Raw genomic sequence first — 72089 nt, 5'->3', positions numbered from 1 at the left:
TTTTCTTGATGTTACCCACGTTATTCAAAGAAGAGGGTTTGGAGAATTACATCTGAGGTCTTGATCATCATTTTGCCCACAGTGCATTTTCTGACCTTAAACTGGTCAAGCCACTGATCAGTAGGGGTTCAGTGTTTTGGGGCTTCATAAGAGGGTGGGAGAGATAGTCGCTTCCTTTAACATAGATATGATTTTCTGAAATGCTAAACCATGACAGTGAAGTAGTAGTAGCTCACAGTGCTGTCAACTCACAGAAGAAAGCCTACACTGCCCCTGCAAGAAGAGTATTACATTCATTACTAGTCATCCCATATCCCCAAGACAATTGAATGTGGCTGTGTTAATTGGACATGAGCAGGAATAGAAACAGGCAAGAACACAGGTAGGAACAGAAGCTAGGATTGTTTCCACTTGTGAGGTTTTATTTGAGCCATGTTGGAGTGGGCTGTGATATGCTACTATCATTTGCCTGACACAGAAAAAAGGCCAGTATGACACTTTGTAGTGTGGTGAGGGTTTGTAGAATACCTTTACTTTTTATAGCTTTGTATCACATATAAGATGGAAATATTAAGTCTAGGAGACAGAACTAATCTATCCTGAAGTAAAACCCCAGACCACATAGAGCGTGCTGTAAGGACAAAGCTTCAGTTTATTCACTTCTCCTATTGTACCATTAGCAAGTAATTACTTGCTAATGTAGACCTAGCCAATGAAGCCTGGAGGCTGTGTTAAATTTTCTCTTTGGAAATCCTCTCCATAGCCCTATCTTCAAACCATGTAACTTCATATGGTTCTTTGGACATGAAGAATGATCCCTGTCACGCTAGAAAGAGTTAGCAGTGATAATATAAAAAAGGCATGTCAGATCAGTTATATTCACGGAGAGGGCCACTCTCTGAAGGACAGTGAGAGTAACCAGCAGGGAAAAATACAACTAAAGAAATTCTTTTATAGTCCCCTTTGCTTTTCTCTTTAGCCAACGAAATGGGAAATATATAACATTTCTATTCTTAGCCATACCACCGGAGTAGTGATTGCCATTAATAAAAATTATTTACCTGCCTCTACCTGCAGCTTTGTTTTTCTGCCTGTCATCATAGTGTCCAAAGGCTGTGCAGTTTAATCAAAGCTTTGTAATGAGTACCATAACAGAACTTCAGAAAAAAGCTGTGTCTTTCCTATTACCTCTTGATAGGTAACAAAAACCAAGAACAAGCAAAAAAAAAAAATCCCCAAACATTAGGGGACAAATTCTGTTCTCCAGTAAGCTTGCAGGTCTACCTCTCACTGAAGTTAAGAGTCACAGGTGCACATAGAAGGGTAAAGAGATGAGATTGAATCTATATATAGCCCTTCTTGAGTAAAACTGCTGTCAGGTATTTAAGATGTCCTCTTTCCAGTGTTTATTCAGAATGTATTTCTGGTGCAGCTGGGAATATTATACTAACAAGTAAGCAAGCCTGAGTAAGGAGAATGTAGCACAGCTGATATTCTTAAAGGTAAATATGAAAATTTGTATCCTTTCTAGTACAAATGCAGATATAGCTCCCAACACTGATGTATGATGAGTGACTAATGTCAGCTCAACATGAAAGACTGCAAGGGAAAAATAAGTTCTCTGATTATGAATCCTCCCAGGGTAACATAACATCACTTAAAAGCCTTGGAGTTTCTGAGTAGAAGAGGACTGGCTTATGGTCAGTTATAGATTTGTTTATTGACAAATGTTCTGATGATTTCAAAGCAAAGCTATAGTAAATATTTTCCTAACATTCTCATTTTCTCTCCAGTAAGTTACAATTTAATAACTGTTGTTTTATGAACAGAAATGTCTAGCCCACCAGTAGGGGTGGGGAAGGCCCACATCATAATCAAAGCATGAAGTAAATTTGTTCAGACTATGAAACACTAACATTAAGAAGGAAGTGGTTAAACTACATGCAGAAAATAGGGTCAAATTCTTCCAATTGTTTTGATTTGAATCTGGAGCATTTTCACTGACTCTGTTAGAAAATTCCAGAATTAAACATAAAAGGAGAGAAAAAAAGGAGTTATATCTGACCACTGGTCCATGGAAGGGGGAGACCAGATCTGGTATCAGCTCAATATTGGGAATTGCTCCAGTGAAGTTCAAGAGAAAAATTTGCAGCTGAGTATATCAACACATCAGAGGTCTAAAGCTGTGATCTCTAGTCTAAATTAGTTTTTGACTTGGACTGCACAAATGTAGTGGGAATAAAGCCACAGCAAGAACCCTCCTTCAATATTCCAATAGGCAACAGTTCTTGGTCAGAAGATGCAGATTTAAATCAATGCTATTCATCCTATTAACTCATCTTGATCACACAGAGAAAGAGAGTGGAGGAATGCGAAAAGATCAGGCCCTATGGTTTCCCCATAATCCTGTATCCTGGAGTTAATAAGGAAACAGTATTAACCATCAAGTAGCCTAGAACAGAAGTAATTTTTTTCCTTAGAGGAAGAAGAGAGCAGAAACAAATTTATTTTCTTCATCATCATTTTGGGCAGGACTGAAATTAGACAATCTGCACATCAAGAAAAAGAAAAACTTTCAACAATGCTAATGAATTTGTTACACTCTGTCTTTTCCAAGACTGTGTTCTGGTCCCTGTTTCCATTTTATGTAATGTCAAAATTCCAATTTGCGTTAAGAGTATGGTTATTTTACGTCTCTATTTTACGTGCTCTTATGTGTTCTTTTTTTTTTTTTTGAGTTTCACTCTTCCTTTCACACTGAAATGCTATAGCTACTTCAATTTGTTTAATACACATATTCTTAAATTACAAGGAATTTGCTCATCAAGGCAGATTTGCAGAAATTTTCAAAGCTTTGGAATATTCCCAAATACCCAAATGGATTTTGTGGCTTTGACAACAAAACTATTCATGCATAGAGGTATGAGTAAAACTGATTTTTTTAATGATACATAACAAATCAATGAAGAAATACTTCTACGATATGGAACCATGACGTTGCTAAATTTATAATTCATTATACCATGAAACTGAAGTTTTATGATGTCATTAAATGCATATAAAGTAATAAGATATCAACATTTGTCAGAAAAATAATGATTTGAAAACAGTGTTGTAATAAGGCAAATAAATAAATAAATAAATAAACCTATAATTTTTATATCAGTACAGTAACAATAAAAGGCAATGTCTGAGATAAATGCAACAAAACAATGAAAAGAAAAAGGCCCTATAATCATGTCCTTAATTATAGAAGAATTGTAACAACCCCAATTTTTCTGAACTCATTTTAAAATCTATTTTTAGCTTTTAGTTTATACAAAGTTAGTTGGTACTTGAAGTGTATATAGTATATATTGGTATTTGCTTGTCATTCAGTGTTGCATTTAAATACCATTCTCTAAAAAAGAACTGAGGATAAGTTCAAGCTGTTAGTTTAGTGCCTGTCAGTTTTTATGAATATTATCTATCTAAACATTTTGAATGGAGTACTGACAATACAACACACAATTCTGCCATCCTTCCTCACACATGGAAACAACTTGATCCATGAAAAGTTCCACTAGTTCCAGATGGGCTTCTTGCAGAATAAAATTATCCTTAATGTATTTAAGATGGGGGAAAAAAAAATCAGAGATACTGAGTACTCACAGTGTTAGAAGGGGCAGTTCTAAAGACCAAAGAATGAAACAAATGTGTATGCTCTGTATAACCATTCAGAGAAATTCTGGAAAAATTAAGTTTAACACGTTTTTACTCTTTTTTTCTTATTTGTTTTCTTCCCCCCACCCCATAAGCCTATATCCGGGACTCATATGTCATTTAACTAAGTGTATGGTATAGATATGACTTTCAAATTAAACTGGAAGGTCCATTAACCATTGATACAAAATAACAAATGGTTTTTTTCCTCTATGAAGTCTTAAAACTAAAATTAACAGAGGGATTAATTTCCAGAACTCTGTAACAAAATTTAAGTGTCTCACACAGATATCTGTATGAAAGGTAGGTATCTAATACTTTAAGCATTACAGTCAGTGATGTCTGGAGAGAGATTTAACTAACCAGCTGCCTACTTGTGGGGAGATGTAAAACTCCTTAGACTCCATTAATTCTATTGACTAGATCTTCAAGGAGGGATTCAGTTTCTCAAACACAGGCGTTTTGAGTGTCATCTCATCTTATTTCAACTCTCTACATTTTGTTGACTAAAGAGTGCTCTTTTAACACAGAAACTAAAATTTTGAAGTAAGACTATCAGTAACCCAAAACATTTTTTTTTCCTACATCTAGATCTGCTAAATCTTGCTAGTGAGAGCCCTCAACTAGGATGCTGCCACTCAGCATCAATAATAGGATCATTTCCTGTGACTCTCACCTAATACTGTTCTCAGGGGACTGTTTTGCATACAATAAAATGGTTGGCAGTTACTGTATCCTATTATTATGAGTCATTAATCAGATATTTCTGACAGTTAAAAGTACTGGTCTTTATATTTAAGCAAATACTTCTGTAGCTTCTTGTTGGAATTCTGTCTCAGGATGTGAATTAGAGGATTTCAGGATGCATATTGGGGTGAGTAAAGATAAATATTGCATTGAAGAATGTGATGGAGAAACCTAAGCCATGTATCAAGTTGTGTAACCCCCTAGATACCATAATTAATGTTTTATTATACTGAGATAAGCGTGAATAAATGGTAAGCTTTACTTAACATACTGAGCTGAGAGAAGGGTCAGAAGTATGAGGGAAAGTATCAGGACTTTAAATGGAGGAGGAGGAGAACTATTGAATAATCAAATTAATCTCTGAGAAGAGATATGTGGTGAGTAATCTCATACTTCATTTTTCCTTCTGTGCTAGGATATTAGGGCTGTCTTTCAGGCCCAGAAAAATTGCCCCCAATGGTAGTGGAAAAGATAATGTAAAAATATGTAAATATTATAACAATAATGTAAACCCATACAATTTTATGGCCATTTCAAGGTCAGAAAATGGACCAAGGAGGAGGCTAATTTTTTTACTGCCTCTTTCTTCTCTCTAATGCACAGACAGTCATGTGCAGATTACTCTAAGCACACTACTTCAAACTCTGCTTTACAGATGGCAGGGCAGAGAATGGTATCAAAATAGATCACTGCATCATGAAATGATACCCCAGTGAAATGGCAAGAAGTTATGCATTAATTACAGTGCTTGTGGGATGGGTAACTCAACCAATTAAGATATGAGCTCAGTTTTAATACATATTTTGTATTCAGAAAGAAAAGGTTACCAAAAAACCCTCAAAAAATATGCCTCTCAGCTAAATAATATGAAGCTTTGAGGCAAGGCAAATTCTGTGTTCTGTTACAAAAAGGAAGGGGAAAGCTTTTCCATAATAAAGATGACCTATTTATTTGCATGTCTAAAATATAATGTGTGACTAATAAAACATTCTGAAGCAGTCATACTACAAAACAATGCAACAGTACGTCTTTAACTTCAGGGACATCAGCCATAGACACAGCTGTGCGCTGTGCATCCATTCAAGCAACTTTGTTTTCCTTTCTGATTGAGTTTACATGCTGAAAGCTGTTACCCCAAAAAGGTCATTAGTGTCAAGCAAGGAGTTTGAAATTACTTTTTTCCCCCTACTTTTTCTCACATTCTTTCTACAACGCTCACAAAGTTTGCACTGTATTGCTGTTTAATCTGCAACATTATAAAGAATTTAGACCTTATGTAGTTTTAGGCCCCTTGTAATAATCAAAAAGTTCTTTAAAAATTCACTGCTTTGTGTTCTCTGAGTTATAAATGAAACAGCTTTATGTTAGCTTAGAGTAAAAAAGTATCTCAGGATATTTCAAAATATCACAAGATGATTACTTTTTTACTGACAGTGATTATGTGAAAGCAATTCCTGATGTCTACATAATCATATACTTATTTTGTGACTATTTTCACAGCATATCGTTCCAAAGCTTCAGTTAAAGCTGGTCTGATGACTCGCCTGCTAGCACATGGCACTACCAAGATGAAAGATTTAGGTTAGCACCTCAGGCTTACTAGCACAATCAAAGAGCTAAACTTAAGTGACAGCGGGATTGTACCATCAGTGTGACTTACTTAAAAAAGAAAAAAGATAAGTAACATTGTAAGGAAAGCTTTGTCTCAAAATGAAGGACTCGCCAGAAATTCAGTAGTCCCAGAGTCTTATATTTTTTGATTTCCAGCAAATGTAGACTTTTACTGGTGTACTGCAAAACACAAAATTGTTTCAAGACTTCTCAGCAAAATAGTTGAATTTTGCCACCCTGACTTTGCAGGGTGACAGCTAGCCAAAACTGGAATGCTCCCGTCCAGAGAAAAGGGAGGGAGAAAAGGGTGGAAGATGTGGGACAGATAGAGAAGAAGGAGGAGGGACAGGAAGGAGTGCCAAAAATCCATGATACTTTTCCCGCTATTGCCATGGAATGATAAAGACAACAAATTATGCTTAAACCACAGAGCATCTGCCACCTTCTGTTTCCCTACCACATCTTTGGTAGCAGCAGCCACCTTGACTTTCTAGGGCTCTGGCACAGGCAGAGGAGAGAAATGTCTTGTTTGTCAGTCTTCAACAATGTCATCCCCTGAGCAGCTGATCACCACAGCAGTGCCTAAAGATGTCACTGGCCAGGTGTGTATTGTAAAAGAAGTGAAAGTATCCTTACCACTACTTGAAAGTTAGGAGAGGCATAAAAATACATGAAACAAAAAGCCATCATTTTCAGATGTGACAGTTTCACATAGTTGTTGGGACCTTTTTCCAGTAGTGAAACTGATATAGTATAAATCACATGACATGTAAAGGATCTGTTTTCATATCTTTCTCTAGTCCATCTCTAGCATTCTACAGCCAGGAACTTATGTCATCCTAAAGCAGGTCTGATTGAATCCTGTGCAACCTAATGACCTTCAGCTTTGGCTAACTTTTAACATAAATGACAGTGGAAAAGAGTTCTATATAGAGTAAAGCCAAAGATTGTTTTGATCACTGGCTTTCACTAGTGCAGTTATAGACATATTGAATCAAGTCCAATAAAAATGCATTCATTTATACAAAGTGGAACAGCCTTAAAGAGAGCAATTGTGAGAGATTCTTCCCAAAAGTCTCCAGAGAGTAACAGAGGTTTTCAGCAGTTACCCTGTGTCCCAAGTGAGAGCTGTAATAGCTCTCAGACGGGAACTGTTGCTTTGGTCTGTATTTGTACAGTCTACCACACAACTCTCTTCATTTATATATAGGAGTATGAGATGCTACCTTCGTATGAATAAGTATAAGAACAGCCACCACAACACAGACACGTGAATACCTTTCTTATCATGTGTGCCAGACTATCTTTTGTTGTGTTTCAAGGAAGCTTTTTGGAGCTAGCAGTACAAACATGCTTCCTATTGGACAGGCCAGTACGTAGTGCGGTAAAGCTGATCAGCATGAAAAGATTTTTGTGCAGGATACACCTAGGGGAACCTGCAGCTGTGAAATAGGATCTGCACACATGGATGGGAGGAAACAGATCCAAATGCACTCACTGGATACCCAGGCATAAGCCCACTTTTGTCCAGAAGCCTTTTAACTGCAGTATTAGTGGGGGCACAGCTCTGTGCTAAGGCTTGCTTGTGGCCAGCTCAGATCTGTGTGCTCTCACCCATGAACATTGACTCCTAAGGAGGTGTATATCACCTTTGCATTTTTTTTCTTTCTATTTAAAAAATAACATACAGTATGAAGTTATAAAACACAAGAAGATGAAGTAAAATAAAATAAAACCAAATAAAATAAAACAAAGTAAAACAGAATTAAATTAATATTAAGGCCTCATTTTCAGAAATTCATACATCCCTCTAGGGAACAATGCTTGATGCACCCTTAATAATGTAATCCTCATTGGAATCATTAAATGCTTCTGAAAATATGACTAAAAGCATTTTAAATCAGGCCTCTTTCTTGCCTTTTTCTTGCCTTCCCCATACTTTATACCACTTTGGGACTGATACAAAACTTTAGGAGTAATGCAAAAAGAAAAATAGAATAGAAATATATTACAAAAGCAATTGCTTACTTTCATCCATAATTTAATTAGAAAAGTTGCTTAAAATCTAAAGGATCCACTGGGGTATTAGAACTTCTAAGGTAACTGACCCTGGAGAATTCTTTTATTTTTCTTATTTTTTTCTGATTTTCCAGACAGAGTCCTTTGTCCTCTTTTTGCTTTCATACTTATTTAGCTGTCAGAACATTGCATCTCTGTCATGTTAACAATAAATTGTTATGGTCTTTTTGTGTACCACAAGCTCTTCATTCATATTTCTACTTAATTTCTGAGATGTTTTGAGATATTAAATTAGACATTTTGAGATTTTTGATGGACTTGGATGATTTGTTTATATTGTTTTTAAGAAATACTTATATTTTTAAGGACATCTCAATCCCTGAAAAAAAAATACCCATGATTCTCAGTGAGCTGTTTAAAGCCTACACTGTTCTGATGATAATGTGGCATAAACCCTTGAAGTGCTGAAATAGTCAGCTTCCCTTATTACATGAGACACTGCCTGAGAATCATGGTAAGATGATACACCCATATATGACCTTACTGTTTAGAGGGAAGTAAATAATGTTGAATCTTCTTCAATAATTTTCAATAATTTTCAATAATTTTCAATATTTTTTGTGTATTTTTTTCTGTTGTTTTTATTTCTGATTTCCATTCACAGAATCAGATGTTAAAATGAAGCCATTTTGAATTAGGTTCCAAAGTATGAATTTATTTTCATAAAACCCAGATAAGACATTTATCCTTCCTATGTTAATTTTGTTGATTCCCTTATATGAAAGCTGGAATTTTCAGGTGGATATGATCGTGACAGTTGACAGTGAAAGCAAGAAGCTGACCCATGGGGAGGACATAATTTGGAAGAAGTATCTACAAAAGTTTACAGGAGAAAACTGTGAGGAAAATGATGAGCAAACTATTTGAGTCAAAGCTAGCAATACTTCCAAACTAAACTGGGGGAAAAAAATCCCACCAATGTAACAGGGAGACGAATGAAGACAAACAGGACTTTTTGGCCAGTACAATTTCTTTTGTGTATGTATTGGCCAAACCTAGTCTCATGGCCTCAATCCTGTTTCTTAAACTTTCCTGACAGACATTTTTTAGGCTACTCATAGGATACTCATAGTCATAATGAATTAATTACAATAACATTTACATTTTAGGAAATATATATTTTTTTTTTACCTTTGGAAATTAAAACCCAAAGCATTCTCTACAGAGGTAAAAAGGCATGTAAGTAACTTCTTATATGGTTTGGATATTTTAAATTAACCATTGCATTTTACATATCTAGTTTTTTTATATCCATAAGGTCCTGAGCTCATTCATTCGTAATTTCATTCTTTACTTCCAGTCAAGCTAAGGGGGGACGAGGGGGGCGGGGCAGGGGAGGAAAAGAATTAGTACTATTTGTTCCATTGACACAGTTATATTATCAATCTTTGTCCCAATTTTCTTTTGATATAACTTGGATAAGTATAGTTTTCTCTTTTTTTAAATCCATATCTCCTTAATTTCTTTGTCCAATAACTATGAAAGGCTGTTTTCTGAAAATGGACTCTTCAGACACCGATTTGCGTCTTTGTTTCAATTGGAATGCTTTTGGCTAGAAATCTGTAGTAATTTGGCTTCTTGCATATAAGCATATGACTCTAAATATTTGGCTGGGAGCTGGCATTTCATCATTCTGGAGCACTGTGACATTATGGTGCGTTACATGATATGATGACCTTACAGTCTGACATGATGAATTGTTCAATTCCCGCAGAAAAAGTAAAGGTTTTTAGTTTATGCTGATTGTAAACCAGCCATTGTACTGCTCTTACTCAGAAAATGCATTGTTTAAGCAGCTTCACGTGTTTGGCCAGTCCTGTTTCTGAGCTTTAATAGCAAGTTTGTAATTCAAACATTACGAATTCGCATGCAGTGCAAAACAAGTTTACCTTCTGTCAGAAGTCTACAGGATCTTTTCTTCCAGACACTGTTTCTGTCGGGTAGTTCTATTAAAGAGTAAAGAAATACCCAATATGTGTAAGGAATTTGACTTTAGCGCGCTAATTCCCCAAAGAGTCATTCAAAAATAAATAAATTAAAAGGAGATAATTTACATTTAAGTGTGTATTTCTTAAAATTCCTTTTATCAGATTGTGGAAAAGCAATATGATTTTAATCTGTGACCTTCATACAAACAGCCTGCTCCAGAAGTGAGTTGGATTTCAACCTCAGGCTAAGAAAAAAAATCCCTATATTAAGCATGAAGTGCTTGATCTAAACTCATTGGAGGCAACAGGAGTTTTCAGCTGGCTCTGGATCAAGTTCACAGTTTTGTTAGTGAAGGATACTCAGCTGATGTTTTTTTTATATTACTGGTAATAGAACAAACTTAGCCATCACATAGGAATTCAATAATACCATTTAAACCATTAGTGTGGCCTCTACTAGTCTTCACTATGTTCTCTGCAGTAGTGACCACACAAAGAAAGCCACGGTGTGTATAAGTGCATCTAAGCCTTTGAGTGTGAATATTTTTATGCATCTCTGTGGCCAACTGGTACTTTGTGCAAAGGACAGAAGATAAAATAGTTACCCTAAATAGTGAATTATTTTTTATTTTTGTCTTTTCTTTCTTAACCCAAGGAAAGTGTTTACTGTCTTTTTGTACGCTTCCTAGCACACCCAGATTCATATTGCAGTTTCCTGGCTCTTCTGTTTTACTAGACTGTTGATCAATATTGATTTCAAATCCATGCTGTGTGAGAGAATTATTATAATTTTTTAAATATGTAAATGATCTTGGGAACAGCCACATGATAAAGCAAAAATGAAAAATTCCATAATTTATTTTTCGTTACGTGAAAACAGAAAATTATAGGGAGAATGCAGCTTTTCTATAATTAAAACTAATTTTTACTCTTAAGCAGAATCCCCCAAGAAAAAGGAGGTATCGGTGGTCTCCAAAAAGAAGTTTCCCCACTCCATTAATTTAAAATGATTCAAACAAAATTTCAAAAATATATTAGTTATAACTAGAACCATTTTACAGGTTTTTTTGCCACATATTATCTGGGAAAAAATCAAACCAACCTAAAAGTCTGCTTGTTTTAGAAAACTCTAATGGGTTTTCTTTGCTCCAATATTTTTACAATTTTATTCCACAAAGATGTGTTCTGCGTAAAAAAAAAAAAAATAACTAGGCCTCTACACATGGGTCAAGGAGCCACACACCACAGTGTTTACTGAATTAGCTATTATAATATAACATGTGTTGACTGGTCTTCATAACTTCAGAGGGAGAAGGATATTAGTTCTGATTTTTAACATTTCTCTGCTACTGATTCTGTCACTGGCTAAACATATAATATCCTGTCTTGGTCTCCTTTTCTTTAGAGCAGTAAAAATTGTAATGCTTTATAGGTGCTGGGGATCCCCTTTGCTGAGGGCTACTGCGCAGGCAAAGATGCAGCATCCTTCCTGTGCCCGTGCATACCTTTGCCTGGTGTGTGACAGTGTTTGGCTTTGTGCTTTCATGTGCACTGTCTGTGCTTAGCACTGGAGGGAAGAAAAGCTCACAAAGATTTTTTCTGAGGGTTATAAAATTCTGGTGGGAATGGATCCTAACACCCCCAAGGCAAGAGCTGCCCTTGCTTTTGAGTAAGAATTATAAATGTCTTCCAGCAGGGATAAAGTCTGCCTGCCACTTTGGCAATCAGACAGTAGTTCTGTGAGGCATTTGGAAATATGTAAAGTGTTGTGCATCCTCCTCTCTCTCTGAATTAGTAGGAACTTTCCTGCCAGTTCCTAAAGCACAAAAACGTGGATGATCAGTGCTATTTATAAAGTCATACTAATTAATGCTTATGTTTAGACAATATCAAGTCTTTCAGGATTTTTCTTTCCCCTTAGTATTTATTTCATGATTTACTTATTTTTCTCCCCAAGGTAATGAGGATCAGGTTTTTTTGGTAGGAATTTCTAGGATTATTTTATTTGTAATTTTTAAAAGACTAGTGTCATACCTGGATTTTTTCCAGCCTCTTTTTTTTAATCCTCTGATACCTGCCCCAATGTCCATGACTTTTCAGAATAATTATTAACAGTGGCTCAGTGAGCTAATTAGCTAATTCCCTGTGGGAAGCCTGAAGGAGGCCAAAAGATTCAAATGCTAGTTACCTAGAAACAAGAAAAAATATATTAAAGTAAGTTTTATAATTCTGTATGAGTTTTCTGAAGAGAGAATTTGTGTGCTTTTGTGAAAAAAAAAAAAGTCTTACTTTTTAATTATGATCATTTTTTTGCATATCTCTACTCCATACAGAGATCATTTTGACAAGCATAAACATACATTTTCTTGATGAAAATAATTTTCTTTTCATGATTACACTTGCTGACTCCTCATTACTTAAACTGCTAGAAAGGGATCTCAAGGGAGTGGCTTAGTCTATTCCCTTAAGGTCAAGAGCTTCACAAGTGGATGTAAGTAACTGAGTTATAGGGCAAAGATGAGTAAAGCTTTTAGGAAGTTAGGAATAAAAATCCTCTTGATAAAGAAATGAATCTAATTTACAGAGTGTTATTTTAGTACATAAATTGTCTAATTATATTGTATCTCACAGGCAAATTTCCTATTAATTACTAAAAATGAGGGACCAATTCTGAGCCAGTTCCAGGAATCCTTTTATCACAGAGTTGAGGAATTAGCAGTTCAACAAAACTCAGTGTGCCCTGAAAACAAATTTTGAATCCTGTATAGGCTTGCTTACTAATGTTTTGTCACATAAGTATAGCTAAGTAGTGGGGATGGCAGAGAGTTGTACTCTTCTAGGGAGAGTACTTGTAGCGTTCTGTGTGGCAATTTTTCTGAACAGGTGTAGAAATGTGTTTACATCTCAACTAGTCATAGGGAAGTCAGTGTAGGAAAATTGGCACTTTTATGTCACCACTCATCCCACTATAAAGTACTTGTGTAAAATAGATCAGATGAATCCTGCCCTACAGCTTCTTCTGACTATAAAGGAAGCTCAAAACAACTAGCTTCATGTGGCCATATCTGTGTGGAGCATTCACACTGAGGATTTAATTTAGTTACATTAAACAGGGGTGCATAATACCATTCAGGTTCATCAAGGAATTCTACATGGGAAAGACAATTATGAACCTACACTATATCTGTCCTTCTCTGGAGAATCAGCTGAATGTCAGCTGGTATACCTAAGGTATCGCTAATGAGACTGTGTCTGGGTGACTATATTGATCTGATAACATTAAGTGAAATTTAAACACCCTCTCCTTACACTGAGAGTTATTACGTTGCTTCCTGGCACATTTACACCATATCCTTCATTGTCTTGGAGTGTTCTGTTTCAAACCTCTTGCAAATCTTTATGGTCTGTAGTTCTGCCCGACCTGTAACCATGATGCTTGAGATGGGAGGAAGGTTTATACCTTGTTTTCTCCCAGCTCACAGTATAGCCACCTGAATAGCATTGCACTGCTACAGTAAGAATAGCCTGAAAGGAGACTATGTACAAAGGAAATAAATATTTTTTTATGGAAGTTAACCAAAACAATAGCATCTTTTAAAAAGTCGGCTCCTTGGGAATTCATCTCTAAGCCTGATGATCCTATCTTTGTCATTGCCTGATGTTCCAGTCACAACAGAACTAAAGAGCCTGGCCAGGACTAGGTAGGCTTATCTGGATGCTAACCCTCTGATAATAGTGCCTGAATCATTGCTTTCAGCTTTCTCCAATCCAAGACTGGAAGCTGACTGATACCATAAGCATGTTATTACTGCAAATTACGGTGTTAAGGAGCCTTCATCATGAAAAAGGTTTCCACTGAGATAGATGACAAAAAATGCACAATGAAAAATCAATCTTTATTTCAGAAAACATAGTTTTTCCTTGTTACTTACATTGCTCCCACCAAACATTTAAAACATGTGAATTCTTAGTGAATATGTACCAAGATAGGAACTTTTACCACTGGAAACAGTCTAGGTGTATTTATTCAGTTAAAGGTCCTGTTGGTAGCCGTTGCACCTGAGTTACTGTTTCAGGTTTTGACTCTTATGAATATTTTTGTTTATTCTCTAAAAATGTGTTGCTTTCCCTTAAATGTAAACTTTCTAAAAATAGTAAGAAAGAAAAAAAAACAATTACACTTGAAAAATAATAATGAGAGAGTTATTTACTAGAGAACAGAACATAAATACTTATGAAAATGTGCAGTTTTACTCACAGAAGTCAGTGGGACTACCCAAAAGATACTCAGTGTCATAAATAATCAATATTGCTGCATAAGTGGGATAGTTTCAGAATATTAACAAATGTTTTAACTGCAGTGCAGTTAAAAGGAGAGACAAGATTATGGAGGTGTGGTAGATAAAGAAGTGATAAACCATACAAATTCACTATAGAGGAGGGGTAAGACATGGTAAAGGGTTCAAAAAGTCAGGGCTTATTAATTTAGGCCAAAGAAGGATTTTTCAGGTTTTCACCATGACGCAGAAAGAAAGCAAAGGAAGGGAATATAGGTATTAAGGACACTGAAGAATTTATTTTTATTCTTGCTGATCCTTTCTTTTCCATCATGAATCTAAACATGAGGTAGTAAATAGTTTCAGTTTGTTGGCTGCCTAGCTTGACTTAAATATATACAATTCATTGTACCTTATTCAGAGACTGAGAAATACAGGGCCAGAAGAGTTCATCAGATCATCTTGTCTGACCTGTGCTATAACCCCACAGAATTCTACCCAGCTGAGACCTATAATTTATGATTGAATAATACATACAATAACGTTTCTCCTACAGCTTTTTCCCAAATCTTCTGAGAAACAGCTATCCTCATTAAAGACTTTTCTGAACTCCTGAGAGAACTGGAAAACCCATGTACTGCCAAAATCTTAAGACAGAATGGTACCTCACCATCAGTCCTGAATAACTATGGCTAAGTCAAGGTGAAAATGATTTTGATATAATTACTCATGTGTGCAGCATTCAGAGGACTATCTCTTTCCTTAGCAAAATGTGATCTGACCTTGTAGTGAGCCAGTGCAGCAGACCGTAATGAGGAGACAGTGATTTCAGGCAGAATTTAGGCAGAGTTTAAGCAGAGGATTTGGTTGTAGAGACCTGTATGTTAGCATGAGTGACTGCTGCTTAACCTGAGCACACATCGTTGCTGCCTTTAACAATACCACCTCTATGTACCACTTGTAAGAGCTTATTTCTATGGAGATGGATAAGTGTATCACTTTCAGTGAATCTTGGTGTGCCATCTAGAAAGTTCAGTATTGTACAGGTAAAAGATTGATAACTTGGTTCACTTGAAAGAATATTCTAAAAATGTGAAGAATAGTGAGGCTGTCAAACTTCACCATGGAAGGCAACTTTGCACAGCATGCCATGGTCAACAAAGAGGGGCTCATCCCATGCTACAGGAGCATCAGAAGAGATGGAAGATTTCTATCACTTTCCTACCAATTTTGTTTTTTATAGAATAAATCATTAACTACCCTTGCATGTCTGTGCCTTTCTTACTGAGATCCCAAAGGAATCAGCACCACCTTGGTGTAAAAAAAGACCTTCATGACACACACGCTGTTCTTTAAAGTTTATCCAAAATGATATTAAAAACTTCACATAACATTTATGGACACATTTATCCCTCTTCCAAGAACTATTCAATAACTTTTCTACGTTTTCTTCTATGTCAGTCCTTCGCTCATCTCCCACAGTTCATCCTCCTCTGTCCTTGTTTTACTAGTCATGTCATTATTGCTTTCTCATGTATATAATTTTGGTTTGTTCTTCTATGAAGAACTGAAGAACTCTTTATCTTCCTCTAGTTTCTTGTCAAGTGATTTTTCTCCTATTTTTCAAACCTTTATTGTTGGTCTTTTCTTCTCAAAGTAGCAACATGAGTTACTACAACACTGGCAATTTTAAAGAAATTAAAAGCAGTAATATTTTTAAACATTTATAAGAGGCTGTAATGTCAAACCATTGTCTCAAAGCTTGCTTGTGTATGCTTGCCTGATAAGACATGGCAGAACTGCGAAACCCACGAAACCTGGGGATACTGCAGCCTGCGGGGAAACTTATGCAAACTTACTGAAGCAGCAGACCATTCTTTTGCTTATCAGGCACCATCAAAGCAAGACACCAACCATTGTCTGGGCTGAGCCAGCTGCCCACCAAGAATATACATTGTTACCTGCCTATGGTCACGTATAGATGAGACCTAAAGCACGTAAACAATGCATGGGGCATATACGCATGTACCAGACTGTGGACACGTACCGTATATAAAAGACCATGGAAACAAACCGCGGTGTGCACCCACTACCAAAGAACTGAAGACTGAGGACCAACAGGATGCCACTGGATCCATGGTGGTGACTATCCTTTGCTTATCTTTCCGAATGCTTGCTTAGTTTCCTCCTAATATTTCCTGCCTTTCCTATCGCTCCATTCTTCTGCTTTTATCCAATAAAAATGGACTGATAGGCAGCATTTGACCTTGTTTGTGTCTTGATCTCACTCTTGGGATCATTACAAACCTTTTGCAAGCCCAAAATCGGACTGGGACTTTACAACATTGTTACATATAAATCTGAAAACATATAAATCAAGGAAAAAAAAAAAAAAAAAAAAGGTTGGTTTTGTACCAAACTTTCAAACCTTTCATTTTACAATTTTTATTCTTTACATTTACCTATTTGATGATGGTTAATAGATTGGAACTTACAAGGAATGTTCTCATCCATGTATATTTTCAAATTGTCTTTTTTTCTCAGATTACAAAAGTAGTATCCTATATTGGAACTGAGCAAGCAAACAAAAAAAGTTTTTGATCAAATTAATTTATCCGTTTGAATGGTCCACAAATATTTTACATGGAATGATAATGATGATAGCTAATTTATATTACAAAGCATATCATTTCAGACTGGGGAAAAACTGAAAAATCAAACCCTTTTATTTTTTTTCACTTAAGAAGCTCAGTGAATTAAGCCTTTTCCTTAAAGAAAACTACATTGTCTAATTATTTTTTTAACGTCCAAAATTTAACAGTCAAGTATTAGTGAAAAACTGGCTTGATAAATCTTGCTATACAACATAACAGCCCTGTTGTCTTCTATATACATTACCTTTTGAGAAAAGTTAGTTATGCATGATGGTATCCTACAAATTTTGAGATGAAGCAAAGACAGTATTCTGTTCATATTATTCATGCATGACTTGTGGTGCACAGAACTGTAACAATGCAAGTCATTTCACAAAATCTTTCAACGTTGAACTGGCAGGACCACTTTCTCAAGGGCTTTTCTATGCCAGCTCAATCCTTGATCTCTTTTTTCCAGAAATGCCAAGAATATCAACTTTTGTTTATGAGTTCTAATAGATATTATTTTCCATTGAAGAGCAAGTCTGAAAAGAGCATGTCCCCTCAAATTCTTTGTCTCTTGCAACTCTTAGCATGATACTGAAACATCAGAAATAATTAAAGAAAATGATATTGTAAATCCCAAGATAAAAGTGTGACTAATGATTAATTCTTTAGTATTTTGTCAAAGCCCTCCTCATAACTTCAAAGCTCTAGTCAATGTTCATGTAGCTAATTCTCCCTAAGTAGATTTTTCTCTCCACTACTAAAATGTTTGTGTGCTGATTAATAAATAACTTCTTACAGTTCTAAGGATATGGTTTTAATAGTTATTTTTCTTTAATATTTTGATCCAAGCTTTGGTTTTCAAAAGTATATTTATTTTGAGATTCACACTAATTAATTAAATTTTTACATATGAATGTATTTCATTCTTGCATCAAGAAGATGAATAAGACTTACTTTCCATAAAGGTACAAAAATCCAGTGTTGTATTTTATATGGCCCTGAGTAACACTTCAGTTAGAACGCAGATTTTTTTCAAAAAAAGAGCTTTCAGAACTCTGTTTCTTAAACTGTATGTGCACAAAGAAAACAAACACAGCAAATGCAAATTGTAAATCTAGTTTTCTAATATATATTTATTACACGTGAAACTATTACCTTGCTGACTTTTCAAATCCCCAGCAATTCTTACATCTCATTCCGATGCACATGATTTATCTATTGCTCTATCCGTAGCTTTGCATTCATACTACAAAAATAAGCAGTCTAATTCAAAATATTTATTTGGCTTCAATACTTTCATCTAAGCAGGGCTTTTAGTGGTCCATATAGTAACAATATCCATTGGGTATTTTTATGGAAATGTCTTCTGTATCTTGAATTTTCTTCCCTGTTAGTTTTAAGTGACTGCATTTGATGGTCAAGTTCTAACACACCCTCCTTTTTTATTTTTATTATTGATTAGAATTCTCAATATGTATGAGATGTCAAAGACACTGAAATTATTCAGCCTTTCAACAACAACTATCAAAAATTAAATTTAACATTTAATTCTTTGCACGGCAATATGAAATCAGGAGAATTTAATTTTATTCCTTTGGATATGTGAGTTTATTTAATTTGCCCCTATTCTGGTACTTTAGAAATGCACTTATTGTCTGGATATGTCAATAAAAATGTAAAACAACTCACAGTACTCAGTGACCACTGTGAACAAGCAAACAAGATGAATTGAATCATGTTATTTTGCATGCACTTCAAGATGTTAAAATGTGTTATTATAGTTCTGCTGATATTGAGGCAGAGATAATCTTGGAGAAACTGGCTGCCCATGGCTTGGACAGCCATACTCTTTGCTAGGTAAAAAAATGGCTGGATGGCCGAGCCCAAAGAATTGTGATGAATGGAGTTAAATCCACTTGGTGACCAGTCACAAGTGGTGCTCTCCAGTCATCAATATTGGGGTCAGTTCTGTTTAATATCTTTATCAATGATCTGGACAAAGGGATTAAGTGCACCCTTAGTACGTTTGCAGACAACACCAGGTTGAGCGGCAGTGTTGATCTGCTGGAGGGTAGGAAGGCGCTACAGAGGGCCTTGGACAGGCTGGATCGATGGTCCAATGGCAGTTGTATGAGGTTCAACAAGGCTAAGTGCCGGGTCCTGCACCTGGGTCACAACAACCCCATGCAATGCTACAGGCTTGGGGAAGAGCAGCTGGAAAGCTGCCTGGCAGAAAAGAACCTAGGGGTGCTGGTTGACAGCTGGCTGAATATGAGTCGTGTGCCCATGTGGCCAAGAAGGACAATAGCATCCTGGCTTGTACCAAGAATAGTGTGGCCAGCAGGACTAGGGAAGTGATTGTCCCCCGTACTCGGCACTGGTGAGGCTGCACCTTGAATACTGTGTTCAGTTTTGGGCCCCTCACTACAAGAAGGACATTGAGGTGCTGGAACATGTCCAAAGAGGGGCAACAAAGTTGGTGAAGGGTCTAGAGCACAAGCCTTATGAGGAGCAGCTGAGGGAGCTGGGGTTGTTTAGTTTGGAGAAGAGGAGGCTGAGGGGAGACCTTATTGCTCTCTACAACTACCTGAAAGGAGGTTGTAGCGAGGTGGGGGTCAGTCTCTTCTCCCAAGGAACAAGCGATAGGACTAGAGGCAACAGCCTCAAGCTGTGCCAGGGGAAGTTTAGATTGGATATTAGGAAAAACTTCTTCACCGAAAGGGTAGTCAGGCATTTGAACAGGCTGCCCAGGGAAGTGGTTGAGTCTCCATCCCTGGAGGTATTTAACAGACGGATAGACATTGTGCTTGAGGACATGGTTTAGTGGTGGACTTGGCAGGGCTAGGTTAACGGTTGGAGTCAATGATCTTAAAGGTCTTTTCCAACCTAAACGATTCTATGATTCTATCATTCTATAAGTAAGACCAGAAAAATAGCTAGATACATAATGCAATCTCTTGCCTGTTTACTTAGACCACAATCCAACATTTATAAGTAAGGAATCATATTCTATGGGACAAGGAAGTTGTAAGTTTTCAAGAAGGGCACATGTGAAATGAATTGTATTATGACAACATAGTGTTTCGAATGAGTTCACATGAGAAGCCTGCGGACTGCCTGTAGCTTGACGTCTCAGTGCTGAGGAAGAATATGAATTTCTGCCTTTATGAGGTGAAAGCCAGTGCAGGATTCTTCTTGTTCAGCCTTAGAGACCTACCATACAGGTATCTTTGACTGAATTGCTCCCCATAAGCTCCTTTCCTAATTAAACATGGAAAGGACACATCTAGGGAATGAAAGTTGGATTCTGTTTCAGACATCAACTTTAAGATAAAATAAGCTGTGCCTTTGAAGTTCCCAGCTTTCTCTGTTGACTATAACAGAAGCCTAGGGTGAAAGCTCAGATGTAGATGCCTAAATAATAGACATCTCTCTTCCAAGGCCCGGAGACCTTAGAGGGTACCTGTCAGAAAGTTGTGATTAATTTGGGTGCATAACAAATTGCTCCTTTACCACATTTACTCATTTAGAATTTTTCTCTAATCCTAATCTGTCTGAAGTTGCTTTTGAATTATTCCATAGAAATCCCCCTGGCGAGCTATGACAAAGCTTACTTTATCTCAGGAAAGTCAAATATAAAAAAAAAAAAAAGAAACACCTAAGTACTGATTAATTTTTAGAGACATGGGGATGTGGAGAAGAGCTGGAGCATGTCCTATGTATTGTATGTATGGTTAGTCTAGAAGGGATTAGCCCTACACACAAGCCATTCTGTATCTGGAGGCGAGGATTGATCCTGGCATTAATGCCTTAGGCAGTGTAGAGGTCACCAGATTAGTACCTAAGTATTAGGAGTAGATGGGTACCTAGAGAGAAATTCTGTCTGCCTATGTTTAGACACCTGTCAGGACAACAGATTTGTACAGTTCAGCAGCAAACTGCCTCTATTTTTGGACTTTATAGAGAGCTTCTGGAAAAAATTATTCAGACAGATATTTAAGTGCATGTTATGAAAGTATACATCTATATACTTACATAGCTCTGCTATACATCTTCTAATGTCTACTAATACAGGTTCCATCACTTACAGTCCTGTTAGTGTTTAAGTTTAAGCCAAAGAAAAGTAAGCTTGTTTATTTTGATCACTGGGAATTTCTAAGCTATTTGTTCTTCTTCAAACCTCATGTCCATTTACTATGACTGGCTGTCATCCCATTTGTCAGAGTTCTCCAGAATCTCTAAGTAATTATACAGACAGACGTCTAGAGGTACTTTCAGAAATGCTAGGACATTTAGTTTCTATTTAATTTATTGAGAATGAGGTATTTTGAAAATCCTGTCAAACATCCCCCCAAAACCTTGGTAAGGAAAACAGCATCAGTTCATGATCAACAGTGTTGGTCGTTAGCTAGACAACATCCTTCTGCAAAAAATGCATTTTTTTTCAAATTCTTCACAAATGTTCACAGGAATAAATCCCTGAAGGTGAGCCTGCACCTCATGCTAGAGAACAACATCTGCAGAGAAACTCTGTCTTTCCAAATCCAGTTCCAATACTGAAACCAATATTCAGAGTATGCATGGATAGCCACCTGGGAACATCCTAGAATAGAATTATGACAGTCACTAAATTTCCATACCCCAAGAGCTGTGTAAGTGTCAAATCCAAAAGATTTTGGCTTCTTCACTTTTCTTCCTAAAAAAGCTGATTTGCAAGTGCAAAATTTATCACAAGAAATAAGTAATTTTGGGACATTTTCTGAGGACCAGTCTTGAAGCATTTATACAGACAACAGCTTCACTTCCTTTAGTGATGTTCATTCAGTTACACATCACTATCTTTGGCAAGCATGCTCTTGCAAATTACTACTACTACTGCTACTACTTGCTATTAGTATTACTGTTACTGTTACTATTAATGGCTGGAATTCAGGTTTCATTATGAAGTTATTTGAAATAAAAGCCCAAATCCAAGTAACTATAAGCTTTGGTGAAGCCTACATCCAAACCCATAGTTACATTACATACACTTTGTGTGTGCTTTTTACCTGAAAACATTATATAACTCACCTCCATTTTTTTTCCTTTCCATTAAAAATAATTACTATGTACCTATATATACTCTCATAACACAAGATAGAACAGAGACTTTTTTTCCTGTAGTTCCTGTTAAAGCCATACAGAAACTATGGAACTTCAGGAATTTCAGGAACTATCCTGAGGCTTTTTCTCACCTCTTTTTCCCAGCAGAAAGATCAAAAAATTGATTGTGCTGTTTAGGGTATATTTATGCTTATACTCATTTCTAATGTACATTTCAAGTAGTAAACTCCTTATAATTATCAATATTGAACATTTACATTTAAAGTCAACACATTGAAACACACTTTCTTCTACAGAAAAACATTTCGAAATTTCTTTTCACTTTCAAACTTTTTTTGAAAGAACTTTACAGTTCTATCTTGTTTTTCACACTTTCTCTTTGACATTTAAATCTGTAGCATCATACAAGAGAAAAGATGATGGGATTTTATTGACAGCAAAATGTGTCTCCCAATGCAAAAGGAATAATTTGATTTCCCGTTAAAAGAAAAATATATGGTAATGATCCCATGTTTGTAACCAGCTCTTGTTTTATAATTCAGTTCCTCAAGAATGGGCACAGAAATATTTGAGGGAATAGTTATAAAATATCTTCTGTTTCTTATGAAACCTGTTCAGTTTTATACGTATGAAAAGAGACGTCAGACATAAATAAAGGAATGAACAGTTTTGCAAATGCTGCATATAAGCTACAACAGCAATATTCTACTTGTGCCCAGCTGCAACTTCTCTGTCAAATGTCAAGCTCTAGACTCCAACTCAGTATAAGCTTACCTGACAAGAAACATTGATAGAAGTAAAAGAAAACAGGCATTTGATGGTTCCTAGAAACAGCACCACCACATTTCCTTTTTTTACCTCCCAAGTGGGTAAAACATTTTAACAGCTAACACGTCACCAGACAGAAAACTAGAAACATGGCACCTGTCTTTAGGAACTCCTAAATTTGGAATTATACTTTAGAGTAGAAAGTTAAGCTCCCTGTATAGTCAAGAGGGAGGCAGAGTCCTCTAGCTAATGATTAACACTACGCAGAATGTCAGTAATAATCTTAAGGTGCCAGACTTACAGTCATGGATGATGTTTACATTCCTCAAGTAGGCAAGCCATTTACATTGGTGGGTTGGTAGTACAAAAGTTGTCCCTCAAAGAGTTTCTTGTTAGTAGTTAAGGAAGAAATCCAGAGAGCTAATATGGCTGATAAGTAACTCAGCTGAGATCCGAAATCCAAACTGAGCAACCTAGCAAACATTCACTGAATGGCTTAGAAGTCTGCAAGTTTGTATGAGAATCTGTTGTCACCACAGAAGCTACTTCGAATATTAGATTTATAAACTTGCCTAAATCCTGAGAGATCTGAACGTCGAAGCATTATCTTGTGCTGGAGAACTTGCATAAGTAGACTTCCATGTACCTTATTCAATCCTGAATGAATTAGAAAAAAAAAAAAAAAAAGATTCTGTAGCTTAGTGATGAATGAACTTTTATGGGGCACATCTTCTCTATGCCATTTCTTATTGGCTGACTTAGGTGTTTTCCTGTACAACATATTCCTTGCTAGAAAATGAGCTCATAGGGCCTCTTTATAGAAGAGAGATCCAAGGGTGTGTTTTCCCTATGTAATACCATAGGATACAAATGTTCTCTGGGCTGCTCCAAAAATAGCATTCCAGTCACATGGCAGGGCAGTAATGTGCAGAGATGCTACTGCATTATTCAGATTTATACAGGTTCACGAACTCTACTTGGCATGGATTATTAGCTTGAATATTTGATGAACATTCTTGATGAACAGATACTGACTCCAGTTCTAGAATTTTTCTGGGCAACAGTAGATTAGAACTGCTTGCCCGTATTGCACTGCTTGATGCAGAAAGGCATTGACATGTGCAATTTGGGAATGTGGTTTCACTCTCAAAGCCCTGACATGTAATTTAACTTTACTTTTAGAATCTGCTTTTTATTATTTAGCAAGTTGAACAGTTAACAACTGTTTATCTTTTAGCACACAGACCATGAGAAGAAATGATACATTAATACTGGGACAAGCCACACAAGTCGGTATGAAATTCATCAGAAAGTAAAGGATAGCAGACAAAAATATTAGTACTGTATTGGATAACATACAGTATGCTGTCTAATATTCAGTACTTAAAGATAACACCTAGTTGAGATGGACACCAAAAAGTAGGCTGAGCAATATGCCTTTTTTCTCCTCCCCTTTTTTGGTAGCTAAGCAAACAATATATACTACCTCTTGATTATAAAAGTTCTGCAGTTTTATTATTAGGTAGTCTTTTGTATGTTAATAAAATATCACCTAGTATTAAAATGATATTTTATTAGCAGGCATCAAACTTATATGTCAAGATAGAATTTTAAAAAATACAAAAAAATCTAATACAATTCATGCAATGTGTTGCCAATTTTACATCTAGACTGAAGCAAGTCTTCAGAGACATATTCCATTTGCTATTCACTAGCCAGCTATTCTTTTGTTTTAACAATATATGTAATGAAAAAGGAAAGCAAAACATCTCCTTGTAGATGGTCTAAGTACTGTGTGTGAATTGAGACTATTACTGATCATATATTAATGTGCCCATCTCTGTTTAAATAGGTTGAGGAAGATGAAGCTATCACTTACAGAAATAATTTGTTACCAATTACCAATGAGGTTCAGTTCCTCCAGATAATATATGAAAAGTGCAGCATTCTTTGTTTCATGGTGTGGTGTGTCTTTTTGGTTTTGCTTTGAAATATGATTATAAGAAAATGATATGTCTTCTTTTAAAATTTACTCTTTTACTTGAGGAAGTTACACTTTGTAGCTGTTGTGTATCTTACTTTGGAAACAGAACATATCTTAGGCGTGAATTGTGTGAATTCCTTCCTTGAAATAATGTCAAAAGAGTATTTAGTAGAGTTCTAACAAATTATATATCCAGTAAGCCAACTGGAGTCAGTAAGATTATTGAAGTACTTTGAGTGGATAACCTGAAGACCTCTGCTGACAGTGCAGTCTTTTGCTATGACAGAATGTAAAGTCTACAGCTGATCTGTAGATCTATTTGTATTTGGAAATGATCCTGTGTATTTTTAAAATCAGTTTTCAGGTAACAGGCTTAAGTAATTTCATCCATTTGATTAAGGGAATTTAGGGCACTGTTGAAACTGTTCTCCTGAATAATTACCTGACAGCACACACAAATTCTGGTCTTCTCAGGTATTTTTTATCCAACCTCTGTTACTCTCAAAGTGCTTACATACGCTTCAGGAACTAAACTTCTGAATGCAGTACAGCATTTTTCCTTTACCTTGTTATTTAGGAAACAAGTTACCCAACAGCTTAGTTGTTTAAAATAAACTATAATTCTTTGCTTAGAAAAGAACCAGGAACTGAATAGATCCAGCACTACAGAACAGTCTAGGAACTTCCAATGTTTTCCTATGACCACCTGAGGTATTTTGCTGTAGATAAATAATCCCTTACATTTTAGCAAAATAGCAAGCGAGCAAATGTTCAGATACAAGTGTAATAAAGCACCTGGATAATAGTTACTTTTATTCTAAATCTTTACTAAGAAAGAAGTTAAAATGACAGCCTTTTCAAAGGGACAGATCACAGGCAAACACAGATTTGATTTTGAATGGATGTCACTCCCATCTGAAAGCCTGAGACTAATGCCACATTATTAGGAACTCAAATATCATGCAGTTTATAATAAGCTAGGATTGAAGCACATGACCCATCCTAACAGAAATTAGCTGCTATTAAAAGGGATGCTTTCAACAGTCAGTAACTTAAGTTCCTTCAGCAGTTTGCACAGCTTCTAAAAATTCTACAAGCAAGCAACTATGGAAACTTATAGATTTTTGTCCCACAATAAGCCAGTATTTTCTTCATCTGTTTGCTCCATAGCAATTTAAATGAAAATCATCTTCTTATTACATTTATCTCATATCTTTATATATGGTATTAGGTGTATCTTAAAGATTTATTTTCAAATAGCACCTAAAACTATCTCGCCATATAACAGATCTGAAATTATTAAGCAAAGCTGTGCACACACATCAATATTTTTTCTTTATTTCTGCTTATTATATTTTAATACTTTTAATAAAAATAATACTTTCTTATATTTCTTTCTAAATTAATTACTAAATGTTTATTCTACATTGTTTTCTGAAGCGAAGAGGTCAGAAAATCTATAATCTATTAAGTATTTCCTTATAAAAATTATTTTTAAAATAATTCTTAAATTCTCCTGAGTTAAAATGTAGCAGTTTGTTTTCTTTTCAATTGTTTTCTACATCACAACAAAGCAAATTGAGGTACATTCCTGACTGAAATTGGCTAGCATTTCTTATTTGGAATGACAAGTTCTTCACTGAAATCCACAAATTAAACACTTGGACTTTCAGGAGCATGTAAATCTGAAGGGATTTCCTGACTATCTCTTGCAGACCTAAATCTCGTTTTATTTGTAATCAAGTAGGATCTCAAAAACCAACAGAATCTAGTGAAATTTTTTGAAGGACTTGTAAAGGAAGTTTTAGCCTTGCTCTTCCATGCAGCATGACTTGTCTTCATGTAAGTAACATGCTTCCCTGTGCTAGACTCCTTGAATGTATCATTTAAATGTCGGATGATTTTCTGTTGATATCGAATCAATATAATAGTTCCAGTGCAACTTCCAGTGTAAAGAAGTGGATGTGTAGCACATGGCTAGAGCTTCACTAAATCTAGTAGTCATCAAGTTGCTATAGTGACTTTTTTGAGAAGCCAATGAGCAGGAAATGCATTTTCTTTTCATTGAAGAGAACAGAAAGGCATAAGGCAGCTCAGTATTCCAAGTTTCTATTTGTGTTGTGCACCCCTCAGTGTAGTAAAGCATCTTCAATACTCTTTCTGAAAGTATGCCTGAAATGACTTTTTTTAAGAAGCAACGCACAAATAATTGAAAATTTTAACAGAGAGAAAGACAGTTGTTAGCTGAAACATTGCTTTAATACATACTACCTCAGTTAGCTGAAGCCCTATACGTTCGCAAAAGGATATCAAGAATTTTGAATTATTCAGATCCCTGGGTACGGTTAACTACCTCCAGAGTTCTGTGGTTAGTGAAATATTCACTATCATAAACTATCTGTGGATAATAGAAGTTGCTCATATTCAGCAGAGATATAATCCCTTGAAAATTATGCTAGTATTTTGTATTTCTCCAGTTCTGACAGAATTAACAGCCATCCAACATCCAAGAAAGAAAAGTAGATGTCTTTATAATTCCAATGATATGCAGAGCAATGGACCAAAAGTGAATAAACCATGGGGTTTTTCAGTTTTGTTTTGGTTTTTTGGACTGGATTCCTTTATTCAAGTAAAAGACAAGATAAGATTTTGAAATAAATGCTGTGGATTGAACCATGGTGACTGAAATATTGATTTCTTTACTACACTGCCTGTAAACTGATGAGTTAGAGTAACCTGGAGTAAACTTTTGTCAGAAATGTGAGATTTTGTATCAGGCATAGTGTGGCCAGCAGGACCAGGGAGGTGATAGTGCCCCTGTACTCGGCACTGGTGAGGCTGCACCTCGAATACTGTGTTCAGTTTTGGGCCCCTCACTACAAGAAGGACATTGAGATGCTAAAACACATCCAAAGAAGGGCAACGAAGTTGGTGAAGGGTCTAGAGAACAAGTCTTATGAGGAGCGGCTGAGGGAACTGGCGTTGTTTAGTCTGGAGAAGAGGAGGCTGAGGGGAGACCTTATTGCTCTCTACAACTACCTGAAAGGAGGTTGTAGCGAGGTGGGGGTCAGTCTCTTCTCCCAAGGAACAATCGATAGGACAAGAGGCAATGGCCTCAAGCTGTGCCAGGGGAGGTTTAAGTTGGATATTAGGAAAAACTTCTTCACCGAAAGGGTAGTCAGGCATTGGGACAGGCTGCTCAGGGAAGTGGTTGAGTCTCCATCCCTGGAGGTATTTAAAAGATGGGTAGACATGGTGCTTGAGGACATGGTTTAGTGGTGGACTTGGCAGTGCTAGGTTAACGGTTGGACTCGATGACCTTAAGGGTCTTTTCCAACCTTAATGATTCTATGATTTTACATTTTTTTTATATCATCAAGTCTGCGGTTGTAAAGACATGATCAAAATAGGTTGGAAAAAAATCCCTCTATTTCAATAAAAGCAAAAAAACAGAAAAAAGGTGACTTAGATCAAGTGAAGAAACAGTGGAATGAGACGACAAGCAGAGGGAGATCTCATAATCAAAAATGCAGGGCCGAAAGTGGTCCTTCCCAAGAGTATACATGTAAACGAGGAAGTGCCTACACGACAACCTTATAGGGGAAGCTCTTGTACCTTTTCTGGGAAGTTCGTATGACTGGTTGCCTCTCTAAAGTGCATGTACACAGCATGGGGAACAAAAAGAAGGAATTAGAGGTCTGCATGCAGTTGAAAGGCTCTGATCTCAGTAAGATCATGGAGATGTGGTGGGGTAGTTAGTTAATATAAATGAGCGATACGATGGTGTCTTTAGGAAGGACAGGGCAGGACAATGAGGAGAAGCAGCACCCCTTTTGTGAGAAAGCAGTGTGAGTCCATGAAGCTCTGCCTAGGAACAGGTGATGAACACGCTGGGAGGTTATGAATCGGGATTAAAGGCCAGACCAATGTGAGTGTCATCATTATGGGTGTCTCCTACAGACCACCTGATCAAGAAAGAGTAGATAAGGCCTTCTTCCAACTAATGGAGGAAGTGTCATATTTGCAGAATCTGGTCCTCATGGTAGACTCTAATCATCCTGACATCTGCTAGAAGGGAAGCACTGCAGAGCAGAAGCAATCAAGGAGGTTGCTGGGAGTGCATTGATGACAACTTCCTGACAGAGGCAATTGAAGAAGCAAAAAGGGGAGATGCTTTGCTGGACCTGATACTTACAAATAAGGAGGAACTGGTCAGGAGTGTGAAGGTCAAGGTCAGTCTTGGCTGTAGTGATCACGAGATCATGGAGTTCAGGAAACCAGGCAAAAATCAGGATTACAACCCTGGACTTCAGGATAGCAGACTTTGACCTATTCAGAGATCTGTTTGAAAGAGTCCCATGGAATACGGTCCTGGAGAGAAGAGGGGTCCAGGAGACCTGGTTGATTTTCAAAGAATTCCTTTCTGCAAGTTGAAGAACAGGAAGTCCTGATCAGTAGGAGATCAAGTAAAGGCAGATGGAGGCCTGCATGGATGAATAAGGAGCTCCAGAATAAACTCACACATAAGGAAGAAGCCTACAAGAGGTGGAAGGAGGCTTACCGTCCTGGTTTCAGCTGGGATAGAGTTAATTTTCTTCTTAGTAGCTGGTATAGTGCTGTGTTTTGGATTTAGTATGAGAATAATGTTGATAACACACTGATCTTTTAGTTGTTGCTAAGTAGTGCTTACACCAGTAAAGGGCTTTTCAGCTTCCCATGCTCTGCCTGGTGCACAAGAAGCTGGGAGGGGGCACAGCCAGGACAGCTGACCCAGACTGGCCAAAGGGCTATTCCATACCATATGACGTCATGCTCAGTATATAAACTGGGGCTAGTTGGCCTGGGGGCAGCGATCGCTGCTCAGGAATGGGCTGGGCATCAGTCGGGGGGTGGTGAGCAATTGCATCGTGTATCATTTGCTTTGTATATTATTATTGTATTATATTATTATTATTATTACTACTGTCCTGGTTTCAGCTGGGATAGAGTTAATTTTCATCTTGGTAGCCGGTATGGGGCTGCATTTTGGGTTTAGGATGAGAACAATGTCGATGATACACTGATGTTTTGTTCTTGCTAAGTAGTTGCTAAGTGGCGCTCACAGTGGTCAAGGACTTTTCAGCTGCCCATGCTCTGCTGGGTGCACAAGAAGCTGGGAGGGGGCACAGCCAGGACAGCTGACCCGGGCTGGCCAAGAGGCTATTCCATACCATGTGACGTCATGCTCAGTATATAAACTGGGGGAGTTAGCCGGGGGAGGGACAACGATCACTGCTTGGGGGACGGGCTGGGCATCGGTCGGCGGGTGGTGAGCCATTGTAGAGTATATCGCTTGCTTTGTATTACTACTGTACTATTATTACTTGTTGTTGTTGTTGTTGTTGTTGTTATTATTATTATTATTATTATTATTATTATTATTATTATTATTATTACTGTTCTATTTTTATTTTACTTTAGTTATTAAACTCTTCTTATCTCAACCCACGAGCTTTCCCCTTTTGCTCTTCCGATCCTCTCCCCCATCCCACTGGTGGGGGAGTGAGCGAGCGGCTGCGTGGTGCTTAGTTGCTGGCTGGGGTTAAACCACGACAACTACTACTATTCTATTTCATTTTACTTCAATTATTAAACTGTTCTTATCTCAACGCACAAGTTTTCTGACTTTCACCCTTCCAATTCTCTCCCCCATCCCACTGGGGTGGGGGGAGTGAGCGAGAGGCTGTGTGGTGCTTAGTTGCCAGCTGGGGTTAAACCACGACACTTACATAGCCCAGGAGGAATTTAGAGACACTGTGAATGAATGCAGGGGTAAGGTTAGGAAAGCCAAAGCCCATCTGGAGTTGAAACTTGTGAGAGATACGAAGGGAAACAAGAAAGGTTTTCTACAAGTTTGTCATCAGCAAAAGGAAGTTAAGGAAAATGTGGGTCTGCTACTGAATGGGGCAGAGGACTTTGTGACAAAGAAAACAGAAAAGACAGGTACTCAATGCTGCCTTTGTCTTGGTCTTTACTGAGAAGATGGGCTCCAGGAATCCCAGGCCTCTGTGACCAGTGGGAAACTCTGGAGCAGTGAAGACTTTCCTTTGGTGGAGGAGGCTCAGATTAGGGAACATTTATACAAATTGGACGTATGTAAACCCATAGCATCTGATGAGGTGCACCCATGAATACAGAGGATGCTGGCTGATGTAATCTGGTACACCAGTTGGTTGTGCTGCCATTCAGAGGGACCTGCACAGGCTGGAAAATTAGGCTGAGAGGAATCTCTTCAAGTTCCAGAAGGGGAAATACAAAGTCCTGTGCCTGGGGAGAAACTTCCCCATGCACCAGTACAGGCTGGGGGCTGAGTGTCTGGAAAGCAGCTGAACAGAGATGGACCCTAGGGCCCTGGTGGACAACAAGCTGACTGTGAGCCATCAATACACCTTTGCAGCAAAGAAGGATAATGGGCTGCATTAGGAAGAGAGTTGTCAGCAGGTCGAGACAGGTGATCCTTCCCCTCTCCTCAGCACTGGTGAGACACAATTGGCGTGTTGGGTCTAGTTCTGGGCTCTGAAGTGTCTCACCACTCTCATCACAGATAATTTATTCCCACCAAGAAGGAGGAATTTCTTTCTTAGAAAAAATAGTGTCTTATTACAATACTTTTTCATCTAGCATTTCCTTGTATGGAGAAAAATTTATGTAGTCAATCCTTTTATTTTCTTGGTTTGACCCCCAATCCATTGCTAAGACCTTCATGAGCAGAGCCACGTAACCAGGAGCAACCCCACTGACTTCTGTTAGTGCTTATAGTTATTAAGGTTCACCTTCTTCAGAATTTTATGCAACATTACACCATTAGTATTAATTATAAGAAAAACTATTCATTTTTAATAGCAAAATTGCTTAGAGAGCATTATAAAAGTTCACTTATTTCCACTTACTAAACTATTTTTCAAAGTTCAGTGCAAGGTAGGTTCTTCACGGCAATAAAAATCAGATTTAATAGAAATTTCAAATGTATTATTTTTAATTAATAACAGAGACTTCAATAAGCATAAAATATAAGAAAGTCACTTTTGTAGCAATAATCAAAGCAAAATGTAAAATGATCTTCATATCCATTGACAAGTAAATCTCTGATCTGTAAACCACATGAAATCCTTTTATTGCAACATTGTTAGCAATTTCCTCATATGGCTATCAGCATAACAGCAGAATATGCAATCTTGGGAATGCTTCTGTAAATATTTATGAGTGATCATGTTAGTTTTGTCCATGGATAAATTCACCTGACTTTCTGTTTACCTTTTCACGAAGATGCCTCCTGGCTGAAGAAAGGTAATGTCACCTTAATTATGTTCTTGCCTTGGTAGCATAAATTATTTATGCTTTACCATATTTATATTTAGCCTTCTCAAGCTTCCATTTCTGTCCTCCAGTGTGTGAGCTCTGTATAACTATTAAAGGAAGCACAGTGTTAAGGTGTATGACCTGGCAATGTTTACTGTTTTTTTTCCCCTGTCATACTTGTTTGTAACATATATCACTGACTCTGAGCAGCTATGTTAGCCAGCCCAAGATGATGTAAAGGCGAAACTGTTCTTAATTGCTTCAGGTGGATTAAGATTTTATGCATATCAAGAAGGTCATTCCAGCTGTTGCACCTACTTTACCATAACTGTACAGCTCTGGAAATTGTCAACAGGCAATATGTGACTTGTCATAGCTAGGTCATAAAAACAAAAACTGTTATCATGGGACTGAGTGTCTTAGGAGTATCAAAAGTCATAATGCACCTCTTCCCATAGCCAGTACTTCAGTGAATGACAAGACTGGCTTCCAAACTGCTGACCCACTACTTAAAAAAAAAACCAAACAATTTCTTCTACTGTGCCGTTTTCCTTGAGTCAACATTAACAGCATCAGCCTCTCAATTAACTGTAATTCCCTGAGTCAGGAGTCAGAAAGTTACAGAATTTGGATGCTTCTGGAGCCATGGAAAATGTGCGTCACCCCCAGCAGCAGATCCTAATTACTTTCTGGACTGATACTGTTGACATTTTGGGGTCATTAGTTACTGAAACTTGTTTCCATCCAGTGCACAGTAGCTCCTGTAAAGCATTTGATAGCTATGCTCCCACTTCAACATTCTGGACAGTAGTTTCAACACCAGAAACTTAAATTTGGCCCCATTGCTTCATTCTGAAAGAAGTGGTACCACCTCAGAGAAGAAACAGACCGCATACACCACATAGACACAGACATAACCCCCCCCCCCAGACACACGCATACACACAGAGGCCCTCGCCTGCTGCAGTCTTATTCTGAACGGGTCCCTTGCTTTCCCTGCTTGCCCTCTGAAGTGGTTACAACACTATCAGTGGTGAGGAATAGCCATCTTCAGAAGGAGTCATCCTGTCTTAAATGCCTCTTTAGGATGACTAGACATAAAGTCTCAGGATTATATTACCACTCTCATGTAGGTGACCAGCTCAGACACCTAATTCGCTGAAGGCTTCAGTTAGGGCAGATGAATTCCACCCATGACCACCTTGCTGCAAAAGGAAGTCTTCTCCACACTTCTCAGTGGAAACTTTTTCAACATGCAGCACTAGCAACTCACGCGGTTCTCAGTAACCTGTCTTTAGGCACAGTTTGCAAACACGGACGAGTTATCGAACGTGCAGCTGAATGGCTAGTCACAATCAACAGGAATGGGGACAGATAGCTAATGTGCATGTTTTCAAGATGTAATTTAAAAGAGAATTTTATGAAATCAGTAAAATAGTTACATTTCTTAAAAATATTAAATTTTCTTCTCGATAAAGCAGGTGCACCTTTAAATTATATATTTGCTACAAGTCTAGAAATGCCCACTGTTTCTTCCATTGTCTGTATACTTTCAAATAGAGTTGTCTACATTCTCAACAGAGCTTCACAATGTACATTGCTCTTTTTCCTTAAGAAGAAACTATTCTAATTTATTGTATTCTAATCTATCCACCTTAAAATTGATGAGTTTGTATGGAAAAGAATAAAAATCAGTGTTCTATGGGAAATAAATAGGGAAATTATTTTATTTACATTTTATATAAAACCTTGATCATACAGGTTGAATATTGATTGTAACTGCATTGTTTTGGAGGACTTGGTTTTTTGTGTGGGTGTTTTTTTCACTTTTGAATGTAGAGAAAGAACACTTTTGCAGTAAAATCTTATGAACTGCTGAAATCTGAATTAATAAACAATACAATTATAGAGAAAAAAAAAACCAAAAAACTGCATCTGTATATGTACATATGACTTTAAGCTCAAAGGAGGGAGGAAGAAATGCATTTGTCAGCTATGTCCAGTTTTGAAGGGGTCATAAAATCATAGAATCGTTAAGGTTGGAAAAGACCTTTAAGATCATCGAGTCCAACTGTTAACCTAGCACTGCCAAGTCCACCACTAAACCATGTCCTCAAGCACCACGTCTACCCATCTTTTAAATACCTCCAGGGATGGAGACTCAACCACTTCCCTGAGCAGCCTGTTCCAATGCCTGACTACCCTTTCGGTGAAGAAGTTTTTCCTAATATCCAACTTAAACCTCCCCTGGCACAGCTTGAGGCCATTGCCTCTTGTCCTATCGATTGTTCCTTGGGAGAAGAGACTGACCCCCACCTCGCTACAACCTCCTTTCAGGTAGTTGTAGAGAGCAATAAGGTCTCCCCTCAGCCTCCTCTTCTCCAGACTAAACAACGCCAGTTCCCTCAGCTGCTCCTCATAAGACTTGTTCTCTAGACCCTTCACCAACTTCGTTGCCCTTCTTTGGATGCGTTTTAGCATCTCAATGTCCTTCTTGTAGTGAGGGGCCCAAAACTGAACACAGTATTCGAGGTGCAGCCTCACCAGTGCCGAGTACAGGGGCACTATCACCTCCCTGGTCCTGCTGGCCACACTATGCCTGATACAAGCCAGGATGCCATTGGCCCTCTTGGCCACCTGAGCACACTGCTGGCTCATGTTCAGTTGGCTGTCAACCAGCACCCCTAGGTTCTTTTCTGCCAGGCAGCTTTCCAGCTGCTCTTCCCCAAGACTGTAGCGTTGCATGGGGTTGTTGTGACCGAAGTGCAGGACGTGGCACTTAGCCTTGTTGAATCTCATGCAGTTGGCCCCGGCCCAACGATCCAGCCTGTCCAAGGCCCTCTGTAGGGCCTTCCTACCCTCCAGCAGATGGACATTTCCACCCAACTTGGCATCATCTGCAAACTTCCTGAGGGTGCACTCGATCCCCTCATCCAGCTCATCGATATTTTGGTTGTCATTGTTTCTCATGGCAATGAAACAACAGTTTTCCTGTACTGACTTCAGTTGCAATGTCATGCAAAATTGCACACCACAGGTCCGTGCCAAGAAAATTACCTTTGTTATGACTGCATCATGTTATTTCTGATTTTTCTTGAAAGCATCCTAATGAAATATACGTTTTATTAGAAAAGTGAGCACAATAAATATACATGACCTCATAGTTAAGGTGAAAAGCATAAAAACATGCACACATGCATGGTTAGAGTAGTAATACCTACTGAACTATTAACTGGCTTTACACCTAATAACAATGCCTGGATATTTCTCAAAAATTGCATGATTTATTTTAATAAAAAATCTTGAGATTCAGAAACAATTCAATTTCTTTGGTTAATTGCTTTCCTAGATGTGTCCTTGGTCAAACATCAGAACAAATCTTCTCTAAAGATGCATCAAAATAGCAGGTACGCAAGTCATCTATGGAGGCTCTCCTGCACTGAAGCAATGCATTTTGAGTCCATAAATTAAAGAAAGGGTGCATATAATAAGCACATTGTTGTCTCTTTCTAAATAAACATGTTTTAAACATATCACATAGCATCATTTCTCAGCTTCAAGAACTTTCTTATTTCTCCCCCTCCTTAACTCTTTTCTTAAACACTATAACTCACAAACTTCTCCACTGCACTGATCTTTTCCTTTATCTCTGTCATGACATCTATAAGAAAAGTCATTTATGACTTCTAATTTGAAGGGGAGATGGGATCATGTGTCCTTGCTCTGTTTAATCTTTAAATATAACAACTTTAAAGTTAAATGTGCATTCTTCTGTGATTTTTTTTTCTTTAACTTTCCTTTTCATTGAGCCTTTTGGAGCTTGTCAAAGAATACACAGGGCCTATGTATTCTTAGGTATTAGTTTAGTCTAAAAAAATGACTTAGACATTGCAAACAGAGAGTTATGTAGAACTTTGGTTCCTATGTCTAAAATGAAAATCTTGCTCTAGCATCTGCTCCACTCTCAGCTACCTCTGCAAGCACTTCTGACCCTAAGAGACTTTTGGTTTTTTTAGTTTAAAATCTCACAAGCAAACTGAAATTTGACTCTCAACACATTTTCATAATTTTCTCAGTCTTGCTTAACTCTTCAGTATTTCAGTCATTTTTCTTTTCTAGGCCAGGGTCTTCTAAAGATCTCAGTCCAGTCAGGCGTACTAATTTCTAACATTGACTGGATTGGCTCAATAGCAAGTGTGGTTGTCACTTCCTTTACCAAAGACAGTTGAAAGAAAAGATGTTAGGAGTTATCAGAAATTAGTCCTTAGAGTAAAATGTAAAAACAGTCTGTGAGTAGAAGGCCTTCCTAATAATTAGTATAGATACTCTGCTGTATTTGTTCTTTCCTTTTACCTCAATTATTTTTTCAGAAATTACATGAGTTTAACATGATGTATGGACTATTAGAAGGGTTGAGATGAAAGGAAGCCATACTCTGTGGCTATATGAACTGGTCACCTAATTCAGTCCTAATAAGATGGTCATAAACTGTACAGTGATTTTGAATTGCCATTCATCTGTGTTCTCACAAAAAGAAACAGAACTAACTTTTCTTACCTTCATTGTTGCTGAAGAAGGTATGGGGGACAAGAGGAAACAAAACACTAGAGCAACACAATATCCTGTGCATTACATGTCTTCTTAACAATTTTAATTTCACTTTAAAGGAAGAACCCAGACCTGGCTGGTTAGGACACACTATAGACAGAAAAGTTATATAGGCTGAAATGCCCTTGGAAAAAGCATGACAGGTTTTGGAAACAGGTCTTTTATTTTCTGGGCAAAATTTCTGACAGATGTGTAAAAACACAACATTTATAATAAAATTTGTCAGCATGAAGAACATCCACTGATTTTCCTCTTCTGGATATGTTTTCAAAAATATAATCTTCACTTATTTTGAAAGAATGATTGAAAGTGCTTTTGGATTTGCATAAATGGAAGTGCTTTGTAGCAGTGTCAAGTAAAGTTACTTCAATAAAAAACTTTAAAACCAAACCAAACCAAATTATTTTTCCTCAGTTGTTTCCAAGATCTTTTTCTAATCAGCTACAACCTGGAAAAGCTGATTTTAGGTTTCTTCATTTTCTGTATGCTTCTGTTCTTATTCCAAGATGTTAACTATCCACACACAGGAAGAAGTCAGTCATACCATCTAAGTCTTTGCCTGAACCTGGTCTACGGGTATTGAACTAATAATAGTGATGAGGACAATGGTGATGTGTTCTTAGATATAATGACAATCAACAGCCTAATTAGATTGAAAAAGGTATTTAAATTTTTGGATAGAAATGAAATATCACATTGGTTTTTTTGTTTCATTAAGATTAGAAACTTCTTTTAGGTAGTTTCTCTTAATATATTTTATTAATTGGCTGTGGGATATTTTAATATTAAAATGTGATACAACTGAATCTCATAAATGTAACAGGTTCTGCTCAGAAATTTATTCTACTGAAATTATTTAAGCTTGTTGAACTATTTGTTAGGGAGAACAAGATGAACAGAGTTTGACTGAAGTGTCATTTCAACCCTTCCTCAATAAAAGCCTTCCTATAGTGAAACTCATAGTTTCAGTTTGGCTTGCTGCAGATTTTGAACCTTCTGTTGATCTTTGGTCAAGTTCTGATTTATGTGCTTAGATGTCCATTTGAAGCTTAGCTGTTTTACATATTTACTCCTGCTCAAATAAAATTTGACATTCCTTCCCAAATTTCCTTCTTGTGGTGTGAATGATCATTACAAAAAGGATTCCTCCTTAAAACCCTGACTAAGCTTTTCTGGGAGAACTTGTCCCTTCCCCTTCCCTTCCTTTCCCAAAGATGCTTTTACTTCAGTCTGGAATAACTCAGCCCCAGAGATTTAAGACACCTGACTCTGAAGGCAACTCTCCAGAAGTCCTCAATTCCTCAGCTGGCATGAAAAGAAATGGATTTTCAGTTTGGAAATCTTGACAGCAGTTCATGAGGAAAGCTGAAGAACATGATAAATGTGCAAAGGACAACTCTTAGAGACTGAAGCCAATTGGCATGGAACAGCCATCTCTGTACAAAAACTTCCCCAGGACTCCTCCAAGAATGTCTATTGGGTATAGTCTCCAGGTTGTGCCAACTCCCAAACAGTGACTGGCAATTTTCTGAGTACTAGTCAGCACATCCTAAACCATAGCAGAGACTGTTGTAGCAATTTAATAGTGTAGACAACAAAGTTCCTGTGTTCAGGAGAACTCCCTGACACAGGTTTATTTAGTAGTATACATATGGTCTTCGAGTTCAGTGCAACACTATCACAGGAAACCCCTGATTCTTGTCCCAAAGGTGCCTGAGCAGTCTGGAGTGTCTAGCCCTGAACAGTTAAAATACACTGCATTTACCTAATAATCACTTTAAGAATACAAAAAACCAATAGAATTTGGTGCACAGCCTACACTTCAGAAAATCAGAATAAATTAGGCTATGATTTCTGTGTGGATATCCAGGGCATAGGCAGCTGTTCTGAAGTATTTGGAAGTAACAGAAAAACAAAATGTAATTTAAATACTTTTTTTTTTTGAGGAACTGTGTTGTTATATACACTGTCAGCAGTTTCTATGTCATTCGACTCCTCTTTTATTAATAAACAATTCTGTTCACCTTTAACTGTATAGTAAACTTGTCAAACACTTCAGCAAGATTTTTTATTTGACCTTTGTAGGCTTTAATTAATGCCTGAGTTGATATTAATACCGTGCTTGAGTGTCAATGTTCTCCAAAATATAATTGAGCAATTTGTTTATAGCACATATGAAGTAATTTTGACCAATCTGGTAGAGCATACATAACAAGCTATTGAATTGAAGGTATAGATTGCCTTCTGTACAGTTATTATATATTGTTTCTTCTGAAAATGAACCTGGGAGGCAAGAATAACTCTCTAAAAAAATCCCAGACCCAAAACTATATTCATATTCTTGTTTTCTATCTTTGCAATGCATATTTTGATTAATAATAGTAAAGATACAGACAGTGGCAATTATTACCCCACTCATATTCTAATTCCTAACACAAGTTGGGCAATCAGTGATTCCAACAGTTCTTCAAGACAATGGATGAAATGAGTGAACTAGGCTTGGGCTTATCATTATTCATAATAAATTCAGTCCCATCGTACACAGAGTTCCCAAACAATGCTTGCAAAAGTTCAGGAAAGTTATTCCTGCTAGTCAATAAGAATTCTGCAGATTGTTTTGACTATCGCATCTAATCAGGACTTTCTTGGAAGAAGTTTCAGCTTCTAACATTCTTTATATTTCAATCTAAAATTATTATAAAATACAAAGGAATTTTACTGCAGAATCTATTTTTAATCTTTTAACAGAGACATCATTTGGATTAACTATAAAAATATTTGACGTCTTCCATTTGTTAAAGGAGAAATGAAGAGCAGCTAAGAAGAGAAGAAAAGGTGGGAAAAGATGTATGTATAAAGCATTTGCCCTGAGATTGTGTCTGGGTGGGAAATACTAACATGATATTTAACTTGAACATCTTAAAGAATCAAGCAATCAGTCTTCTTAGTTTGAACACTAAGAAGAATCTATGGATTCCATAATCCAGATGTAGACCTGGCTTTCTCTCTTTTGCCACTGTAGCTTTGCCTTCACCACAAAATAAGCAAACAAATGAAAAATAAAACTACATATAACATCATGCTCCAAAGCTATAATGAAGAATTCTGGAGTTAAGCCTGATGACAGTAATGTCTCAAGTTATTCCATTATGGGAGTAAGATTCACAGCTATGGACCATTTCCTGAGATGATGCCTCCCACGCTTCTGAGTCACACTGTTGCAGTTGGCATTTGCATTATTTCTTTAAGAACAATTCTATGGCAGAAAGAAGAGATAAGCAGAGCTATTTCTGCTGATTAGAACAAGTTTGAGTAAATAAGGGTCAAAAGCAAGATTCTGCAAAACTTGGAGATTACGGTTATGGAACTCATTTACAAACAATTTCTAATTTTTTTTGTGGATGCATCCTAAGTTTCACATACACAGAATATGAAAGGCAAGCTATTTTCTCATCACAGAGTTAATAGTGTGTCAGATATTATATTTGGAATTTGAGCAGGAAAATTATTTTCATGATCATGTGATTATCTTTCTGATTACTGACTGGTAGCTGAAACTTCAAAAGAAGAGGATGACCTCTAAGAACAAGAACAAAAATATATTCTAACTAGGAATCAGAATCCATGTAATAATAGTCATGGATAATTCCATTCCGGTATAATTTCTTCAGACTTCCAGTGTTTGTGGATAGTTCATGAATATACTAGTCATTGCTCAATTATTCATAAATAGTCAGAAATTGTAGAAAATAAAATTCAGGATCATTTGTGTCTAGAAATGTCTCATTGTGTGACAAATTCTCATGAATGTTTACTCTGGAGTGTGGTTTAACCCATCGCATGATGGGGAACAAATTACTGAAGAAATGTGCTCATGATTTACTGTACTTTGATTCTCAAAGTACCCCTCATGTCTTTCACTCATACAAAAAAAAAAAAAAAAAAAAAAGAGTTGCTTAAAAGTTGCTTTAAACAAAAAAAAAAGTTAAAAGTCCTTAAAGGCTGGACCCAAATAAAGATGTAGGTCTGAAAACAAACAAACAAAGTATCTAAGCACCTGTGTCAGCTGCAAATTCTCAAAGGCTGAGGCTCAGGGTATGTAAGTTTCAGTAGTGGTCTTCACTCCCTTTTGGAATGGATACCACTGCACTCAATGAGAAGTCAGGAGCCTTTGGAGGTGACGTACTGTTCAGTATGGGTCTCTGCTCCTGGCAGGGCCTATGCAGGATACAGAAACTAAGCAGGGTGGTGTTTTGGCTCCCTGACAGGTCCAGACAAATATGCTGTTATAAGAACATCATATATTCACCGAATCAGACCTCTTTCAACAAAATGGTGATCTAATTTTTTACATACAGACAACAGAGGAAGTGCTACTTACCTTTTATATAATGATGTCTTACACAACAGGAGTCTAGAGTGCTTCCTTTCACCATTTGGTGACTCAGTGCAACTGTTTTATTGATCTAACCATCACACTTGACAAAAATATTAAACATTCAAACTCTGCATCAACTTCTTAGGTCTTTGTGGAGAAGTTTAATAGCAATTAACCACTTCAACATGGCAATAATTTGGAAGTGACTGACCTTGACACTCGTTCTTCTATGTGTAGCTTAACAGCAAAAAGCTTAGTGGAACAGTTACGAGTATGCATAACATTAGATATATTCTCAAGCTGCTTCAAAGTGAGACAGAAAAATGTGACCCATGCTGTTAGTTCTGTCCTGGAGAAGAGACAGGATATACAAGTGCATGAATGTTTACTTCAAAATCATTGGCCTTACAAGCCAATAGTAGTGTGTTGGTAATACAGTGGTTTTGCAGTGCTGATACACACAGAAGCCTGTAGGCTATAACCACGCAGTGCATCAGTGTGCTCTAGATCTATACCCAAGTTAGCTCTCAGTGAGCTGGTTCCTGGAATCATTTGTACCTATTCAAGATGGTTAGCAATTTAGTGCTAACCAACAGTGACTATAACAGCCAATTCATGAGAGCATGTCAATGTTTTCCTGCCAAGATAAACTGTGAATTTCGCCTACTAACCTGAGGAAAGTGCTAAAGCCATTTGCATTATAATATATTGTAATAAAACATGGTGCTGCAAAACCAGATGGTACTACCCTTATAAGTCTCTTAACCCTTATAAAATAAACTACCTTAGAAGGTATACTGCTGAGGTGTCTTCCCCTGAGCAAGGTAGTGTGGGAACAGAGCTATATGAATAAGTGCTAGAAAGCAGGAACACAGCCAGAAATGTGTGCATAACTGACTCATTTCCATGATGAAAAATCTAATAATCTGGTGTCTCTTAAAAAAAGTCCCTGGGTCTACTGCCCATCTGTTTTACTTCTCTGCACTTAACAATGAGGGAATTGTCCTATTTGGTCTTACAACTGCTGTTGTTGCTGTGTAGTCTCTTTTGAAACCCACCATGTTACTCAGTAAGGGCAAAACTTCAACGGTAGTTTAAGTCTACTGCAAGGGAAGCCCACTAGTGATCAGTTTGAGCACTCATTGCCCCAAAGACCACTGAAAGCATTGGGACTTTTAGGCTTCAGGTGACCAGCTTGAAAATAACAGCCAGCTTCAACTGTGCAGCTAATCTGATGAATCAGCCTTATCACAGATGCACAGGGAACTCTGCATAGCACAGGCTTGGGTTCATTGTGAAGACAGGCATAAAGCCACCTTACTTGCTTCCCAGGGAAAGTCAGTACTGCAGGCAGAGTTATTTGCTAACTTTATAGTGTAAATGTATAGCCCTGTAATACCGTATAGCCATTGCGAGTAACAGGCCATAAGCTTTGTACTGAGTTTGCATGGCCTCAGAGCTGACGCTTGTCAGGTCTTCTCTGCCTGAACTTGTCTTGACCTGCCTGCAGCTTTGTTTCACTTGGTTTATCTGTAACACTAATTTCTCTCATAGACCAGATATCTATGGCTAATTTATTTTACTTTTGTTATTTTGTATGGTAAAACCATCATTTTATATATACCGCAATTATTAGTTATTCTGTGTGGAATGAGTTGCTTATGACTCTAACATAATGATGTAGAGAAGAGGAATAGAGGCTTGGTACAACAGAGTCCTTGAGAGGTGGAGACTTGGAATGTGGCATAGAGGAATACAGGAATGGGACCATAAGGCATGGGGCACAGGCTGGCATTGGAGACCCCACAACTACAAACAACGCAGTTATGGACAGTTTCAGAAACACAGACCTGGAGTAGAACTGGGTTTTGGCAGTAAAAAGAGAACAGACATATTTTTTTTTTGTATCTGACATCCATAAACGGCATCATATATAGTAATTGTTGATACAACATGGAACTGTAAATCATTGAAGAAACAGAAAAAGTGTAAAAGTGTGTTAACAAACACATTAAAAGGACCACAAGTGGACCCTAGAGTGAGGAAGAAGAAACCACCAATATGAGCACCACATTCCTCACAGCAGAGGACTCCAGGTGTTGATGACTCACCATAGCATCTCTACCATCACTAATGTTATGAAACCACCAAGGAGCAGGGAAAGGGTGAGCATGGCACCAGGAAAAGGAGCAGAAAGTAAGGAGTATGTGAACAACAATTTTAACTACGCTACTATTTACTTTTTCTGTAATAATCAGATCTAGACTAATAATGATTTTTTAATTAGACTGTTAAGATTTCAATGACACCAACAAATTCCCAGCTTTGTTTGTAAAATGTGCTTCCTTTTCACCCTTTCACAAGATTTTGAGTGTAACTAGAGGACATAAGGAAACAGACCATTCAGATTGACTAATATCTACCTCAGAGCGCTCAAAGTATTCAATACAATCTAGTGGATTAAATTATAATAATGTTATTAACCTTTAACAGAAGTGATATGACTATTTGAATAATAGAAAGATAGATAAAGCTGTGTCAGTAATTACCATAGTATATTTCCCATGAAATAAAATTTAATAAAACATGGGCCCTGACCCTACTCACAGTGTTTTGTAATAATTAAGTTGCCACCACACTTACTGCTTTTAATGACATTTTATAGACTTTAATATCTATAGAAATCGAATATTTTCTTCTCTCAAGGAATAAAAGTAAAATTACTTGTTTTTCTGTTTTAAGCCTTATAGTGTACTTAATGAAGGTCAGAATCCAAGAGATTTGCTAAAAATAAATTGCCTAAATTAAAAAAAAATACACTTTGTACTATATGTAGAATCTTGTGTGCTTTAAAATATTTCTTTTCTACATAATGAAATACATGTACAGAATGTGGAAACGTTGTGCTGAAACAAATATTACATGTGCCCATAAATTAATGTGTCCCCTTAGGAAAATGAAATTTCAGAATGTAATTACCCCATTTCTTCACTGAAGACATAACGGAATTTATGGAACTAATTACCCTGATAATGGAGAGGGATTTTTTTTTTTCTCTTTCATTGCAGTCCCACCTAGAAGCACAATATAGGAAGATGTAATTCATTGAAATTCACAGTGGATCTGCTGTTATATATTTATTAGAAGAAACTGAAGCATTTTAATAGTTTTGTGTCAACCTTAAACATAAACTTCCCATATAGCAATAAATATAACCTCCCAATATAATACTGGAGATGTTGGAATGGCATTCTCCCACTGCTTCGAGTTTTTTTTCTGCTACTTTTGCAGGTAAAAGTACTATTAAATGAAAAAAACCCATGCTTAAATGACTATTTTTCCAAGTCATCTGTTCCACAACTGTTTGTAATACAGGGTATGAAGTGCCACATTTAATCATATTCTTCAACATAAGAAAGCTTTCCTACATAAGAAAGTTTTCATACTGTCGTGGGTTTTGGATGGGATAAAGTTAATTTTTTTCCTAATAGCTGGCATAGTGCTGTGTTTTGGATTTAGGATGAGAATAATGTTGACAACACACTGATGTTTTAGTTGTTGCTAAGTAGTGCTTACACTAGCCAAGGACTTTTCAGCTTCCCATGCTCTGCCAGGTGCTCAAGAAGCTGGGAGGGAGCACAGCCAGGACAGCTGACCCAGACTGGCCAAAGGGCTATTCCATACCATATGACGTCATGCTCAGTATATAAGCTGCGGGAAGTTGGCCCGGGGGGCGAGTGACCACTGCTTTGGGACTGTCTGGGCATCAGTCGGGGGGTGGTGAGCAATTGCATCGTGCATCACTTGCTTTGTATATTATTAGTATTAGTAACTATTACTACTACTATTACATTACTGTTGCTACTACTATGACTACTACTACTACTATTATTTTACTTTATTTTATTTCAGTTATTAAACTGTTCTTATCTCAACCCAAGAGTTTTCTTTTACTTTTCCGATTCTCTTCCCCATCCCACCACGGGGGGGAGTGAGCGAGCAGCTGTGTGGTGCTTAGCTGATGGCTAGGGTTAAACCATAACACAGGTTTTTATGGTTATCCTTAGGACTATCCTTAAAGGCAGAAGTGTTTATATGTAAATACTGAAATATGGATTTTTTCACAGAAATTATTAGTGAATATCTTTCCTCCCGTGATCCCAAAATTCTTTGGAAATTAGAACTATGTTAATTTTCTGGAGGCAATATTCCATCTTTAATACTTTAGAGTACATATCAGATGGCTAACTAGACAAGAGAGACAGTTGTAAATTTAAGGAATTCCATGTCAAAGAAATCTTGTCAACTAACATAAAGAAAACAAACAAACAAACAAACAAGAATAACAAAAGATTAAAGAAAGGCATTAAACTTTAGAAGTCTTATCCCTCCCTCAAAAAGTTCCCAAGCCAATATTTGGGGTGGGGCTTCTCTTTTTTGTGTGTGTGTGATTTTGGTTTTCTTTTTAATAAACGGAGTTTACAAACCACAGCAAGAACAGAAAAGTTATTAAAGTACCCCACATCAATCAGAAAAAAAAATATGGTGATTTTTTTTTCCCTAAAGTGAAGCCTTAAAATTACCAATGACCAGCAAACTTAAGAAATTCAGTTCTGATGGTGTGTCCTAACAATTTAGACACTGCTTGAAACATCAGCAGATAAACAATCATAACCTTTGAGAGCATACATAAGCCACTGGACACTGAAGATCTTGTGGATGCCCAAGACCTTGCTGCAAACTATACTGTTTACCGTGCAAACTGTTGTGTTGTCTTTGATATCAGTCTTGACCAGGTTTACATGTATAATACATGTAAACACAACATGCTTCCCTCATAGCTATACTAAGTGATATAGCTGTGTTTGAAGGTGAACAGAGGGTCTAAGTGTTTCATAACTCATTAATCCCTTATATAGACCTGTAAGAGGACAACATCCTGCCACCTTAAGAAAATTAATTAAAACAAAAAGGAATTTTCTGACTATACAATAATGCCAACATTATGCTCATCACCCATGCCCTACTCATTATAGAACTCCCAGCACTATTATCTATAAATAAATAGAATGAAAATTTCTACCTTATAGAATGCTATTTGTCAGAGTTAACAACAAGAAAAAAAAATGCATTCACTCGTTTTTGACACCACGATTTACTTACTGTACCTCTCTTCACTCTACCTACACTGACAGCCCATGAAAACTAAAAATACAAGAAGCTTTACAATGATTCCACCTTGCAGGATAAAGTCCACGCAAATGCTATTTCAGATGCAAAGCTAACTAAATTAATGGAACACATCTGCTGGAGGGTAGGAAGGCCCTACAGAGGGCCTTGGACAGGCTGGATCGTTGGGCCGGGGCCAACTGCATGAGATTCAACAAGGCTAAGTGCCACGTCCTGCACTTCGGTCACAATAACCCCATGCAACGCTACAGGCTTGGGGAAGAGCAGCTGGAAAGCTGCCTGGCAGAAAAGAACCTAGGGGTGTTGGTCGACGTCCGCCTGAACATGAGCCAGCAGTGTGCTCACGTGGCCAAGAGGGCCAATGGCATCCTGGCTTGTATCAGGCATAGTGTGGCCAGCAGGACCAGGGAGGTGATAGTGCCCCTGTACTCGGTGAGGCTGCACCTCGAATACTGTGTTCAGTTTTGGGCCCCTCACTACAAGAAGGACATTGAGATGCTAAAACACATCCAAAGAAGGGCAACGAAGTTGGTGAAGGGTCTAGAGAACAAGTCTTATGAGGAGCAGCTGAGGGAACTGGCGTTGTTTAGTCTGGAGAAGAGGAGGCTGAGGGGAGACGTTTTTGCTTCTACAGCTACCTGAAAGGAGGTTGTAGCGAGGTGGGGGTCGGTCTCTTCTCCCTAGTAACGAGTGATAGAACGAGAGGAAACGGCCTCAAGTTCTGCCAGGGGAGGTTTAAGTTGGATATTAGGAAAAACTTCTTCACCGAAAGGGTGGTCAAGCATTGGAACAGGCTGCCCAGGGAAGTGGTTGAGTCTCCATCCCTGGAGGTATTTAAAGAACAGATAGATGTGGTGCTTGAGGACATGGTATAGATGGACTTGGCAATGATAGGTTGATGGTTAGACTCGATGATCTTAAGGGTCTTTTCCAACCTTGACGATTCTATGATTCTATGATTCTATGATCTGGAGGCAAACTAGTAAGGTAGATTCTGTCAATTATTGCAATATTTTTAAAAGTTCTATCTTACATTAATATTCTTCCTCTAACAGTCAAGTTCTCTGAGATGTGAAAGCAGAAGTCCAGATTCATGTGATTCTTCTTTTTCAATAAATGCTTATATGTATTGTCACTGTGCCTATGCAGTTAGGAAGAATTCTGATTTAGTCGTATAAATAGACAGATTTTCACAGCCTCTATATGTTTTTTGGTTTTTGTTTTTTGGTTTTTTTTAATAACTTTAGGACTCAGTTACTCAGGCAAAACACCAAGGACTGTCACCAGATTTTGGCTTCATTAAGAGTTGCATGGTTTCAGCTTGAAAGCTAGTTTGTGCACTCTGTTCTTTTGTGATTCAATATAACCAATTCACATCAGCTGTAGTTCCAGTGCAATATCCCTTTTAATGAATATACCTCTGTAAGATATGCACAATGAAAATATATTTCTGTAGGACAAATATGAATGTGACAGGTGGCTTCATGATTCAATCTGGTCCCAGTTCATGTAGATTGCTTTAGTGAAAGATGGACTTATTTGTACAAGGACAAGCTGCTAAAGAGGCAGTTAGAATAACATACAATGCAGACCTTTAAAATATTGGAAAGGTATATTTGGTTTCTTTGTTAAGGGCTGTCCTGAAGATGACTGAAAGCACAGGGAAATGTATGTGTACTTTTGGTCCAGCTGAATGCCCAGCTACATCTCAACTACATACTAGGGTGTGTCTCAGCTATAATGTGGTTTCATTCGTGTTTCTGTGTTATTCCCTGGTTTCCAAAGGAAGGAAATCTAGTCATAGACAAGACAAAAGTCATGGTGCCTCTGAATAGTGTCAAAAGTGCATGATTATTAAGCAATGATCCTGTCAAACTTCAGAAGGAAAGCATAAAAATAGGAGCAAAGAACACAGCAGAAAATGGCTATGGACAGGACTTTTCAGCAATTATATTTTTTTCTCAATTTTAATGTTTTCCCACCCATCTTTTTTGTTTGTTTCCTTTATCAGATGACCTACTCATCTTGATTTTTGTCTGTATGTCTCTTCTATGATTATTTTCTATTATTTTCGATGTTTTATTTGATTTTGTATTTTGATTGCATGCTGAAATTCAGTTGGACACCTTTGCCTGATCTATTCTGACAGACATTGACATTATTCATTTGAAAAGAAAAAAAAAGTTAGATTTATATCTCTAATCTTTCCACTCAGACTATTCATTGGCACTTTTAAGCAGTTGTATCATACTTAGAACATATCCTCTTTAGGTCAGAGGTATATAAATGAGTATATATACAAGTTAAAAAGATTAACAGAGATATAAGTTTACTTTCATTTAAATATGATCTAAAGATCAAACTTCGGGGCATTAAAATCTAGGCAGGTCTCAATTTTCTGTCATTTTCTGGAGACAGACAAAAAGATGAATTCTTATGAATTTTAAAGTGAATGTCTACTGCATTTATTATTTGTTGTGAATTAAATTTTTCTCATCTCCGTTAAAGCATGTTTTCAACTCTCTGTTTGATTATCTGCACTAGAGAAAGTCTTCTGCTTTTTATATAAATACTGCCAAAGCAAGAACAACTAGCTTTGGTGGATTTTTGTTCAAAGGCCTCATAGATGCACGCATTTTTTTTCCACGTGGCACTGAAATGAAAATAATTATACAAGACAACACAGCAGGAAAAAATGTTCAAAAGCAAGAAAAGATGCAAGTACAGTTACTATGCATAGCACATTTAGAAAAGAGAAAGAAAGGAAAAAATGTGAAAAGGAGATCCAATAGAAACACTAAAAGTAAAGGTCTGCTTTGACTCGTTCTTCAAGGCAGACTATTGTATAGATTCAACACTACAGCAGATAAGATGCATCAGGATAAGTGGCATTCATCTGTATTTTAGTGTCTGCATGAGCTGCTATATGACTCCTTCTGCAAACCTCAAAAATCACCAGTCATTGTATGATGCTGTTCTGCTTGCAAGCGCACAAAGGATTTAAGAGGGAAATATTTAAATAGTTCTGTTCTTCCCCTTGTCCTAACCAGAGGTGTTAATCTTTGTCTTTGTGTGTGTGTGTGTGTTATTTGCCACTCCTTATTCAAAATCCCTGCAGTTCATTGTTTACTGAGTATATGAATTCATCTCTGCATTATTCAGGTAGCAATACTCATAATTGTCTTTCATCCCAACCACTGGAAGATAAATAGTCTAATTAGTGCTTGTAGTAATCTGACTTAAACATCTTACCTTTTTGGAAAGTTTCTCAAGTCATATAGAGAACTGAAAATATTGGGACAGCAAGACTGAAATGAAAAAGTCTCCTCTGATAAAATCAGTGTAACTGGTGCGCAGCACACATGCTGTTTAACAATGCAGTAAAATGTAACATCTGACCTCAGTAGAGAGGAAAACAAGAAAGCCTATGTTGGCATGTATTTTAAAATAGAAAGCCTGCAAGCCTTCCACCTAATAGCTCATGTATTATTTTCTATTTTGGTAGCTATAATGTGCCTGTGTATTGATTTTATTTGAATAACCTTTTATGTGATGTTTACACTCCTACTGAGTTTTGAATAAAACTCTGAACCTACAATTTATAGGCAATATTTTGAGTCCTCTGTGATAAACTGAGTTCTTTAATAATCACCCTCAAATGAACATAACATATACAGGTTACAAGTTTAAGAAGAGGAGGTGTACAAGAAAAATCACATTTAGACAACAAATGCATGAACTGGAAATGACAGATGAGCAGAAAATCTAGTGTTTCAATTTGAACAGGAGAGACATCTTGTACTTCTGGGATCTAGTCTCCAGGCAACTAGAGATCAGAATAAAACATTCATTTACTTCCTGTTCTACAATAGTCTCTGAATAATATGAGTGAAGAGCAAGAAAAGAGCAGAATGTGGCTGGCAGGACAAAGTTTTGTTGTAAAATATGTGGTAGGGGGAAGTCTACTTCGAACGTGACATTATTTCTGTATCTGATCCAATGATCATAATTTCAACTGTATCATAAAAAAAATAATCACAGCTCTAAGCAGCTATGGAAGTCATCTTTACATCTCAACTCTTCAAAAGAAGTTGCCCACTCCCATGGAATCATTACCATATAAAATATTAAATAGAGGTGGTATTTTCACAGCAAAAAAAAAGTACAGTCATAACGCACAAGACTTTGGAACACCCATACTAAATTAACTTGTCAATATATTCGATATTCACTATAATGTACCTACAACTATTACAAAATACAGTGAGCCAGATGTTGAATTCCTGATCTCCCCACTATGACTATGCATTCATTACATTGAGGACTAAACATATTTGCAAAATTCTCCCATTTTAATATGCGATTTATTAGTAGACTACAATCTGATGCGCTGTGCAGGAGTCCAAGAAACACCATAATAAATTGTGAAAGGTGTCTTTATAATACATTAAAATTCTTTCATTGATTTTATGGACACTCTTGTTTACATGTGTGTGTGGGGAAAGACCCCAAGTTCTCTATATTCATACAGATAGATATATATATATATATAACATACACATATTCATACATACTTGTATATATTTATAAATAATTTTTTAATGTGTGTTTGTGCCAGGACAAAATGGAAAATGCTCACTACTGAGTAAAAGATTATGCTTGTATTGAACAGTAAAACCTTATTTTTTAAAAAGCTTCATTGAGTCATGAAGAAAAAAACCCACCCTGCTCTGCTCCTGAATATCTCTATGGTGTTTTCTATGTACAAAAGATTAAATACGTACCTTCTAGAAATCTTGATTACCTCATTGGCTGTTGGATGATATATGTAATAATTAGTGGCAAACTGAAGACAGTATTGATTCAAAATTTGACATCTCGGTGAAGAAGAAATTTTTTGTTATGCAAGATGGTATTCTTTACAAAGAAAATTACTTACAAGGGAAGACAAGTTTTATGTGCTTTACAAGCTTCATTAACCTATCTTTATGTCCTTTTGATAATGGTATGCATTTTCATGTATGCACGTATATAGAAACTTTATTTCTACAAGTAAGTTACGCAACAAGGATTTTTGGCCTAGATGCATGCCATCTACATCTAGATACTTAACTAAGATACTTAATGTGTGGGCTGTAGTTATCTCCAATCTCTCTGCATTGTCCATGAATAGATGCAGTTGCTCTGCAGAGAACTTCAGTTAAGAGTCTGAAGTTAGGTGAAATGAATCAGTGAAAGTCTCTGGAGGGAAAATTCTTTATAAAAACTCATCTGAACTCTCTACTTACACAGTCTGCCAAATGCTTGGTTTACCTTCCCAGGCTCATATTTCATACACAAATTTTAGCAAAACTTTGTAGCAGGAAATTTGATTTTACATACCTGGTTATTGGTCACATAGAATTCATTGTGTGTATATGGAGCTTAGGGGAAGGTTGTTTGGGGTTTTTTGGTGATTTCCCTCCCCTCCCCTCCCCTCCCCTCCTCTTCTCTTCTCTTCTCTTCTCTTCTCTTCTCTTCTCTTCTCTTCTCTTCTCTTCTCTTCTCTTCTCTTCTCTTCTCTTCTCTTCTCTTCTCTTCTCTTCTCTTCTCTTCTCTTCTCTTCTCTTCTCTTCTCTTCTCTTCTCTTCTCTTCTCTTCTCTTCTCTTCTCTTCTCTTCTCTTCTCTTCTCTTCTCTTCTCTTCTCTTCTCTTCTCTTCTCTTCTCTTCTCTTCTCTTCTCTTCTCTTCTCTTCTCTTCTCTTCCTGTATATTCACTGAAGACCTATCTAATTTTCTAAGCATGCCATGTACCATGCATTCTCAATCAGGGGCACAATGACTTGCAAGAAAGTTGGTGCATCTTTGGCACATGAGAATCACTTCAGAGGAATCATATTGTATGTTTTCTTGTACTGTCCTACTGAGGAAATCCCACAGGAATAGGGAGCCCTAGATACTGCTGTAATCTTGTTCTTTTCCTCATTGGCATTTCTATACTGTTTTTTTCATTTATTTATTTTTAAAGAATGTCAAAATTACAGCAATCAAAAGAGTGAGACTTCAAAAGCATTTAACATCCCTTGCTCTTCCTGAATTGTAAGGACTAGTTATTATATCAAAGTGCAGACAGTCATAAAAGAAATGTCAGTTAGGACTGGTTTGCCAGAACATCAGTGCTTTAAAATTCAACGCCTAGTGCTGCGCTACTCATCTTGGGCTTGTGTTATCGTCAATGAAAAGAAGTAGGCATCTCCAGAGAGAGATTAATCTCATCCTATGAAAGGCAACAGAATTAGATCAAAGCAGTCACCCTCTGGAAGTGCATATTTATCTTCAACAACCATAAATGAAGCCTGAGGTGAACAGCTCAGACTTAGATGTCTAACACATAAATGTTAGGTGAAATGAACCTCTAACATTTAGCACGGAAAGCTCTATACAATATTAACTCCATGACTTCCTCAACTTCTCTTATTTAGCATACAGCACAAGTCTCATACAAGAATTTATAAACTTAAGACTTTAGAACAACAGATGAAAAAGTCGTACAGTCAGAGAGGAAGTCGCACATTCTACTGGGCATTGGCAATGTTCTGAGGCATTAATTCCTATAGCAGGGAATTTGAGTGCAAATGTCCGGGTAATCCTGAGAAGTAGATTGCAGTTCCCAAAGGAAGTGGCAAAGACTCAAAATAAAAATAAACTGTTGCTACCAGTCTCCCCAGAAGAAAAAATCTTTTTTGACCTAGAATCTGGTGTTAAAATGAATATTTGACTAATACTGTCTAGCTGGGCTCCTGAGATCAGAAAAGCTGGTGCTGAAATTTACAGCATTTACAAGGAAGGCAAAGAAAAAGGAAAGAAAGGGAGGAAGGAAGGAAGGAAGGAAGGAAGGAAGCAAGGAAGGAAGGAAGGAAGGAAGGAAGGAAGACCAACCAGAAGTAACCCTTCCCTCTCCTCTTCTCCAGACACATCCAAAAACAGTGGAAATATGGTCCAAGAGGAAAGATTGCCAGCAGCATAAATTTAACTGCCTGCCTAACACTGAAAGGGTCAATTTTTAATAGGCATGTAATTAATAAAAAGAATCTAATACATTCGGGTTTATTGAGGGCTTTTTTCATTTTTGTCCAGTAACGTAAAAATGTACATTTATACAAGTCACAAAGGAACATTTTTTTAAAGTTAATACCAAGTTACATCATTAAATGTGTGATTAAAAGTCTTTACCAGGGCCCTGTTTACAGTGTTGCAAAAGGTAACTTCAAAGACAATCTACATAGCTCAAACAATGCTCAAGCAACTGAAAATCTTAAAAACAAAACAAAACAAAACAAAAGAAACCAAAACCAACAAACTAAACCAAAACTATATTTACAAAATTTTCTGGGACATTTGTGACTTGAAATAGAATAACTTGTCACACAAATGGACAACAGATTGAAAACAGGAAAAAAGAAAAAAGATTAAAGCACATTTCTCAGAAAATTGTACTAGATTTATTCTAATTTATACTAATTTAGATACATATTCTTTCATTTCTGCTAATGGAAAAACTCATTAGAAAGTCTATATAACAAATGATGTGTTTCTATAAATACTGAATCTCCAACACCAATCCAAAACAACTAACATATATATCTATCATAAATACTATTTTAATTTGTCGTGATGTTTGACATCTTTCAAAGTTTTGGTCTGAATTACTTAAAAGACTTCCTTCAGCATGACTTCCCTTGAAAGCTACATTTCAATAGAACAAGGAAACTTTTGAGCCGTTAAAAGCCTTTCAGCTCCAGAGATGGTGTTTTCATGTAAACTAGGCAAAAATCTTGGAGATTATTGCCATACTTATTTGGGCAGGGGGAGAAATGGTTTGGTTTGGTTTGGTTTGGTTTGGTTTGGTTTGGTTTGGTTTGGTTTGGTTTGGTTTTTCTGTGCAGAGCTAATAGTTTAGGAGGAGACAGAAAGGTAAAAAAAAAAGACAAATAAAAAGTTAAAAGCAGTACAGAGAAATAAAAGGAGAAACAAGACTGTTTCTAAACTCCAGAAGATGACAAGAAAGATTGTATGATTTTCCATAGTAAAAATACTTGCAAAGAAAAGGATAGGGCCACAAAATGTAAAGAAAAAGTAGTTCTTAAACATATAATAGATGAAGGGAAGTTTAACAAAATCAGAGAGAATACCAAAATGCTGTTTATGAACAGGAAATACATTTAGCGCTTGTAGCTTACTCATCCAGAAAATTTCAAAAGAAGAGGAGAAAAATGTGGATAGTAGTGCTGGTGGTGGTGGTAGTGAGATGCTATTTTTCAGTTATGGAGAAAATGGAAACTTTCTTCATTTAAGGCTAAAATAATCAGAGATTTGTAAGAAACTGCAAAACAAGATTTAACTGAATTTGGTACTTTGAAAGATTTTATATCTTCAGACAATGTTTTATTGCAGCTACATTGATGCAAATCAAGTTTTAATCTCCTAAGATTCCCAGAGAAAAAGATATATTGTTTGATAAATTGTTAATGTTGAGTAGTTTGTCCAGCTCTGTTATTTAGTAGCTGTGGCCTTTAAAACTGTTTGCTCAAATATTATGTCTAAATTAATTGATGTGTCCTAAATTTTGGCCCCCTTGGCCTTCTTTCATACAATCCCGAATATTTGAAACATTTGGGGGAGGGGGGGAGGGGTACAATTCTACCTTATCTACATTCCATCTCACACCAAATCTAATTAAAAATAAAAGCTTGTCCTCATTTCCCTCTTTTAATTCCTTCACCCTCCCACTATCTCCATTATTGACTTTGTGACTGAATGCTTTAATTTAAATTGTATTCCTCATCTGTTTTTATACCAGTATATGCACAATTTATTCCATATACTGTTCTTATCTTGCATTATTTAATTCTGTTATGTGTGTTGGGAACAGAATACACTTTCTCAAAATTAGTTGTATCAAAATGGTTGCAGAAAAACATGCTGTATATGCTGAATTAATCCATAGATCCTAAAGAAGTCTTGTCTTTCTGAAAAGAAGAATAACTTTTCAAATTTTTATGAAAACAGAATTAATGTATACTTCTATTCACTTATTATTTGATATAATGACTATTTGTGTATTATTGTGTGATTACAGCCAAACATGATCTGTTGCATGAAAAATAACTCATAGTAAACATAGCTTAGAGATATAGTCTAATTACATGATGGATTTTGTTCAGAAAATTCTTCTTTAGCTTGGCTTGAATACTACAGTGGAAGTTTCAATGGATCAGCAGACAGATGGATAGACAGACTGAACGAACTTAGATTTTATTTTCTGTAGTGTGGGATAGAAAGTCCCATTTGGGGCGGCAGGGAAGCAGGATCCAAACATGCTGATATGAGAAACAAAAGGAAAAGGAGACTAGAGGGGGAAGAATTAAATCTTAAAAATGTTAAAAAGTATCTGCATGTGGCAGACTAGAGGAAGCAAATAAATGAAAGGTGACTGGGACTGAAACAAAAACTTTGTGGGAGACAAGATGGGGTACAGTGGGCAAAAAAAAAAGACAGAGGAGCACATATAAGATGAGAATAAGTAAAGATCGTAGAAGAACATGATAAAGAGCAATGCATAGCAAAATGTGAGGAAATATAGACATACAGAGATCAGGGCAATAAACAGGAGATCATGGAAGATAACAAAACTGAACTGGGATTCAGATGGCACTGGCAGGAAAAGGCAGCAGTGGAAGGAACTAAGAGACATTTAAATTATATTCTTTTCATAGTGGCAGATTATATTCAAATATATAATTACAATATTGAACAGTAATCCTTTCAAGATGCTCCAAATATGCAGTCCTAGAAACAACATGTTATAAAAATTGATTGGTGTAAAGTTCCAGTGCTATTGAATCAACACTTTTCAATGCAAAAAACATCCTGCAGAAAAATGTAAATCTAGGTCTACCACCTAAGAACTTATTATCATGTATTGCACTTCCTTCAAGAGACATCACTTTTAAACTGTCCTAATCAGTTGTTAAAGCTGACCTTTGAAGAATTTTTATTTTTATTTCTTTTATTTTTATTTTTATTTTTATTTTTATTTTTATTTTTATTTTTATTTTTATTTTTATTTTTATTTTTATTTTTATTTTTATTTTTATTTTTATTTTTATTTTTATTTTTATTTTTATTTTTATTTTTATTTTTATTTTTATCTTAGAGATAAGTCCGTAGGTCATTTGACTTATTTCCTCCCCCTCCCAGTCTATTTGGACTGTTAATGGAAATAACATCTGTTTAGATTATACAATTACTTTTTCAAGAAGATGGTCTCCTGCGGTTACATAAATGACAGGCAATGCCAATGCAGTTATAGAAAACCGATAAAACGGGAAAAATGAAAATCTTTAATAGACAGCCAGGCAGATTCTAACTCCTTTGTGTTACTTTGGAGAACAGCCAACAATCTTCTAAGTGCCAAGAGTGTAAAGAACAGAGGGGTGCATCTTGGATAGTACGCTGCAGAGATACGTTGTCTTGGGGTAACAGTGAAATACTGAAGAACTTGCAGAACCTGTAAGGCTGTCAATTAGGAAGAGAGATTGAGAAAAATTTTCTCGTGCTCCATGTACTCAGGAAAACAATGATTCAGCAGAACAACTTCTGAAGATAGAGTTTCCCATTTGACTTTCACATTCAAGATAGTAGGTTGGAAAATAAACTTTTTGTATGGTGGCAATATTTCACAGGATTATGAGTCCAGTGAGTCATTATTGATTAAGCTAAGCTTTCTGTGTGTTTTAAAGAACAGAACTATTCTGTCACACTTTATCTTATTCCTAAAACTATTAGTATTAAAGTTTTTCTTCTTTAAAACTTCTGGATTAGCTGAATTTTCTTTTTATTTTGTTTTCCATTCTATTCAGTGAACAATCACCTGCCAGCCAACAATGCATCCCCTTTCAGGGAGGTGGAATAGCTGCCTACCTTGCTGAGGTTCTGTGAGAATTAAGTAGCTAATGCTGGTAGTAAGTGCTTTGCAGATGAAAATTGCGAAGTAAGTGCTAAATATAATTACTGTTATTATTAGAGACACATTCCAACCCAAATGTTTCTTTGATTTTATAGCTGACATAGATTCCATTTGGTATAATATGCAAAAATGGCCTTTTTAAGAGTGGTCAGGTAATAAATGTTCCTGTGATGTGTCTTGCTGAGCAGCTCATGACAATTTGCAATCCAAGAATCAAATGTATTTTTAAACAAACAAGTAGTCTTGCTGTTTTTAATGGAAATGCTTGCAAAGTAAAGTACTATTCTGCAATAGTCAAAATGGCATGAAAAGGCTCTCAGATTTGAAAAATAATCCCAACAGAGACAAGATCCTGCCTGATACGTTTATGGAGATATAGCTCTTGTCCTTCACACAACAACACAAGCATCAGAAGTGTTAGCATAAAAGGATTTAGATGTGTGCCTAAATGCCATGTCAGTTAGCAAATTTCAGTAGTTGAGGCACTGCTTAGATCCACAAAATTTACCAATCTGTTCTTTTATCTTTAAGGATATGTAAATTTATACTTGAAAAATCCCTAAGCAACCATGTTTCTTCCAGCGAGCATAAAACTGGTCATCAAACCTTCATGACACCTGAATACTTGAAGCTCATATTCACTTCAGAGCCCCTGTAAATTTTAAGATTATAAATTCCTTTGTCTCTATTGCAGCACATGGTGTGAAACACTTTCTTAAAGAACTCCTACTAGATTCATCAGTGCTTAAAGGACATCTGGGAATGAAACTTTGAGAGCAAGAGATGAGAAATAGCCATTCAGGCAGTGATGCCATTCAGGCAGTCCACTCCCTACCTGACTTAGGTATTACTTACAATGCTAACAGAATACAGGTTTCTTTGGCTTCCTTTGTCTTCAGTAGATATACATGTTTATTTACATTACTGAACGTCTGGACTGCAGTGTAAGGAATCCCTGTCTGTATTACAGTTGCCTCACCAACAGTAAGTAGACTTTGCTTTTCGCTAACAAGATCACTTGGTCATTTTTTTTACAGGCTACCTGTATTTGCATCACATTAACATAACCATGTAAGTTTAGCTGGCAAAAGAGAAGGAGGGAGAGTACACATGGAACATTTTTTATTTACTGTGTAGGAAGTAAGATGTGGTTATTTACTTGTATAGAAGTGACATAGGTATCTTAAGGTTTCTCTCATGCTATACTGGGAATATTGGTCTTTACCTGCTCTGCTGGGGATCATAGTCATCTAAAAATAAGACATTCTGAGTACTGGGACAATTAAAACCCGTTGTGGAAATAATTATGTGTGAAAATCTTGCTGTTATGCATCCTGGGGGCATGAAATATACCCTGTCAAATGAGGAAGGCCACAAAGGTCCATGAGGCATTATCAATATGAATCTCTTATGGCTGATGCCAGTCAGACGACACTTCTTTAGGTCTATTCATAAGACCCTATGGGAAATCTAAAAAAAAATGGAGTATCCAGCCAAAAAGCTCAATCTTCTGGGGAAAAAAAGGCAGAAAAAAGAAAGAGAGAAGAGAATTGAAAGTGGCTTTTTTTTATTATCTTTTCATGCAAGCAACAGTCTAGCTACGTCCAATGTAAGATGAATAACAAAAATAATAATAAAATAAATAATAATGAAAATAATAATAGAAAATAATAAAAGCCACTGTTCCAGGAGTCATTATTAAAATTTTAAAAATATAAGTAATACAACATATTTATCAGAATTAACATTACTAATAACAATGCATTAATAGTATTACAGTTACTCCCCTAAACAGTAAGACTATTGTTACTCATTATAAGCATCTCTTTAATTCTTACACTGTAGTAGCAATCATTGATTTCTATAATTTCTTCTAATAATAAAACATGGCTCCAAAGCCTATAAAGATTGGGTGAAAGGCTTTGAAAGGACATAAATGAGATGAATTACCCTGATCTTTTGAGATGTCACTGTCTTCTACGGACACAAGGTATCCAGAGGGTGCATGGAGAGACTTTCACCTTTTCTGCTGCCACACAGCTTCTTACAAACTTGTGCAGTGGATGCATCAGCATAACTTGCTCAGAAATCTGTTTAACAGAAAAATGATTCCTCCTGGGAATTGTAGCTGTCCCTCAGCATTCATTGATGGCATCAAGGTCACAGTCTAGTATGAAACTAAGCACTTTTTTGACTCTTTATTCTAATGATTCAGTGGACAATCGATATAATCTCTTATTTCCTGGGCAGGCAGCAAACATTTTTAAGGAGGTTTAGTTTTAAGCATTATTTAAAACAGAAGTTGAAAAAAATATCCCATCTTCTGTTAATTTTTATTATGAATATGTTTCTGTTAGTATTACAGTTACTGGTTTTTCCTCTTTTTTTTTTTTTTTCCCTATGATAAGTATAGCAGGAATCCTTTAACTTTGTATCAAAATACCAACTTCAACAGGGCCCCAGTGAAGTTATGCCAATTTCTACAGAGACCAAAGGAGAATTTTAATAGAGAATGCTACAAGATCTGAACCACAAACTGACATTCACATACGTGTGCAATTATGTCTGTTTCCTTCTTTTTCATTAAAGATACAACTACATTTTCATTAATGATTACATATTCATATTGTCATGATGTTTTAAAATATAAATATTCCTTTGTGTGGAAAACTATAGACAAGTTGTTTATTAGCATCCATTTTAAGGTCATCAGCTATAAATCTGTTTTTTTCCTACTCAGTTATATGTATTCTTATGTTCATTTAGGGGATCATTTTGCCACTAAAACTATGAATTATATTATCAGCCTTTAGTGTAATTGAAGTAAAACTATGATGAAAAACAGAAAAAAATGCCTCTAAATTGAGAACTATCTTAGAGCTTTGTGACAAATTTACATATAAAAAATGGAAATAGATGTATACTAAGGAAGTATCTATTTAAAAGAGATGTAAAATTTTTGTATGCAAATTTGATATCAGCCTTCATTTCGCTAGGGCTAAAGTAAATCTAATATATTAGGTATCCACCTTTTCTTTACTAGGAAAAACCCCAGTGTTTTAATAAAATGAATGTTCTGAACAACACTATTCAAAGTCATTTCAGTATCAGAAATGTGATTAGATTGCTACAATTCAAAGTGCAACAGACTGCAGCAACTGACAATGTTGATCATAGCTAACACCTAAAGGAGTTGTGCATTACAGTTTGCCAAGTTACCATAATTTTACACGTAAAATCTCAGTTAGGTCCTAATTACAATCTTGGCTATGGTGTAGGAAAGTATCAATCATCTTCATTGACATGACGACAATGTACACAACCTTAATTAAGCCCATTTCCTAATCATTGCCAGATGATGGTAAAAGTTATACCTACACTAGATGACTCAATTAAAAGTCTTACTGATTATGGTGAATTCTCTCTCCCTTTCTCTCTCAACTAGCATTCATGGAAAGCTGGAGAGGATAAAAAGCCATTTTTATTAGCTGGTTAAAACTAATTTAGGATAGCCATTTAGAAACAAGCTGTTCTCTTCAAACAAAGAGAACAGCTTCTACTTCTTCTACTCTTTCAAACAAATCAGCCAGTGTTTTTGGTCAGAGGAAATTCAGTAATAATGAACAAATGGGAATAATATAGACTAGCTTGATCAATATCAAAATAGTCTGAGCCCCACTGAAAAGAATGATGCCTACTTTATAATAAACATTTCAATGTTATTTTGGTTTTACTTTTACCAACAATATTAATTTTTACCTCTTAATCTCTAAAATGTTATCTTTTAGTGCCTTTAAAAAACAAAAATACTGACATACTTCACTTTCCAAACCAATATATGTATGTACAGCCCCCATACTTTTTACTGAAAAACAGTATATTCACAAATTTCTATATTTCTATATTTCTATATTATTTATATATTTTACATATTCACATGCTATATTCACATTTATATAAATAATCACATTTTATTTAAAATTCTTCAGATGTTCTTTAAAAAAGCATTTAACTGAATATTTCTGTATTTTTTTTAGCATGTTTGCTATATAGTATATATTACTATGACTCTAAATGGAACATTATGGTTTCTTAGATAGATAATATGTATCTAAAACCAAACCAACCAAACAAACAACAAAAGAAAAGGTAAATATTTTGTTTTGGTTATAGACTTCAGTGATCTAAAGGGACTTTTAAAGTCTATAGATACATCTAACTTTTACTATTAAAAGCAAAGAAAAATACAACTTAAGTAATGAAATATAACAAAAATCTGCCAAACATTCTGTTTTGTCTTCTCTCACATCTCAAAGACTTCTAGAAAACTAATTGTTATTTATCACAGTAAATATGTGTGAAATTAAGCTACTCTATGGCAAGACTGAAGTTTTATACCAGTCATCTCAAACAGGTGCCTACATACTCAGGTCTACTGACATCTGAATCTTTGAATAAATGTCCATATTCTGCAATTTCTACCTGACTTGAAAGCTAAATGACCAAAAAGTTTATATTAAAGTAACGTAAACACTGAAAAATATGTTCTAATCCTGCATTGTTTATAAACTCTTTATAGCTCTAGTTATGTTATTCTTACCTTGGTTTTTGCCCTTTGCCATTTGAGAAAATATGTCTGCAGAGTTTGCTTTTGTTTTGTTTTCATATAACACAAACCAAGACAGTTCTCACTGGGTTATTATAGTCTAATTGGTCTGCAAATTACTGATGGTCCACACTATGGCAGTGGTTTGCAGTTCATTCATAATCCACAGTATGTTGTGATTTTAGTACAGATTCCCATTAAATGTTTGATGATGGGAATGTGTGTGATTTGATGGTAAATTGCTATAAATGTTTATTTCTGTTGTTTACTTGGCAATAACCAGTGTATGAGATTCTACTGTGTGTGCCTCTGTGTGTGTATGTGTGTGTGTACAAACTTGTACTCAGGCAGGACTTCCTACTGTTGAAAGAGTAGACGGAGAAACTATACGAAGATAGACCTCAGCAGCGACATCAAATTAAAAGAGTCGGACATATTCAGATCAGACTCATCCTGTTAACAGGAACAGCTCTCAAGAAGTTTACTCCTGTCCTGTGTTGAATTTCACCCTTGAAATGCTCACCTCTGCATAAACATCACAGCTCTAAAAAAAAGCAGCAGTATGAAGTCTCATATTAATGATATTTTAGACAGTAGCTCTGTATTTCACTTAACATGTTCTTTCTCTGTTGGTTAATTGGTATCATTAGCACAAATGTCACAGTTACTTAATTTAATTAGTTCTTACTCATACATAATACTAATTTTCTCTTTCAGAAAGCCAAATGAAGAAATGCAAGTGAAAACAGTACTTTGGTTTGTTTTTTGTGTAGTGTAGGTCTTCTACGTAACAGATTTTAAGGAAATAGTTCTTAGGAAAATGTTGTTTTTTAACAAATGATAGCTTTACTTCAATGGAAATATTTTCTGGAGATTTCCTACCATATTCATGTCTTTTGGTCTATAAACCATTTATCTGTACTCATCAAACACTAATTCACTTCAACGCTGAATCATACATTTATCTTTGAACGTCTAAATCTTTTCAGAACCCAATGGGACTATTTGTGAGATTAATTGTTTTTCTGGATTGGGGTTTTAAGGTATTTCTGATTTCATTGTATATCCAGACATATTGTAGAAATCATTATTTGTAGGTATTTACTGTGGAATGAAAACTAGATGATAGCAGTCGCATCCTCACTTTTAACTAGCTATGGAAGCAGCAAAAAGCCTCCTCCACACTCTGCCACTTTTTATTTTCAAGTAAATAATAAGTATAGTATTAGGTATAGGTGATTCTATGATAGCACCTCCTTATAGTAAATAAAGTATTAAGTACTGATTTTTCTATTATAGTAAGTTCTTAAAGTAAAAGATTATAATAAACCTTTCAGTGCCTCCAGACCTCCGCTGATATTAATATAGCTGAAGACTGTGACTTGCTTTTGGAAATGACCTCTGCCCTGAAGATGTGACAAACTAAACACACCAAAATACAGTGAGGAAAACAGAATTGCTTAAGGTCACACAGCAAATGAATGACCAAGACAAGTAAAGAACTGAGGGACTCTTCCTTGTAGTTAGTGATCTCACACTGCCCCAAACCTAAACCTTTTCTCCCCTGTCAGGCATTATAGATACTTCCCTAAAGATTTAGGCATCAATCTCTATTTTGTCTTCCATTAATGTCCAAGCATTTTCTAAGGCATGGCTATATGTGCCAACTACCACACTTCAATATACAGCTCTAGAGTTGTATAATAATTTTATGTTGAAATAATAGGTAAAAAATGGCTGCAGATTTTCTTGCAAAAAAAAAAAAATTCAGGTGGCAATTTTATAAAGGTTCATGCTGGTGCTTTCTTTGGCACACTATGAGCAATGGAAGTCAATAGAGAACAATGAGAAGTCATGAAATGAAAGAATTTAAGCACTTACATATCTGTCTATAGCAAGATTATTGATTTAAACAGTATTCAATGTTTATATTATAGTAAATAAATAAGTTACTGTAGTATTCATGATGCTACAGATTAAACATGGGAAGAGATCAACTTTAATGATCACGAGAAGGAAGTTAAACAAATTTTACTAGTTATTTGAATACAATTGGCTGTGGAGGAGGAGACACAGTAGCCTTTCTGAACATACAGCTCATCTGATAGCTTACAGGTATGTTGATGATTCATACAAAATGTCAGAATTTAATTTACTGTATAAATTAAATTGAACCTTCAGTTTTGGTAATTTTCATAGCAAGAAAAAAGATCCAATAAAATCAAGCAAGTTTCTTATAATGTGAGGCTACAGAATTCATTTCTACCCTGCAGCCTTTTCAAAATACAGTACATTTATTATGTGATATTCAAAGTAATAGAATTTGCTTTTTCATCTATAATAATTTTATTTTAAAAATATAAATAGATAAAACCCAAAAATCCCTAAAAGCTGGAGCTAATTAAATCTGATTTGTTGTCAGTAAAAGTTACCTTCATATGTTAGCTCCATTCATAGTTACATAAAAAGATTTTTAGAAAACATTAAGAAATACCTGCCATTATCACATTTATGTGGAGAATATTTTTACTGTAAAATAAGTATTCATGATAATTTTTTATTTGTTAACCGATGGCCTGTATTATAGAATCATAGAATCATAGAATTGTTTAGGTTGGAAAAGACCCTTAAGATCATTGAGTCCAACCATTGACCTATCACTGCCAAGTCCACCACTAAACCATGTCCTCAAGCACCATGTCTACCCTTCTTTTAAATACCTCCAGGGATGGAGACTCAACCACTTCCCTGGGCAGCCTGTTCCAATGCCTGACTACCCTTTTGGTGAAGAAGTTTTTCTTAATATGCAACCTAAACTTCCCCTGGCTCAGCTTAAGGCCATTTCCTCTCATCCATTGCTTGTTACTTGGGAGAAGAGACCGACCCCCACCTGACTACAACCTCTTTTCAGGTAGTTGTAGAGAGCAAGAATCAGATTTCTCAGATGACAGATTATGAGTCAGATCTCTCAGATGACATACGGATTAACATTTCAAACTTTTTGATGTTTATTTCACCATATTTAGGACAACCTGAACATGACTTGATTATTTTCCTGTGAATAAAATTTTAGCAATATTAGTATGTTATACTGTGTGTTGGAAATTTCTGAAGAACATGACAGATCAATCATTTCTTTCTCCCTCTCTCTTCCTCCTCCCCTCCGCCCTTACATATTTTTGTAAAAAGAGGTGTTTGTGCATCTGTGCATCTGTTCAGCTACAATGTAGGAAAAACTTCAGTAGGTTTATGTTTGGACACACAGTGGATGATCTTATGTTGAGATGAAACACAAAATACATAGTTAGACTACTTTGGAACATGATTTAAACCCTCCAGATAAAAGCTTAGTCAAGCAAGATAGAAGTGTTTACTTTATACATGTTGTTTCCTAGTTTACCTTTTGTTTTTTTCCTTTATGTTCCTACTCTGTGTTCTATTTTATTCTGCAAGAGAAGTTGTAACAATGGATATTAATTATTTATAGTATGATTTCCATAAGGTCATGTCATTATTTTCACTTCAGAATTTGTCACTAACAAGGAAACTTAGTGACTGAAATACTTCAAACAAAATGTTACAATTATGCTGCTAAGCAATTAATTTTGGAAGTGAAGTGTGTGATGATAGTAAAATTTGATCTTCCACTTCCCTTGAAACAGAATATATATCAAAAACTTGCCAACTTGCCATTGTTAAGTCTTTCTAAGAGGATCTATACAAAAGAAAATTGCATTTCAAACAACATTATCATATTTTTCTTTTTTCGTTTGTTTTATTTAACTATTTCTTTGTCTTCTGACAACTACATATCTCCATGTTTGTTTGGTTTTTTTTGAGGGGAAGGGTCCTGATTTGTGTTTCATAAACATAGATCTTTACAAAGAAGGTTTTAAAAAGAAAAAGTAAACTCTAAGTTCCCTAAAGAGACAGAGGTAGATGAAAAGCCACCAAGTTCACAAAACAGATATACAGTGAATTCAGCTGCAAAGCCTGGTGAAAGTTTCAGCACCAAGTTATAATAATTCATTTATTTTAGACTTTGCAAAGGAGAAAGGTAATAAATAGTTTGGTAGAAAAAGATAGAGGTGACAACATAACCTGGATCCTTAGGCTTCATAAATGAGTTTTTAGCACAAACAAAAGAAAGAAGTACATGATTCTTAAAAAATTCAATGTTTTCTATGTACAAAGGTTAAAGACACCATTTTCTTGTAAGCAGCAGAGTGAATTTTGTTTTAAAATTCGTGAATAGTAACATACAATGACATTTGTCACAAGTAATCTGACACAACAGAAGAACAGTTACCTAGAAAAATGCCAAACATTCATTACTCTTTCAGAGAAACATTTAACAAGTTTCATTTTGGACTTTGAATTTATGAGTTACATATTCATACATAAATGACACGTAATGGTCCAAATGAAGAGAAAGGACTTTTTTGCAACTCAGAACTCAAATGAAAAAAGCATGTATGTTCTCTTTCTCTTAAAATTGTTCATCCTCATCCTCTCTACCTAATTCTGCTTAGCAAAAATTATAAAAGGGTTAGAGGAGAGTCATCTTTTCTGATTAAGTAAGTGCCATGGTGCAGCATTAGCATCGCTTACCCTCATTGCACAGTCATAAACAGCAGTTTGTTAAAAAAACTAATTTTTCGGCATCTTTTGCATAGGGTAATACTTATATTGGGAAGCGAACCTTTCAAATGGGCTGGTCAGCTGCTCTGTGGATGGTAATGAGAGTCTTTGTTGCATCCCCAGCTGGCGCTGGTGAGGTTTCCTGAACCGCTCTCCTGCTCCGTTCTCATGACCCATCTAATCCATGGGCCTACGTTGCTGAGTCTTGCTGAATCTAGCAGCCCATCGGCAGGGAGGTTGCTGCAGCTTCATGCCCCCAGATCCAACTAGTAGCAAGACTGAGCACATACGCCCCAGTAGGCACAGAAACAAACATGTATACAATATGCATAAAAGCATATATACATGTACTTGTTGGTGGCCACACAGATCAAGACAGACAGACAGGTACAGTCCACACTCACACAAACACAAAGAGCAGCAATGGTCTCATTCTGCTCCTTTCTATGGTTGATCAAGATGACGATCTGCTAGTGGGAAACCTTTTTATATATATAAAGGTTATATATATATTTATAAACATACAAACATATATATATATTTATATATGTGTGTACATATATATGTGTGTGTGTGTATATACACACAATGCGGATCCCTCCATCAGCTGGGCTTAGACACCCAGTCTGCCCAGTAGCTGCCTCTGAGTCCCAATCTCCTCCATTGCTGCAGGATATACAAGCCCCCAAGGGCATAGCCACATTCCAGCTGCTGGTACAGACTCCTTTGTACACACTAACATATGAACACTGATACACGCCCACCCACCCACCCACCCACCCACCCACCCACACACACACACAGTGGATTCATTCAATAACTGCAGCTGGCTGGGACTCTCCTGGTCCCTCCAGTAAGCAACTCTTCAGGAGTCATCTGTCCCCCACACACACTCCCCTGGTTCCCAGGCCACTTCATCTACTCACCAGCCAGTGCAGCTTGATCCTCACTCGCCATCACCACACGTGCTTGAACACCTGCACTTGTTCCATGTTCTTCACCATGGACACATGGGCCCTTGTGATCTGAGCTCCCACTTCAGCTGCTGGCACTCAGACCCCCATACACACACCAAACAGAGTCCTTCACCCAGGGAAATTAGTCAGAGTTTAATAAGAAGATAGGACAGACTGCACAAATCAAGCACAGGGCATGGCCAGACGAGCATATTGACTGCCCTTTTTCTCTCCTTATGCCTAGATGTTTTCTTATGTTTGTTCCTTCCCAAATCATCTAGATTCCTTCCTTTCTTCACTTTTGGTTCCTCCACTAAATATCCCATAAATAGTCTTGCTGTCTTAGCTAATCATTCCTGATTCTGCAGGAACTGCTTCTACTCTTTAAAACTTTCTGCATAAACTTTGGTCAATTCTACAGCAGAATCTGACTGGGGGAGTCAATGAGATGGCCGAATCTCTCAACTAGGATGTTAAGCAGCTCACAGATGTGTACAAAAGGTGCTTGTCAAGTGACCTATGAACAGCAGGAGTTGCATGGGAGAATCTCTGGGACAATCTGAGAGTCCCACCTGGAGAGCTCTTGCAAGGATTAGTCAAATGCTTTGTTACAAAGGCAGTTATGGCATTCAGTCAACCACCTGATCTCAGGTTGGTCCATTGTCTCATCTAATCAGAGACTAATGGGACAGTGGCTGGACCTGATACCCCAGTGCACCACAATTACAATTACAGGACAAGCCTCAGTTTCATCCTTATAATGCTATTCTAACTTCAATTCCGTATACCTAGCCACACCCTATGCTTACCTCCAAACTCTCTTAGCAGCTGCAGTCTGTGACTGGCTGAGCTGAGGTGAGTTGGTCTGTGTTTCTCTGAATGGCCATGCTGTTTTCCACCTCTAACAACAACTTCTGCATAGCAGATATACTGCATGAAAACAGCCAGCTTAGCTTGCAGCCTGACTGCTCACTCTGCCCCGGACAAATCAGTAAGTTTTTTTTTACTGAGGATGGAAGTGGTAAGGCACTTCCACTGCTAATTTTTTTTTTTTAAAGTATATTAAATTTTGACCTGAAGGAGAACCTGACAGATGAACATATGGGAACAATGAGCTTTTAAAGTGCTTTATGGGACAAAATATTGGTGAACTGAAAATCACATTACAGGCAAAGCAATACAAAATGAATAGTCATGATTAGTTTGCCATTGACCTACCAGAGCCTTAATTCTTAATAATTCCTAATAATCCTTTATGAGGTCATTGTGTGTTATAGGTCAAAGTTGTCAAGAAAGTTAATTTACAAAGACTATTATCACATTAAAAAATATATATTTTGTGTTTGAGAAAAAAATATTGAAAATTATTAAATATTTGGGAATAATTCACTTAATTAGGCATCTCTTGTTTCACAAAATAAAAAACCCCATCTTTTATGTACTTTTTGTCCTTTGTGGAAATGGACAAAACAAAAGAATTTCAAAGACTATAGCTAACCTGTGAAGTTGCATGCTTTTGGTCCTGTGTGAGAGGGAATATATATTGAAAGAACATAAAAAATGTGCCATGTATATGTAGCAGTCTGAAAATCAAGAAGAAAAGAAAGTCACTGAAGCATTTCCATATGAGAAAAAAAAATTGCCTAGGAAGATCAGTTTACAGTAGCTGAAGTATTCAGCTTCAAATAAGACAAAATCCAGCACCACCAGACTCAGTTATACTAGTTAAGGCTGTAGCAATAGATTGTCCTTCAAGCTTACTACAGAATCACAAACTGCAAAAAATAAATGGTATGCAATGATAGCCTTCCAACATTGTGGAGAGTCTTTTAGTGTCAAAATCACAGGGACTACTTTCAAGTGAACTCCATGCTTGTGGGTATTTTTTTTTTTTGTTACCATGGATACATCAAAAAGTTAGATAACAAGCTGTTCTTATTAGTTATGTAGTACTCCTCAAAAAAGCAAGGAGTCAAGCAAGATTTTCTTTACTTTTTCTTTTTTTTTAATTATGATGACAATGAACTAAGTAAAGCAATAAGGGACATCATTAAGGAGGACTGATTGAGTCTAGAATTCATTTCATAGTCTTTTAATAACAATTTTCTATTTTAAGGTAGTGAAATAGTTTAATCAGAGAGTACTAAAATGACTCATATTTGTCTGAATTGCTCTAACATCTAGATCTGAATTGTCCAAAAGACCTAAGAAAATGAGAATTCTAAGGGTGTTACATGCCTAGCTTCGCCCAGTTCTTGAAATTTCATATTTATATGCTGCAACTCACAGTACCATAATGCTAGCCATTATGTGGGGATGTCCTGAAAACTCTTTGTCCCAAGCAACGTGTGGCAGGTAATATAGTAAAATTAAATACAGTGCTGGGTGGTTAGGAGCACAATAATGCAAGACCGTACAATTTCCATGTTTTGTTTTGTTTTGTTTTTTTCTGAAAGAAGAACTGAGTTTTCCATCTGAAAATTTGCAGGAACATTTATATGTGAAACTCATACAATCAAATACATGAATAAGGTATTGGTGTACTATATTCTTATTGATACTATCAAGTTAAAAAGCAGAGGCTCCCTTGTTTCCGAGACAGCACATCTGTCATAACCAATTGACTTAGTATTATTATATTTTTTGTATTATACTTTCTGAAGGTAAAGAGCATTTTATGTTCTAGTTAGTACAGACAACAGTGAAACAAGCTCTTGTTTAATACTTAAACACAGACAAGAAAGAATCCCTAAAATAATTCACAAAAATAAAAATAAAAACATTTTTCAATGTGCAACGACTTTCTTACTATGGAGTTTAGATTAGAACCTCTCACTATCTGTTATTTTTCTCAGACTGTACTCTGTAATTTTGTTTTTGTTTTTTAAAACTTGTAATATTTTAAATACTTCCATATATATAAAATTATGAGGTGATAGTAATTTGTCCTCCAGTCTGCAGATATATTGAAAGACCCTGAACTATTTACACTCATCTGAGTGGACTATTAATTCTTCCCTGTTTTAACAGACAAATCTCTCTTGTGCTTTGATTCTAGCACAACAAAATGTTTTTAACTTCATATGTTGTCAAAATCTTCTATTGCTTCTTACTGAACTTCGAGAATCTCCACACTTGCTTGTGAGAACTTCTGCTTTGTACCAGCCTTTATGGTTGCAGATGAAAACCACATACACTTCTTGATAATTTGCAAATGAAAGATAATACCATCCAAAACTGTAAGAATTCCATAAATAATGCTATAGTCAGCAGGAAAGTTACTAAACAGGTAGTTCAAAGCTTGTGCTTTTGACTGATAACAGCTTCATATTGCCTTTTAAACAGGAAACAGAGGACAAAAGCAGAAATTCAGTTGGTCAAAGCCCAAAGTCAATCAGCAATCCAACAAGAGAGCTGGAAATAGAAGCTACATATATGATTCCCAGTCCTGGCTGCAGCTAGCAGGTTAGAAATTATCTTGCACAGTTTTATTTTCTTTAATTACTGTTAAAAGGTAATCTATATTATTACTTTTTTTTATATTATTGATCTACTACTTTGATAACACACTGAAGATGGCTACAAACTGCAAGAGCAAATAAGCATAGCCACGTACATCCTGACAACACTGGTCTGGTAGGTACTCATCATGTGTAGCAAACACTACACATCAAGGTTATCCCCCTAGATCTCCAGCCGACCCGGGCTTTATACCCCCAGCAGTAGGTGTGTCATGTTATAAGGGGCGGAGACAAGGGAGGGTCGACCCTTAACTCTTTCCGTACAGCACGTGATCTTCCGGTCGCCAGCCCTTATCTTTACTACAATCATGTACTTGATTTTCCACAGCTATGATTCATAAAATGTGCGTTGGCTGGGTATTTTAGAGCCTGACTGGAGCTACTCCATTTTGCAATAAATCCTCACGTATCTGTTTAGTCAGAGAGGAAGCAAGACTGCACAGTACCTAATGGTTACATCATTCACTCAGAGTGGAAGAACAATTAGTTTTCATTCCTGCTGTCCCATTATTTTCTAAGTCTAAAATGTCTGTGATTTTAATGGAACTAGATTTTCCTTATCCTATGGTATCTGTTATGCTACAGAATCATGTTTGCTCATTTCCTTTAGCTGACTGAATATTTATTTTATCAAAATGGGATCATCTTCAGGTAGTCAATGAGCAAGCCCCAACTCAGAAAGCCCCATAGCTTGTAGCATAGGTTATTACAGTTGGACACCTAAAACTGATGAGATAGCAGAGCTTGGTTTCTTCCTCAGTGCACCAAAAGACTTCCTTTTCCTGTCTACTACAAATTACACCTTAAGTCTTTGATGCCGGCAAAAAGCAGTTGTAAATTCTAAATGCAGGGAAATGTCTTTCCATAGCCCAGAAACTTAAAGTACATATGTCCTGGTTTCAGCTGGGATAGAGTTAATTTTCTTCTTGGTAGCCGGTATGGGGCTGTGGTTTGGGTTTAGAATGAGAACAGTATTGATGATACACTGATGCATTGGTTCTT

Source organism: Nipponia nippon, unplaced genomic scaffold (genome assembly GCF_047370975.1).
Source record: "Nipponia nippon isolate SJK-2023a ecotype South Korea unplaced genomic scaffold, ASM4737097v1 scaffold_2, whole genome shotgun sequence".
Lineage (NCBI taxonomy): Eukaryota > Metazoa > Chordata > Aves > Pelecaniformes > Threskiornithidae > Nipponia > Nipponia nippon.
This window is presented reverse-complemented; position numbering follows the sequence as displayed.